At 33.7% G+C, this 72,089-nt stretch overlaps 2 protein-coding genes across 2 annotated transcripts; both read right to left on the bottom strand.

The window, feature by feature from the left end:
- Positions 1-25,080: 25,080 nt before the first annotated feature.
- Positions 25,081-25,875, bottom strand: LOC149562455 (uncharacterized). The gene has a single exon (XM_089827980.1). It carries the CDS (start codon positions 25,873-25,875, stop codon positions 25,081-25,083), a length of 795 nt encoding a protein of 264 aa, XP_089684106.1.
- A 38-nt stretch (positions 25,876-25,913) lies between these two features.
- LOC149562456 (uncharacterized) lies at positions 25,914-26,997 on the bottom strand. Its single transcript, XM_089823884.1, has 2 exons — positions 26,325-26,997; positions 25,914-26,039 (listed from the first exon to the last, which is right to left on the bottom strand). Exons 1-2 carry the CDS (start codon positions 26,911-26,913, stop codon positions 25,939-25,941), a joined length of 690 nt encoding a protein of 229 aa, XP_089680010.1. The 5' UTR covers positions 26,914-26,997; the 3' UTR covers positions 25,914-25,938.
- Positions 26,998-72,089: the final 45,092 nt, after the last annotated feature.

Raw genomic sequence — 72,089 nt, forward strand, 5'->3', positions numbered from 1 at the left:
GTGGGACTTGAACTGTGAGGTTGAGTCTCTAGAGAAGGTCAGCTTCCTTTACTATCAGGGTGCACCTAACTACTCTTGGAGAGGAAAAGGGAGAAGGAATGCATGAAAATAGATCTACCTACTCTAACCTAAGGAGGTGATGCACCAAAATAGAGTGTTCAAACCAATCTCTTCCCATACATGCACTATTGAAGCATCATGACACCAAAAGATATACACATTCAAACTTGTTTTAATCTAACAATCACATACAGATCAAAAAAACCAAATGAATGACACAAGGAAAGAGAGGATTCACTTATATACCATTCATAGGCCAAAAGAGATATAGTCATGCAAGATTGCAGATCTCTACAATACACCAATAAGAGGAAAATAGCTCTTCACTTTACATCAATGGCTAGAGGAGATAAGGCAGAATGTCATACAGTTTAGAGGCAAAGGGGATTTACACTGAAATTGCAGAGCAATATCAGAGAAAATAAAGAAGAGTCAACCACAAAAAAATCTACAAAATTTCCTTTATAGCTCAAGCATAACTGAGATATTTTCTCACTAAAGTTACTCTACAACCACTGCCATTAAGTCTTGATAAAGACCCGGAGAAAATTTGATCTGGGCATAGATTTAGATACAATGAAATTTGATATTTTTTGAAATAGGGCTCTAACAGAAACGACACCATTAAAACATCCTGACCAAAAAAATGGATGAACTGAGGTGGTGGAGTGTTCTCTCACTATTTACTAGGCTCAACATTCACTCAAGAGTGGTTGGCATTGATTACAAGGATCAGATCATGCAACAAAACTTGATCTCCTTATTTTTTGGCTTGTGAATCAATAAGGTCAAATAGTCAACTAAATTCTGCCACCAAGATGAGCCATGTGGACCAATGATTTCATTTCATTTCACCACCCCGCAAATTCTCCATATGGTTTGACCAACTTAACTGAGCCACTTTGCAACTCCCTAACTGCGACGATCTCCCAACTGCTAGTCTCTAACTATTAATGCTTTAGTCAGGCCTGCTGGGATAGTTTTCCTTTAGGATCTTCCCCACAATATTTAATTTCCTCACAACTCCTTATTGTAGGAAAGGGCCGATCATTGATCTCAATAAGATCAATGATCATGAAAGATCCTCCATTATACTGCACCTACCCCTCAATTTTTTCAGGCCCATGAACCACTCAGCATCTGACTCACCCTGACCAGGCACCACCTTGGCATCCAACTGTGGCATAAGGAATAGTCCTGACCCCACAAGGACATGCAGCAGTGAGGTGCTTGCCCGCATTCCTTAACATCCTTGCATCTTTATAATGCGGGAAAGTGCTAGCTCTTTATTCTTGAAGATCTGACAGTGGGAGGTACAACAAGGAACATGTGACATCATGGGACAAGTGTCACCAGGGTGCTTGCTCACATTGTTAGAAAGTCTGACAAAAGACAGAATGCGAGAAAGTGGGCACCAATAAAAATGCCATCTCAGTCAGTGACTTCCCAACTTGCATCTCACAAGAAGAACATGGACCCACCTGCCACACATTGCAAAGGGGCTTTCTTGCATTAGGTAAAGGTAGTGCATTTTCAAAATGCGGGGAAGTGCCCACCATAGGTCTGTGCAAGATCTAACAGTACAGAAAGTTGCGAAGACATAGAATAAATTAGGAAATAAAGAAATACCATAAAGTTTTATCGTTTTATTTTTTTTGGTATTTCCATGGCATTAAAATAATATTAAAGATGGAAGGTAACTATTGGATGGGCCGAGGTATTCGAATTCAAATTTTGGTGGGAGGCAAAATAGGTAACATTTTTGATGACTCAGAGGGGATGCAAGCCAGCTATGCATATGACCAGTGGCCTTATGCATCCATTGGGCTATAGAGTTGTAAAAGATGTGAATCCCATGTATTATGAAAACCCTAACCCTACCTCTGTAGTAGCAAAACATTGAAACTCTATCTCTGCAACTCTGCAACCTCAGCGAAACTCATGTGTTCGTGCACTTCTTGGAAAGTAGGAAACCAAAAGAAAAAAAAACTACTCTAATATGTACAGGAAACTTCAAGCCCTATCAAAAAAATGGTTTGAGATAGATCCCATTGACTGGGATAGGCAAAATTTCACCACTAGGCCTGCTTAATTGAAAAGCATTGGCCTGCTTGCAACTGACAATTAGATAGGGACCACTCCATAGTGTATCAAATTTTGAGTGCCTCCCTAGTTTTTCCCTGTATGCATCCCATTTCAAAACCAAATAACCCTTCCTAAAGGTTCTGACTCTAGCCTTCCTGTCAAAGCTCCTTTTCACCTGCTGCTAATGTGTTTCTAGGGTCTGCATGGCCTAACCTCTTTTTTCCTCCAGCTCCATCAGCTCTTCCATTCTTATTTCCATGGCATCATCTTTAATTAGCTCCAGCTAATGAGCTAGTTCTAGGGATGGGAATTCTAAAGAAATTGGAAGCCTTGCTTCTCTACCATATACCAACATAAATGGTAAATTCCCTATTAACCTCTTAGGTGTTATTCTGTTAGCCCACAACACAGTCCTCAACTTTTGATGCCAATAGCTCTAATTATCCTCTATGGTTCTTTTCATAATCCTAATCAGGTTTTTGTTGGAGGAATCAGCCAAACCATTGCCCTGAGGATAGTAGTTTGAGGATGTACTCAAGTAGATATTATGGTCAACTGCCCATGCACAAATCTGAGCTCCCACAAAAGATCTTTCATTATCTGAAATAATGGTTGAAGGGGCACCAAACCTAGTCACAATTCCATCAAGGAACTCAACAACTGAAGATTATGTGGCATCCTTCAATGCAACTGCCTCTGTCCATCTAGTGAATTAGTCTATAGCAGTTAAAATCCATCTTTGACCAGAACTAGAAGGAGGATTGATAGGGCCTATAAAATCCAATCCCCATTGAGCAAAAGGTTGGTCCACCTGAATGGGATGAAGATGAAGAGCTACAAGCTTTTGCTTACCAGAAAAGAAAGCACATTTTTCATATTTCCTCACATACCCATGACAATCATGGAATAGGGACAGCCATTAGTAACCAGCCCTCATGACCTTCATTGTAGTTTTCCTTGCTGAGAAGTGACCACCATCAGGACCATCATGAAGTTATCTAGAATCATTCATTTATCTTGGTCTATGTCAATGCATCTTAATAGGGCTCCATAAAAATATCTCTTAAAAAGGATACCATCAATTATGACGTAAGGGATTGACTGTAATCTATATTGTCTTCTTTTATTTCTATCTAACCATTGAGGATATCCATTGCCTAATAAGAAATTCTTCATATCATCCATCCAATTCCTTGGGTCATCATTTCTTGTCTCTTGTTGCTCTGCTAGTATCATATTAACTTCCTCATCTGATTTCTGGGATGATATCATTTGTTTACACAACCCCTTCCCTCTTACCAGCTTGGTGATCTAGATGTCAAAATCATATTCCATTACTTTAGTAATCCAGCCAGCTCTGTTCTCACTAATATCTTTACTCGGAAGGAAATCCTTCACACTTGCATGGGGTACTAGCAAATGAGTTTTATTATGAGATGGGAAGTGTCTAAATTTATTTAAAGCTTTGATGACTGCAAGGGATTGCTTCTCTAAATAGTTGTATTTGTCTTCATACTATTTAAGCCCTTCACTAAAGAAGGATATGGGTTGCTCTTCATCTTTATCATTTTTTTGAGTCAAGATAGAAAAAATACTTGACTCACCACCTAGGGTATAAAGAATGAAATCCTTTTCAAAATTTGGATTAATGAGAGTGGGGGCCGAGGCTATGGCTACCTTGATCTCTTCAAAACTTTCCTTCCTTTCCTTGGTCCATGCAAAAACCATACTTTTCTTAAGCATAGTTGTAAGGGGTTTTACCATGGTAGCAAGATTAGAGATAAATCTTCTTACAAAATTTATCCTACCAAGGAAACTTTGAAACCCTTTCTTATGTTTAGGAAGAGGGAGGGCAAGTATTGCTTTTTTTCTTTCTAGATCAATGGTTAGACCATCCTCAGATAAATGTGTCCTAATAGTTTTCCTTGATTGGTAGCAAAGACACACTTGCTCAGGTTAAGGGATACCCCAAACTCTCTACACTTTGAGAACACCTACCTTAAATGATCAAAATAATCTTCTACATTCTTTGAATACATTGTAATATCATCAAGGTAAAATAATACAAACTTTTCAATTATGTTTTTGAAGGCCATCTCCATTCCCTTCTGAAATATAGCACCTGCATTGGTTAGCCCAAATGGCATCTTACAATAAGCATAAGTACCCCATTTGGTAGTGAATGCAGTCTTGTACCTATCAAACTCTTTGACCAACACCTGATTCTAGCCAGAAAATCCATCAAGAAATGAAAACCTCCTTGAACCACTAACCTTAGATAAAATCTACTCCATGGAAGGGAGAGGATAGTTATCTTTAAGGGAAGCTTGATTAAGGTCCCTATCCACACACAATCTAATTTCTCTATTCTTCTTCCTAACAGGGACAAGGTTTTCTACCCATGATGAGTGCTTGATGGGGAAAATTATATTGGCCTAAATCAATTTGGATAGCTCTTTTCTCATTAAGGGTTCAATCTTGGGATTCACTGGCCTCTATTTTTGTCTTACTGGTTTGACATTATCAATTAAATCCATGGTATGCTAAAACAATCTTGGGTCAAAACCCTTTAAATTATCATATGTCTAGGCAAATACATCATTAAATTCTTGACATAGATGAATAAAACTCTCTTGCTCAATCTCAGAACATATCTTCCCCATGTTTAAGGATTTTCCATTAGCAATTGTGACTAGGGTGTGATCATCTTTGTTAGTAGTTAAGTTCATAATTTTGCCTCTTGCTTGGTCATCAGGGTGAAAAACACTCTCTAAGGTAATGAGACCCTTAGGCAATTTTTTGGAACTAAGATTAATGATTTGATCACCATACTGATCCTGCAGTCTCGACTAGTTTCTATTTGAAAATTCTACTTCATTCTACAAGAAGCTTACAATTTGTTCATCAGATTCAAACACTTTCCAATGGATGTCATTGTCAGGGATGGTAGGCCTTACTACCATTTTGATTTGGTTCTTCTTATTCTCCTCAAGATTCCTTGACACATCATAAGATGCACTTGTTGTTGCAAGTCTATCAACATGTCTATTTCCTCTTCTAGGGATGCTTTGAATATTAAATGCATTGAAACCTTCAAGAAAATCCCACACCCTATGTTTATAAGACTTGAGCAAACCATTCTTAGTGATATTATGATTTCTCACTTGATTAACCACCAACTCACTATCTCCATATACACTTAAAGGTTGAATTCCTCTTTTTTGAGCAAGTAAGAGGCCCTAAATCAAGGATTCATACTCAGCTGCATTATTAGTGCAACTGAACTGGAGCCTAAAAGAGAAGTAGTACCTTACTTGTGTAGGATAAATCAACATCACACCAGCCCCTGATCCATTCTTACTCCTTGAGCCATCAAAGTACATGCTCCATATCCCACTCATGTCTTCTTTAGTCTCCACAAGATTAGGAACTAGAGCATCTTTCTCTAATATACAATATGTACTGAGGCCTATCTCAAGGGTTTCTAATATAGGATCAAATTGATATGCATTAGCCCATTCATCTAAGAGAAAATCAAGTATCTCTACTAGGGAAGTAGTAGGCTCATTCACTATGTCATTCTCATCCATTTCTAGGATAGTGCAATTCATGTTGATGGGATTAGGGGTGTAGGGTTCAATATGATGGAGGGCTAGAGGCTCTACTCTGATTAAAGCTTTGGCCCCATATATTGTTCTGAAAAACATATATGACCAATTAGAAGATATATAATCACCTATTTGGGCAGTGAAATCTCTTGATAGACAGATGGCAAAATGTGGCTTGACTTTAGCAACGGATATATCTTGAGTTACAGTACAACTAAGGCATGCATGTAGGGCCATTTCCACATTCCTAAGGATCCCTATAGTCTTGACAATACTACCATCCAACTATAACACATCCCTTACAATGGGCTCATATTTCATTCCTAAAGCATCAGCAACACACCTAGGCATCACTGAACTACTAGCCTCTAAATCAATCATGCAATTGTCAACTAGTTTATCCCCTATAATCAAAGAAACATAAAATGGAGGGGGTCTAACCTTTTTATTTGTTTCTTCCTCCCTTGATGGTTGTAATAGGATTTTGGCACTTTCCATGTTGGGTAGATGATCCTTTGGTTCAATACTTTCCAATTCTTGTTGCAGCAACCTCTTTTGCATGGGTATAGTAGCAACAACATCCCACATGGAAATATTCACATTTGTCTTCTTCATTTTTTTTACCATACTGAATGGTGTAGTAGGTGCTTTGGCAGGAGCCTTGGGAGTTGTATTTGTAGGAGGTTGAGGTGGAACAACCTAAGGATCACTTAGATCTCTTCTACCATTATTTCTCCTTTGCTGCTAAGGGGTATTTAACTGATAATTTGCTACTTGTTCATGAGGTATTGCATTTGAAGTTGAGGCATGATTGGGAAGAGGAGGGGTAGCATCTTCAATAGCTCTCCTTTTGCTCCTACTCTTGTGAGCAATGGAATCCTGGTTTACATTACAATGTTCCTCCACCTGATGATTCATAAAGGAGCAATCACCTTGTCCTTGCATATATGAGGCATCTTTAACTTGGTCCTCCTTATATGATTGTCCTATTGCAAGATCTTGGATGGTCAAAGCCAAATAATATTTAGCCTTTTGACACATGCAATGAGCATAGGAGTAGTTATAGGAGGGACAAAAATCCTGATCGCGGGCCATGTTGTTTTGACGGACTATGGCCTTGCTTTGGTTTACATTTGAGGCTGAAGCATGGCTATTCTGCTTATTCTAATCAAAAGAATTGTTCCCATAATTATGATTTGGAGGCCTACCACTATTTAGAGTTTGATGTTGCAATTGATGATCCTTACTACCTTGAGCTTGCTATCTCTCTAAAGTCACCACCTTGTTGCTCGCTTTCTACATCATAGAGAAGCTATCTTCCAGCTTCTTCTCTTGACCTTGCAATCTTTTATCTATGCTCAGCATCATAGATTGCATCATCTCCTTGATCTCATCTATCCCATTTGAAGATGTGGAAGCTTGAGGGACTAGAGCAAGGGATTGTGATGTGGAAGTTGTGGGAAGAGGAACCATTTCTGGTTGGTGATTTGGAACATTAGGAAAGAAAGGCATAAGAGGCCTTGGAGCTAGCTTACCTCCTTGCAATAGGATGTTTTCTAACTTTATTGCTATGTCATAAGCATTCGACAAGGTATCTCCTCCCATAGTTTAGATTGTAGTGGCAATGTCACTATTAAAAGCTCTGAGGTAATGCAAGAAGGCATTACCAGAGGTAGGTTTTATTGAAGCAGGTATTCTATCACATGTCTTTTGAAACCTATAGTTGATGTCAATTATACAGTCATGGGGGGCTCCTTTTATAGTTGTCAATTGTTCTAAAAGTAACAAATGGTCACTTTTGTCCTCAAAGTGTTTACACAGTCCTACTATTAATCTGTCCCAATCTGTTATAGAACCATGAGCCAAACCTCTATACCATTGTAGTGCTTTTCCTTTCAAAGATGAGGCTAGAAGCCTAACTACAACATCATCCTCTATAATACCATGGATATTACAAACATTTGCAACTTCTTGAATGTGTTCTAAGGGAGACATAGAAGTTTCACCAATAAATTTTGGTATACTTTTGAGTGCAGCTATTGGTATGTCATGTCTTTGAGCCAATAAAAGATGACTTCCACCATTAAAGGTGGCAAAAGTATGGGCTCTAGGCTATGCCATATAGATCATTGATCTATTGATATGTATTGATGGCAATCTAGGCTGAGATCTAACAGTAGGAGGAGTATAGATAGATCTTGCAAGTGTATTTGTTGCTATTGCACTCCTAACTAGTGATAGAGATACTCTAGTCTTCTTTCTTCTAGGATTTGAAAATGAAAGCTCTTGGTACTGAAATTTACCTCTAGAAGATGCCCTCATTTCAGCTTTGGGCATGAGCTACTGTAACTTTTGTCTAGAACCAGATGTTTTTTGAAGCTCAGAGTCACCAAGTACTTGATGAATGAGCCTCTTGAAGGCTTGAATACTGAAGTCAGTACTATCTCTTCAGTATTAATCTTGAAATCTTCCTTTTAACACTAGTAGACTTGAAATTTTTTGAATAGAGTCCCACTGGGAGTACCAAAAACTATTGTCACAAAAGTTTGCACCCACGTCCAAAGTTTTTACCTAAGGACAACCTTGTGAAACATGGAAACAACCTCCAAGCTATGGGACTTGAACTATGAGGTTGAGTCTCTGGAGAAGGCCGGATTCCTTTACTATCAGGGTGCACCTAACTACTCTTGGAGAGGAAAAGGAAGAAGGAATGCATGAAAGAAAATCTACCTACTCTAACCTAAGGAGGTGATGCACCAAAATAGAGTGTTCAAACCAATCTCTGCCCATACATGCACTATTGAATCATCATGACACTAAAAGATATACACATCTAGACTTGCTTTAATCTAACAATCACATACAAATCAAAAAACCCAAATGAATGACACAAGGAAAGAGAGGATTCACTTATATACCATTCATAGACCAAAAGAGATACAGTCATGCAAGATTACAGATCTCTATAATACACCAATGAGACGTAAATAGTTCTTGCACTTTACATCAATGACTGGAGGAGATAAAGAAAAATGTCATACCATTCAAAGGCAAAGGGGATTTACACTAAAGTTGCAGAGCAATATTAGAGAAAATAGAGTTCTAAGAGTCGACTAGAACAAAATCTACAAAATTTCCTTTATAGCTCTAGCATAACTAAGATATTTTCTCATTGAAGTTACTCTGCAACCACTGCCATTAAGTCTTGATAAAGACCTAGAGAAAATCTTATCTGGGCATAGATTCAGATACAATAATATCTGATATTTGTTGAAATAGGGCTCTGACAGAAATCGCACCATTAAACTATCCTGACCAAAAAAATGGATGAACCGAGGTGGTGGAGTGTTCTCTCATTGTTTTCTAGGCTCAACATTCACTCAGGAGTGGTTGGCATTGATCAAGAGGATCAGATCATGCAACAAAACTTGATTTCCTTCGTTTCTAGCTCGTGAATCAACAAGGTCAAATAATCAACTAAATTTTTCCACCAGGATGAGCCACACGGACCAATGATTTCATTTCATTATACCACCCCACAAAGTCTCCATATGGTTTGACCAACTTAACTGAGCCAACTTGCAACTCCCTGACCACTACAATCTCCCAACTGCCAGTCTCTAACTGTTAATGCTTTAACTGGGCCCACTGGGACACATGTCCTTTAGGTGCTTCCCTGTAATATTTAATTTCCTCACAACTCCTTATTGTGGGAAAGTGTTGATCATTGATCTCCATAAGATCAATGATAGCGAAAGATCCTCCATTAAACTACACCTGCCCCTCAAAGTTTTCGAGCCCATGAACCACTCAGCATCTGACTTAGCCTGATCGGGCACCACCTTGGCATCCAACTACAATGTAAGGAACAATCCTAACCCCACAAGGGCATGCAGTAGTGAGGCGCTTGCCCACATTCTTGCATCTTTATAATGTGGGAAAGCACTAGCCCTTAATTCTTGAAGATCTAATGGTGGGAGGTACAACTAGGATTTAATCACCTTTTGATAAGGATCTACAAATAGTTGTTAAGCCAACCTATCTACATAGAGTTTCCTTTCTAATACAATGGTAAGAGAGTATTAGGTATTATAAACCTGATAGTTTGCAATCCTTGATTGCTGAATATAGGCACTTGTTCTAGCTCTCTTTCTGATTTTGATACTCTGAGATCTGATTTCTGTTCGTTTCCTTTGCTTTGTTTTGATCAACTAAATATCGAATTCCTGCTCTTACCCTCTATGTTTCCTTTTACTGAATTCAACTGTGTTTTCCTCTTAACATTGTTCTCTCCCTCTTTCATCCATCATTTTACAGTGAGACTTTTTTCTTCCTTAAAAAGACTTTGAAGACTTAGGGTTTGCTATGGATCTACGATCCACATTGAATTTCAATTTCTTGCTCAATATTTGCCTTTTTCTGATTGGTTCCATGCCTTTCCAATTTTCCAATTGGCTGCATGCAGATTGCATAGGAAATGTGAAAGATTCGTTCTTATCTCTAGATCTTTCAAGATTTTCCTTATGTCAGCTACAAAAATGGTTTACATCATAGTTTGTGCAATTACAAACTCTTATGTTGATATTCTGAGTTACTTGACTTATGAAGCATTATTGATGCTCTGCACATGTTGTTTCCTAGATAGCTCGGCACCTAAAGAAAATTGTATCACTCGGCACCTGATATCACTTGGCACTTGATCTTACTCGACACTTGATATTACTTGACACTTGATATCACTCGGCACTTGATATCACTCGACACTTGATAAAACTGGATTGCTCGACACATGACTGTGACTCGGCTCCTACTCTTTGCTTAGCATGTATAGTGAAAAAGGGTTAAGTGTATTTGACACTCAGCTGTCAAAATTATTCTTTAAACCAACAATCTCCCCCTTTGCCATGAGTGGCAAAAACACTTAACTAAGATCTTGTGATCTTGACATTATTTCATGCATCCTCTTATTTGCTTTAAAATTTTTTTAAGAACAAATAGCAATATACCTTATGACTTCCCTGTGAGTTGATTATGCTTTGTACACTCAGTGACTTCTATCCTATTTCTACATTCTGACCAATATGTCATATCAAAATTTTTCAAAATTCTCCCCCTTTCATCATACTTATCATTTCATTCTATATCTCCTCCATACTTAATCTTTACTTAACTCCCCCATACTTAATCTCCCCCTTTTTGACACTTATGTCAAGGGTTTGATAGGGAAATCCCATACTTGGCCAAAAATGTACTGTTTACTTCAAGGAGTACCTTCAGAGCTGCATCCCAATTTTCTAGTGCAATATCCAATGACTTATATTGGATGTCAATCTCTGCTGCTAGGTGTACAAGTCCATCAGATGTAGAAAGATTGGGGTCTTTCTTGAGGAATGTTTCTGCATTCATCTGCTCCTTATGAAGTACTTCCAAATGAGGAGTAATTGAGGATTGAATTTGCATCAATTTGGCTTTGGTGGTTGCCTCCTCTACTGTTAAAACAGCTAACTCTCTTTGTGTGTGAAGCGATTGGGAAAAATGCTTCTCACTTTGAGCTAGATTTGTGGGGAGTTGCATGCTAGAATTCTTCAAATTTTTCTCCAAGCTCAGTATTCTCTGGCTAGTGTCCTATGTGAATGTGGAAAAATCACACAACTTGTTGTACAGGGAAAATACGTTTCCAAGTATAGTTTTGACTATTTCAATTTTCTTAGCCAACTCCACTTGTGATAGTGTTATATCACCGAATATTTTCTTATTTACCTTGCCTTGAAACTTTCTCTCTGACCATTCCAATAATTTAGCATCTGTATCCTGGTCTTCACTAGTCACCTGGTCAACTATATCAGATAGTTGCTCTATGATTGGCCTTGACTCATCTAGAGACTTTAAGATGAAAGCTCCTATGAATATGTCTTTTATTTCATTCATGGTATGTTTGTGCTTTTGTTCTCTTCTTAGTGCTTCTTGTCTCCTTCTTCTATCCAATGCACTCTGAATTTCGTTGATCTCCTCTTCAGTGAGAGTACTGGATTCATAATGTGGAATCTTTATTTCTTCATCAAGCTCAGGAACTCCATAGTGAAGTTTCTTGACTGCCCTTGATGAGCTCGAGTCTGGTGTCCTAATTTGTAATGGTAACCTATCAGTGCTCGGCTGCTGAAGAGTCTGTGTTGGAGTACCAGATTTGGGTAATGCAACCAATGTTTGTATTGCAGACTCCTCCTTCTTACTTGTCTCATCTTTTTCTTCAGCTTGTTTATCCTTTTGGTGATCAATAGGTGGGGTTGAACTTATTAGTTGTTCAGATGTTTCTTTGACTTCCCCTGTTGTTGTACTCGGCATCTGAAGTGTATCAGTGACTACACTTGGTTGAGGTGGTAGAGGAAGGAATAGAATACCAGTAGGTGGTATGGTCGAAGGTGGTTCTTGTGTTTTTACATTGACTACCTTTGTTTTAGCTACTGGATTCTCCAATTCATCAACACTGCCCAATATAGGACTTGAACACAGTTTTGATACTAGTGTTGATTGGTCAAGGATTTTTGCTAAATCCTCTGCAGTTAATGGATTGATGTTTGGACTCGAAGTGTCTGTAACATCCTTGATTTTGACAATCTCTACAGGTGTGATGATGGCATGAGGAGGACTAGGAGGTGATAGCTGTGTGTCTTGCACACTTTGATCTTGTTGCTCAGCTATATCTTTCTCTTCCTCTTTCTCCTCTGTATGTGCCTCTTCATCTTCCTTTTGTTCTTCCACCTTCTTCTCCACTTCTTCCTTTTATTTTTCTTCTTCAACCTTCTTCTTTTTCTTGGCACTTGCCTCTACCTTATATTCTTCATTGTAAACATCTTCTATTTTCTTGTAAATTATCCTCCACAATCTTGTGGACTTTGCAACTACATCCTCAATTTTATTCTACAAAATGTTAAAAGCTCTATGTTTGGGAGTGAATCTATTGTTATGTCTCTTAATCGCATTTGTTATTTGATCCTTAGTTAAATCAGGCAATAACCTGGCTAATGTTGATTCCCTTATCTCCCTTTCCATTTGCAAACAAAAATGTCATTTATCCTCTACAATTTTGTACAATTCCTTAGGCATTGATTCATCTAACTCTAGAGGTGTGTGCTTATAATCAGTCATCATAGCATACACTGATTCCTCTAATTTATTTTGTTCCTCCTTGGTGAGCTTAGAAAAATTTAGGTTCTTTAAACCTTTCAAATCATTATTCTTAATTTTTGAGCATAATTTATCAATGGCAGTCTAAAGTTTGTGATTTACCACTTGAAATTGATTGTTGTCCTCTAACTCAGTCTTCTCTTCATCTATTTGAGGCTGGGAAACAAATTTTCTTTTCTTTTTTGGCTCGGCAGCAGTCTTCTTTGAAGCTTTCTTCTTCTCTTTTGCCTCCTCTTGGGCTTTTTGTGCTACAGCCCTTGTAGTAGGTCTCTTTGGTACAAGAGCAGCTACTTTCTTTGCCTTGGGTTGAGGAGCAGGAGGAGCTGTGGCCTTTCTTTTTGTGACCTTGGTTCTAACTTGTGCTTCCTCGGCTTCTTCTTCCTTAGCACTTTCCTCTTTATCTTCTCCTAACCCTTGATTCAGACCTTGAGGTTCATCTCCCTCATCTTCAATGTCTTCTTCTTCCTCTTCTGTTGTTCCTTCTCTTTCAACATCAAATTTTCTCTTGATTTTCCTTACCAATTTTTCTTTCTTCTTTATTGCTGAGGCATTTTTCAAATCTGTTACCACCCTTGATTTTACAACATCATAAGTTCCAAAGGCTTTTGCATTCTTGTCAACTTCTTCTGCAAGGAGAGTTGTTATTGCTACAGAGGCTTGATCAATATCGAGTTCATAACCTAGTGGCTTAAGCCATCTCACTCTAGGTATGACTGCCTGTATATAAGTATAATCAATATCTACAAGAAAACAAATGTCTTTTTCATATTTCTCAGTCAACGAGATTGGAATCCTCATTCTCTGTTTCATGGACTTTTTGAAGTCCTCAAAGTAGCTAGTCATTTGGGCATCAAAATTATCACCCATCTGTTCAATATATCCATTGATCTGTTCAACAATTGTTTTATCTGGATTCCATTTCACCTTACCTACAGAAGGGAATTCTTTCATCGGATAGAAAAACATGCACACCAAAACTGATCCAAATTTGCAATGAGCTCCCTTGCTCTTCCTTATAGCTCCCAGATTCTCATTAATCTCTTGAAACATGAGCTCTGCTAGATCATAGGTATGATCCTTTTTAACCAATTTGTATGCAACATCAACTGCTATACAAGGCACACTGTTTAACTTGCTTGACTGATAGAATTTGTGTGAAATGATTCTCACAGCAAAATCTAGTAGGGGTTTTGTGATTGTATCAATAGTCATTCCCCTATTGTTCCATTTAGCACCGGTATTTGTCTCTATTACTTCCTTTTTCTCACTACACAGGGTCTTTGGTCGATCTAGGGTTGGAATACCAGTAACCCTATGAACAGTTTTCTTGGTAAATTTCACTGGCCCTATTTCTAACCAAAAGGTTCCATCATGTATTCTGCTCAAAACTATGCGTACCCATTTAGCTTTGAAAACAATTGGAAACTCTAGGGTTTTGGTCAATCCCTTTCTCTCGATTATTGAGAACTCATCTTTTAGTATTTTGTTCTCACATAGCTTGTCATATGCATTATAAATTTATAGATCTCCTATGGCTCCAATTTTGTAGTTGTAACATCTACGAACATCTTGGACCATGACAACTTTATCAGAAATAACGGATAATGCACCTGCGGGATCATTCCTGTATGCAACTTCTGGAATGGGCTTGAATTCTAGTTGCTTAACTTCATTACTAACTAACTGTATTTCGTGACTCTATTTTCCCTTAGTGGTTCCAAACCCAGATGTCATTGTTTGCCAGACTAGGGTTTATAGTTTAAACTAGTTTATAAACACTATGTAGCTCGACACATAAGTAAAATACATCAAATCGATGAAACTTGTCCTGGATCGTTGTGAAAATCCTTGCAAATGGCTTTTAAGCTGCCCTTGATCTTCTGCGCTCTTTTCATCTTCGCTTCGCATTTGAATGGTGAGAAATGATCGAAAATTGACCTATGTACCCTTCAAAATAGAGTAATTAATGCTTAGTGTGCTGACAACTGTCTACTTGGCACTTGAAGGATTTCAACATGACTCAGCACCCATTTTGTTTCACTTCACTCGGCTCCCATTGATATTTCATAGCTCGGCATCAACCATTAACTCGGTCACTATTAGGAACTCACCACCTGAAGACAACTTTGGCAGATTTTGCAAGATTCTCAATTTTGACTTAGCATCTTTGCTTATGCTCATTTCTTCTTTGCAGTTCTTCTATGTCTTGGTACTGATGTATGATATAACTTAGTATATCAGTCCCACACACCCATTCTTGTTTAATTAGATGAAGTGTGATCACTTGACCCATTAGGTGAAGGGATTTCTACACTTGATGTGCTATACTCATCTTTCTTCTTCCATGTCTTATTCATCGCACTCTTGATGTGTTCAACATCTATCTTTGCCTTTCCATTGTTGAACTCAGAACTTGGTGCCTTTGACCTTGTTGGGCAATTCCTACTAATATGACCAGTTTTCAAACAACTGAAACATTTGGTTTGACTCAACCATCTTTTATAGTTCCCCCTGAAATGTGTTCTTATGCAATTCTGGGGTATATGTCCATATTCCTGACAATAGTGACAACTGTGCCTGGTGTTGTAATCCCAATGATAATGACTTTCATTTCCTTTTGTTTTTGCTGGCTGATTTGATGTCCACATAGGCTTTGATCTGCATTCAAATGCTCTATGTCCATACTTCTTGCAATTATGACAATGTCCATCAAATCTTTGTGTCCTTGTGACATTGGATTTCCAATCTTGTGTCATATGTCCTTGCATTTTGCACTTGTGACAGTAACTCTTGCTTTTATGTGTGTTTGGCCAATTGATTCTCCTACTCCTGCAAACATTAGCAGTATGCCCCTTCTTATTACAGTAATGACAAGTGAGTTTTGAATCCTTACCTTTGTCACTTCTTTGTTCAACATTTTTTTGATAACTCTCCAACTTCAGTGCTGTTGTATCCAAGTCCTGATGTATCATGGGTTGATCTTGGGGATTTAGCAATTGCTCAAAATACTTGATGGCTTCATTGGGTTTGTTGAAGCTCTCTAAGATTTCCTTTTCTCTTCTCAAGTCATTCTATAATTGTTCATTCTACATCTTCAGTGTAGAGATCTCAATGTCTTTCACATTTAGTTCATGATGAATGTTCATCATTTGGGTGAGTGTATCCATCTGCATGTTTGAGATCCTTGTTAATTCAGTACTCTTTTCTTCCAGTCTGTTTGCAAGATTTCTTTTGTCATCTTCTAGATCATGACTTTGTCCTCAACTACTCTTTTCTTTTGTTCAGTGATTTCACATAACATTATGGCCTATGATTCATGTTCCATCTTGAGAGATCTTATCTCATTTGCTTGATCTTTGTTTTTCTCCATCAGTTCTGCTATTGCTGCATCAAATTCTTTAGTGTCTCCATTGGCAAATATATTTGTCATATCAATCTCCTTGTAGTTTATCTCATTTTCAGCTATGGCTAAATTCTTTCATTTTTTCAAGGATTTTCTCAGTTCCTCCCTTGCTTCCTCTACTTTGTGTAGAGCTAGTTGCACATCAATCACTTGATTGTCAATAATCTTCCCAAGTTTGAAGACTTCCATATTTAGATCTTTTTCTTCAAGTTGTTAGACTTCTTCTTGTGAGAACCAACTGCTCTGATACCAATTATTGGAATATTCAAATATGGAAAGAATACTTATGAGAGGGGGGTGAATAAGAAGTATCACACTTTAACCAATAAAACTTTTAACTAAAAGTAAATTACATGCATGTAAACACATCAAATAAACATGAAACTAATACATGCATCAACAACACATAATACTGGAATTTGGTGACCCAAAAACCCTCCAAAAATAAGAAGGTAAAACTGTGGTGGGGATGATACCCACAAAATTACTGCAACAATATTGTTCAACCACTTCTGATGGTCTGCCCTGTTAAAGGATTACCCTGTTAAAGACTTTACATTGTGTCAATAGTGACCTGGTTAAAGGATTTACAAACACTTTACATAAAGTGTCACCCTGTTAAAGGATTTAATCACCTTTTGATAAGGATCTACAAATAGCTGTTAAGCCAACCTATCTACATAGGGTTTCCTTTCTAATACAATGGTAAGAGAGTATTAGGTATTATAAACCTGATAGTTTGTAATCCTTGATTGCTGAATGCAAGCACTTGTTCTGGCTCTCTTTCTAATTTTGATCCTCTGAGATCTAATTTTTGTTTGTCTCCTTTGCTTTGTTCTGATCAACTGAATATCAAATTCTTGCTCTTACCCTCTATGTTTCCTTTTACTAAATTCAACTATGTTTTCCTCTTAACACTGTTCTCTCCCTCTTTCATCCATCATTTTACAGTGAGACTTTTGTCTTCCTTAAAAAGACTTCAAAGACTTAGGGTTTGATATGGATCTACAATCCACATTGAATTTCAATTTCCTACTCAATACTTTCCTTTTGCTGATTGGTTGCATGCCTTTCCAATTTTTTAATTGGTTGCATGCAGATTGCATAGGAAATGTGAAAGATTCGTTCTTATCTCTAGATCTTTCAAGATTTTCCTTATGTCGGCTACAAAAATGGTTTACATCATAGTTTGTGCAATTACAAACTCTTATGTTGATATTCTGAGTTACTCAGCTCATGAAGCATTACTGATGCTCGGCACATGCTGTTTCCTGGATAGCTCAGCACCTAAACAAAATTGTATCACTTGGCACTTGATATCACCCGGCACTTGATCTTACTCGGCACTTGATATTACTCAGCACTTGATATCGCTCGGCACTTGATAAAACTAGATTGCTCGGCACATGACTATGACTCGGCTCCTACTCTTTGCTTGGCATGTATAGTGAAAAATGGTTAAGTGTATTTGACACTCAGCTGTCAAAATTATTCTTTAAACCAACACAATTGACATTCCATGAACATTGAATTTTACTTTGGTTAACTTTTCAATTTCATTCCTTTCTACACTCATTTTTTTTATCAATCCAAGGTAGGGTAACTAGTCACTTAGCATATTATCACCTTGTTGATTTTGATTAGTCCACCTTCTAACCATAGCTTCATATCATGGATGTGACTGAACACAACTCTTATCCATTTAGCCTTGAAAATCTTTGGGAACCTTAGGGTACTAGTAAGCCCTTTCTTAGCAATGATTTTGTTTTCATCTTTTAATGCTCCATTGTTGCATAGCTTCTCATAAGCTGCCCTAATCTTGAAGTCTATAATCTCTCGTACTTTGCATAGATAGAAAGATCTTACATTCTAACTAATTAAACTCTGGGTGGAATTGATAATAGGGCATCAATATCATCTTCAATCTTCTCAACATTTACACTGCACCTAAAATTTGGTGGAGGACATTGGTCATTCCTCATAATTTGAGTATTGCTATCATTCAGCATTTCTCTTGATGATGTCATTTGATCTAGGGTTCTAAAAAAATAAAGTCTTCTATAAAACCTTCAGAAATAATTGACTCGACACCAAAAATATCACTTAAAGATGTTATCAATCTTGCCAATTCTCCACTATGATTTGCTTGCTTCATTGCTAAAATTTTCTTAATCGCCTTTAAATCACTTGTGAGATCTGAAATCGCTTGGTCAATAGAAATTAATTCTCAAATTTGATAAATATCTTCAAATTTCCATCTTAGGTCTGCAATAAATATCCTCATACTTGGTAGGTGTATGACAGCTAGCTCATTCTCCATACTTGTTTATAAATTCTCAATTATTGTGATTTGTACTACAAAGCTCGATCAATATTGACTATACCTCTTATGCTCGGTACTCCATGTAGAAAATGATTCTCTTTCACTATGGATATGTTCTTAATGTATCTTTACTTATGAAAATATGAACTTTTAGCACATTTATGTTAGGAACTGATGTAAAATATATCATTGAATATAAAATTCTTGCACACTTTGTTCATTTAGTTAGATGTGATGGGATCACCTGATCCATTGGATTGGGTGATCTCAACTTTTCTTGCACCACTACTTCCAATTTTCACTACTTCTTCTCATGTTTTATTTTCCTCAAATTTTCATTTTCCATTGCTTCATGCTAGTGCTTTAGTTCTATAGTTTCTACTAATATGTCCAACTTTGAGACAACTAAAACATACTATTTCTTAATTCAACCACTTCTTGTAATTTCCTCTGAAATGTGTCTTAACAAAATTCTCTAGGATGTAACCATACTCTCTACAATAGTGAAAGTTATCCCATGTGTTGTAATCCCAATTATAAAAAATTTCTTTTGTTGATGTATGTTCTTGTTTCTCAAGTGTCTAGTTGGATTTTTTCTTGGATCTATAATCATGTGCTTTATGTCCATATTTCTCACAATTATAGCAATATCTTTTAAATGTAGTGAGTGGATCACTTTTCTTTGATCTGCATTCATGTGCTTGATGTCCTACCTTCTTACATTTAGAATAATTTCTAGTAGACTTAGTTTTGGAAATTCTCATACCATTCTTACTTATGCATATGTTGGTTGTGGGTCCAAGTTTGCCACAATGATGACATGTAGGTCTACCTTTGAATTTTTCTTTTTTGTTTTCTCCACTCTTTGATGATTCTCCTTCATTAGTAGATGAAAAGTGCTTGTTGTATCCCAGTCCAAAAGTATCTCTTTTTGATCTAGGTGATATCATCAATTCTTCAAAGTATCTAATCGCCTCACTTGGTTGGTTCATTCTTTCTAGAAGTTCCTTTTCATTCCTTAGCTCATTTCTTAGTTTCTCATTTTGTGACCTTAGGTTTGTGATCTTGATCCATGTCCTTTATGTTTGCTTCTTAAGTTGCAATTATCAATTGATTTATCATATCCAATTGATTATTTGTGATCTTTTGTACTTCAAATGGTCTCTCTTCAAATCTGGTTGCCATCTATCTTTTATCTTGTTTAGCCATAACTTTGTCTTCTTCAACATTCTCCTTTTGCTATATTATTTCACATAGTATTGCTGATTAAGTTTCCTATTTTTTATTGAGTTATTTTTCCTATTTTCTTAAAGTATTGTTCTTCTCCAATAGTTTTGCTATTGCTTCATTACTGTTGCTAGTCTTTCCTATGTCAAGTAGTCCTTATGTTTCTACTTCTTTATATAGTCTATCATTTTGTTGAATTGCAATCTCTCTCCTTTTTCTCAGTGATTTCCTTAACTCTTCTATTGCCCCTTCAAGTTGTTGCAATATGATCTAGATTTTAGTCATTTGATTTTCAATGATTTTTTTGAACTTGTATTCCTCTATCTCGAAGATTTGATCCTCTCAAGCTATTAGGCTTCTTCTAAGAGAATAAAGCTTTGATACCAATTGTTGGAACAATTTAATGGGAAACAAGATATTTAGAGGGGGTGAATTTGGATCTTTAACTTTTACTTACAAAACCAAATTATTAAATTCACACTTAAACTATCTCATATCTTAAATGTAACATAAAATTGTAATACTAAAAACATAACCATGAAAGATTCAACACATTATACAAATGATTTAGTAACCTAGAAACACTTCAATGTGAAGGTAAAACTAGGGTGGGGATAAAACCCACAAATCTTCACTATTGCAATAATAAAGTTAACCTGTTAGGGTTACAATATTTGATCATAATATATGATCTACCCTGTAAGGGGTATTCCCTCTTATAAGCTTCAAGACTGTTAAGTCCTACCCTATTAAATAATTTAACACTTACAATTAAGTAAGGACTCTTTTAAGAAATTTACATAGACTTGTTAAGCTCACTTGGTTAAGAGATTTTCCCTCACTCAATATTGGTAATAATGATTCAGTACCTGATCCTCGATTTTCTTTGTAAGATGATTTTGGATCCCCTCTATATAATGTCTAGATTTAGTGTCTTAATATGAGATCTCCAATCCTTCACTGCTTGGATTTCCCTTGTCTAATCTAATTCCATACTTAGTCTTTTTGGCTCTATTCTTTCCTTGATCACTTATTCACTTGTGCATTCATAGGCTCTATTCTTTCCTTGATCACTTATTCACTTGTGCATTCACACTTTCATTCATCTACACATTCCATCTTTCTTTGTCTACATCATTCTCTTCTCATCAAACACACTAATTCTAAGGTTAGAATTCTCCTTAAATAGATGTTCTTCAAAAGTTCTAGATCTTAATCAATGGTTTACAATTCATCTTGTTTTGTCATTTCTTTCTAATTTTTTGATTGGTTAATTTTCATTCCTTTGGATCATTACCTTCTAAAATAACACATAATTTTCATCTTAATTATCTCTACAAACATTAAATATCATATAGAAGTTGGCCAAAATGATATATATAGTTGTTTGTGCAATTATAGACTCAAATGACAAAATTGGTCTGCTTGGCATCTAAATGTATTGACACTTAGTCATCATTAACATTCATACTAGCACTTGGCTTCTATATACATGTTATTTTTTATTAGCTCAGCAAACATATCTTGCAATTTACTTAGTTTCTACTATATTAGCTCCACTTGCTTATGTGCTCGGCCTCAATTGGGGTGCTTGAAAATTACTGACTTGTTCGACATGTGATGCAAAATAAACATATCCTTACATATGCTTGGTCTTTACTAGATGACTTGGTCGTAGTGATGATTATTCATCCTTGGATAGTAAATGACTAAGTGTTTGGACACTAATAAGCAATCATAAGTGTAGAGATCAACAATTGGTTTGGGAGAAAGAGGAGCAGAGATAGAGATCACAAGGGAGTGGATTCCAAGGGAAGGCAAGAATAGGGAGAGGATGAAGTTGGTAATTGAGTGTATACGTATAGAAAAGCATTGGGAATAATCATAAATCCAATTAATTAAGAAAAGTATGGAGTGTGAGCCATAGAATCATTTGACTTGTCATTTAAAGGGGCAAGGGGAGGAAGAAGGGAGGTTGAGAGTATGGGAAGGGAACAGGGGAGGAACGTTGGTGGTTACTAGGTTGGGCATCAGAGATTCTTAACTAAAGAGAAGTGGCTTAATTGGAGAGGAGGTGGGTGTATGAGGGGAGACCTTTAAAGGTTTGAAGGAGCTAGGAATCACCCCCTCATCTAGATCTGAGTATTCTTGGAAAACAATAAATCCTCCATTGTTCAAAAGTTTAAAATGGATCCCTGTACTATTTGAAATATTAACCTTAGAGGTATTTTTGTAAATTCCTCTTTCAGATCAAGATTAGTAAAAATGATTTTGGATGTGATATTGTGTTTAAAAATGGATGGATATAAAACATATATAGAATTGTTAGAGATAATTTTGATGGGTTTAAGGGACCTAGCTACCAAGATATCTACCAAAATTTTCATGTTGTTAATATTTAAGGAATTCTCAAGTATACCCCTAAAGCCTCCCAACAGAATACTAATTTTCTCTAGGATGGAAACGTTCATAAGTTCCACAGAGAAATTGGGAAGTTTGGTCCACGTATGTGCGGATATGGGAGAAATTTTAGAAAAGTCAAAAACTAGATTTTCATTTAAAGAAATACATTTCAAATCCTTTAAAAAATAAAGTAGAGCCATTTAAGAATTTTTCTCTAAAAGTATAATCTAAGAATTCTACAAAAACAAGGCCATCATGTAACTCGGTGCTACGTACCTCACCCATGAATATTTTTACCAACCATTTCAATATGTCAAAGTCAAATATGTGGTTGTCTCCCTGGTAAGATTTTAGACCATAGTTATGATAGTCATCCCACATATGATTTGAAGTTGCATTACTGGTAATCTTGTTCTTGTATTCATTTAGAGGGCCAAAAGAAAGGCCTGATTTGTGGATCTTTCCTAGAGTTGAGCATGACTTAAAGAAATGATTACCCTAGTATAGTGAATTAGCACTTGTGGTGACCTTCGAATTTTTTTAAAAATTAGATCATACTTTGTCTTGTGAGTAGAAAAACCTACTCTAGAGATTATAGACCAAAATCTAATCCTTTTCTTTGGCATTATTCTGCGTTTTGTCAATGAGCAATGAAATATTTGTATGAGTAGCCCTAGGTTTGTCCTTTGTGGATCTTTGACTAGGGCATCTAAATAGTTCAACATTTCCAACCTCGAAGTTCCCTATTTGAAGTTCATAGTTTTTTGTAAATAGGGTTTTGGAGATTGCGCAAGGTGATTTGCCTCTATTAGCTTTCCTTTTAAACAATTTCTTGCCCTTAGGCATAGAGCAACTTGATTGGAGTTCAAGGGCACCATGTTACGAATGTCATCATAGAGTGTGGGAGCTGCTAATGTGGGAAATAAGAGACCTAAATTGAGACCCTTTGTATTGAGAGAGAACATTGAAGGGATTTGAAACTTTGAGAGCATATTTTGTCTTGTGAAAGGGAGAGTCTTTCTCAAATAATGATGAATCATGTTTATATGCATTGTCTAATGTTTGATCAATGCAAAAATTAAAACTAGAGCGAGCCATCGAGATAAATGTCAAATTCAGAAGGTTAAAAATTGTGCCAACTATTATCTCCACTTTTAACTCTTTTTTTATTCCCTATTTATTTAGAAATTTTATTAGTTGTTATCTCCACTTTTAACCTATATTTCCCCCTATTTATCTTATTCTTAATTAGTTGCTATCATTGCTTTAAAATGGTGTTTTGTTGCCTTATAATTTGAAATATTTTTACAAAGATCTATAAGTGCTTCTAACATTTTAAATTTAGTGATGGGTATTGTTTTAATAAATTATATATATATATATATATATATATATATATATATATATATATATATATATATATATATATATATATATATATATATATATATATATATATATATATATATATATATATAATTCATATTTTTTAAATTAAATATTAATAAATAACATATTTTTAGTAGATAGTTAATGTTTTGATTAAGTAAAAATAGGTTTTCAAAGGACCCAAAACCTTTTACAATGAAGCAGGTAGAGAAGCAATAAAAGACTATGAGAAACAGTGCATCAGAATCAAAAAACTAGACAAGCCAAAGCAAAAGGTCCTAAACCATCAAACAGACAAAAAGACATCAAAGAGACAGCAACAGGACAAGTACAAAGTCAGGTCAACTACCTGATTAGCTAAAATAATCATGTTCACAACAAAGGCCCTTAGCTCATTGATCTCTTTTTATCATCCATAACATCTATCTTCCTCGAGAGTAGATAGTTGATGTTTTACTTAAAATAAAAATTAATTATAGTTTTAATTTTTCACATTTAAAATAGTATACAATAATTTTATTATTAAACACCTATCAGCTTATTGTTGCAAGTACAAAAACATCAACTACTAGTATTTAAAAATTATATCTCACCATTCAACTATAATATGGAAAGAAATTTTTAAACGATTGATGCTATGCAATAAGGCAAAAGACATCAAAAGATGTTGTAAATTCATGTGTGGTCCCCAATGTATCGATCATAAATAAATGTATAAAAGTTAATTCTTTAAAGAATAAATTAATTTTCTTCTTACATTATAAAATAAAAATTGATTATTTAAGATTAATTTAAATACAAACTAAAAATATATTTAATATTTAGTTGTCAAGAGAGTTTATAACTCTTTGTATTGATTGATTGAAATTAATTAAAAAGAATTGAATGATTACAATAGTAGCTTCACTTTGACAAAATTAATAAAATAAAAATGAAATAAATCTTAGAATTTCATCACTATTAAAAAAATAATTAAATAACTTTTCCACATAAGATATTAAATTAAGAAATTATATATGTATAAATTAAATAAAAAAATATTTTAAGTTATTTTTCCACGATAAAAGAAAGAACACCACACAATAGAGGGAAGAAAAAATCACACATATTTTGCATCTAAAGAAGAAAACAAAATGGAAGGCATCTAAAACAAAGCTGAGTCGAAGTTAAAGCGGAGTCCAAAGGATCAACTAAATATACTAGATAACCTTTAGTTAAGTAGCAAAAACTTGTTTTTACATCTCCTTTTCTCTTCCCTTACAAAACACAAGCTCCTAATTTGAGAGTGTATTTAGCAATCAACTAAATATTCTAATATCAGAACCACTTCTGAATCTAGCAAATACAGTTTCCCTTAGCTCTATTACATTAGATACCCAAATTCGATTGACAGTGTTTTAAGAAGAAAGAGAAGCGAGCTCATTGCCCGACCTTAAGCCGAACAGAGTATAACCCGGCCTGGAAATGTGTGTTGCAATGGAGTTCAGTACAGCTTTCAGAACGTCTTCATCGTGCTTTCCCATGTATGCTCTGCACATCTTCAATGCCTTGTGATAAAGAAGTTCGTCCTTGGTGGAAAAAGAGAGCCTTGCAATAAGCTCAAGGCACTGAGAATTCCCTGGAAAAACCTCTTCGAAGACGTCCAACACTTCCCACAGCGAAGGCAGAGTCTTTCTGCCGTACGAATGAACGTGCTGATCTAACTCACAAATATCGCGGTAGAGGTCTATAAAAGATGCTCTTATCAGCTGCTTTTCTTCACTGCTCAGGACATCTATGCTCTTTTCCAATCGCATAGCAATTTTCCGTCTCTCAGAACCAGTGAGCACGAACGAGTCGATGGAATCAACGCGTTGAGAGATATCCTGCAATGGTGATGCTTCAGCTGCTAATAAGGATCTTTCCAACATACACCGCTTACATTCGCACTTGAATCCCATTCCCCTGCAAACAAATTCTCGTTTTAACACTGAAAAAAGACTGGGAAAGTAAGGGATTGTTATTTCTTCTCCGGCTTCCATTTTCCTTGCAGCTATAACAAACATGGCCTCGCCCACAACAATATAGTTGGCGTTGTGAAAACAAGAATGATTAATGAAGGATGGAAGCGTCCACAAACCATATTTCATAATAGGTCTTGACATGTACCTGTTTGGCTCAATATGCTGTGCATGACACCCCAGATTGAGCATTATCTTGCCAAGTTTTTGCTGGTCTATCTCCCACCCTTGATTGGAGAAATGATCGTAGTTATCTCAGCTCGCATTATTTATCCTGAAGAGGTCCATGGGCGGCACCTTCATTTCATCCGATTCAGCAAGGTACCGTAGCTGCTCTAATATCCTCGGAGATGACACTGCACAGGAAATGATTTGAGCCTCTAAATTCCCTTCAAAAGGACATAATTCTTCATTCACGTCTACCGGACCAATTATAACTCCTTTCGATCTCTCCCTCGCGGTGCCGCTGAACGCAATGGCATTGTCCGCGAGCAAGAAATCTCCGACATTTACATCGCCGGTGGCAAACAATCCTCTGCCGCGCCCGACTGATTTCTTGATCAGCACAGGGCCGACATAATTGCTGAATTCGGGTGGACAAGAACAAGCATTTGTGAAATAGGGAGAGAGGTCAAACTCACCTTGCTTGCTCTGGCGGTCGAGCTGCATAGATTTTTCGTAGTGCAACTGGATGTGGGCGGCATCAGGGGACTGCTCCAGAGCTCTACCAAAGTATTGGCAAGATAACTTGTATTCTCTCAGACATTGAAAAGCCCGACCTTTGCGAAACAATGATTTCAGGTAGTGCTGATCAAGGGCTAATGCCTTTGAACAGTCTTGTACGGCATACCCGTACTGTTTCAGCTTAATCCTTGCTTCTGCCCTGTTTGAGTATGAACACACAAGATTTTCTGTGACTTTCTCCTGGATGTTGGAAGCAGAGGGCACCCCTTGGGGCTCAATTTTGTGGCGCGAGAGGGCCAAGTCTATGCATTCGGAATAGAAGTAAATTGCCATGTTCCAATCCTCGTGCCGGAAGAACTTGTTGCCCTTGTTGCGCAGCTGAAGCAAATCTTTGGCCAGAGAACTTTCTGCCTTTGCTGGTAAGGACGTCAAAATGTTGTCCATATCACCCGGGGTTTTTCTCAGTCTACAGCAATGCAGTTGCTTTGCTCTAAATGCAATTCCGTTGAAAGAAAGATGAAGAAAGAAAAGTTCGCAGAACTGCATTGTCGATTATAAGCTGACCAGACGGTTTAGCTGTGAGATCACCTGAAGCATCTGTCGCCCTCTCTGCACGGCACAAACCTTAAATCAAAGTTCCTCATTTTAATCTATTCTACTCCACGCGGCATGAATCCGATTAACAGGAGCCCACACCTCATTAAGTTTAATAGAATAAAATAAAGTTGCATAATGGCGGTTTTTTAAGGTAGCTTAGGATATAAGCAAATCCTTTCTTTAGGTACACAGTTTTGGGAAACCACGGAATTGAAGATCTATTATTCTCAAAACAGGTGCTTCAGTTCTTTTCATTTCCTATCAAAATATTTCTTAAGCTACTTGAAATCCATGCGATGTGCTACTTTCAAATCGATGTCAATGTTCCACCACAACTTTGTTTGATATACCATTAACAAGAGCTCTTGGTGAGCTAGAGTCCCTGCGTTTTGGCTTAGAATGGGAAAATATTTTATTTTTTAGAAAAGTATTTGACTATTAGACTCTTAATTGTAAGTGAATGCAACTGCTCCATCAAGGTGCAAATGCAAAGACATATCATAAGTTTGCTAGTTAATTTATTGTCTACAATATCATTATATATTTTTTAACTGATGTAGTGAATAATTGCTACCAAAATCAAAGAGAGATTTATGTAGTAGGTGAAATTGCATCGTATATCGTGATTTTTAATTTTTAATTTTATCTTAGAAAACTGCTCCATCAAGGTACCAATGCAAAGACATATCATTAGCTTGCTAGTTAATTTATTGTCTACAATATCATTATGTATTTTTTAACTGATGTAGTGAATAATTCCTTCCAAAATCAAAGAGAGATTTATATAGTAGGTGAAATTGCATCTATATCATGATTTTTAATTTTTAATTTTTAATTTTATCTTAGAAAACTTTGTTATAATTTTACAATAGTCAAAGTCATATTCACTTCAATCTACTTACAAGTAAAATTAAATTTGTATTCTTATAATTTCTATCCTATTTTTAGAACATGCAACGAGTGTGCCAATAGGATATGAGATTTAAGAGAAAACTGTAGAATGAACATTAAATAATGTAAATATAAGTTTTTTAAAAATGAAAATACAAAAATAAAAAAGTCAAAGATTAAAACATAGATACAAAATTTACATTATTTAAGAAATTTGAATATTGTTTAAGAAATGTGTTCAATGATTTCAATATTTTACAATTAAATTCAATTTATCAAATATTAAAAAACAAAATCATTTTTAAAAAACCCATTAAAAAAATTATTATGAAAAATTAATGAGAGAAATACAAAAAAAATATATGAAAAATAACAAGATCTCTAACAAATATTCTATTGACTAAATAAATTATAGGAACTGAAAAAATAATATTTAAAGGAAAAACAAAACTAATATAAAAAAATAATTTAAAGTAATTTATAATCTAAAAACTAAATCAATTTTAAAAAATCAAAAGTTTAATAAATAAATATCACAACATTCTCTAATGTGGAGATCACAAGTAATTTTTGTAGTGCCTGTCCCTAGATCGCATTTCTGTTATCATTGTCAAATTCCTTAGGCTGATTTTATGCATTGATTAGTTTTAGAGATACTAGATTTGCAATATTATGATATTATTTCATGACTTTGATTACAAATGTATCAGTTATTATTGCTTAGTTGATTTCATTCATGTGTCGTTAATGATATTTTGATGATCCTAGTTAGTAAATGTGGTTTCTTTCATAAAAATGTTAACAGGATGTCTTTAATGATGATTATGTTGTATTGATAGAGATACATTATTATATGTACGCATTTGATGTTAGACTTGTGATTTTTACGATACTTACCCCATACTTGCATGTGTATGGTGCGCATGTTTATTTTATCTTTCTGTCTGACATGTTTGATGTGGTTAAGGGAGGGAGTCGTAGTCACCTGCTAGTCGGGATCTACACAATGAACCACTCCCCGCCATTGTCTGTTTAGTTTAGATATATTATATGCATGTACATGCTCATCTTTTATACAGGATGCAGGTACCGGGCATCGACTTCCCTGAATTGCCAGGATGAGCATGCCCTATTACAAATACTCAAATGGTGAGAATGGGAAGATAATGATCAGGTCCAATCCTAGCCATAGCCTAAAATACTTGTCCTGCAAGGAGGACTCATAATAGACTGTCTACCCTTTTTAAACCCGTGAGTATTTTGTGCGTATGTTGTTTTGTGAGTCTTTGATGAATTTCTATTAATTAAGTCTAATTAATAGATTAAATTAATAATTTAATTTAATGGAGAATTATTATGACTTTTTGAATATTTAATTATATTTAATTAATTGAGAAATTAATTAAATATAAAGAATTGAATTGGAAGATAAAAGCTATAAGATTAAATTTAGAACATGATAATATTTATTTAATTTAATAATAATATATTTAGAGTTCATTTTTAAATAAATGCTAAATATTATTGTTATTTAAGTTAATAAATATTTATCAATTTAAACGTTCAAAAATATATTAAAAAGGAAAAAGATATTAATCTATGGAAAAGATTTAAGTTCGCATGAATGAGTTTTAAATATAAGAGATTAATTTAAAAGATAAAAACATGTGAACTTGAATAAAGGTATTTTAATAAAGTACGCATGAGATTAAAATTATAAATTAACTTTAAAAGCAAAGTCAAAGTGGAAAGTTAAATAAAGTAATTTAACAATTCACTTAAAGTGCATGAAGGATTAATAAAAGAATATCTTAATTAAAAAGAAAATTAATTGTGCATGAATGAATTAATTAAATAAGAGAGAATTAAATATTGGAGATAAAAGTTAAAGTTTAAATTTAGAACGTGATTATATTTATTTAATTTAATAATAATATATTTAGAGTGCATTTTAAAATAAATGCTAAATATTATTGTTATTTAAGTTAATAAATATTTTATCAATTAAGTTTCTAAAAATGAAATTAAAAGTGAAAAGATATTTAATTATCATAAAGATTATAGTTCGCATGAATTATGCATGAGTTAAAAATAAAATTAATTAAAAGATAAAAATGTGAACTTGAATAAAGATATTTTAATAATGTGCACATGAGATTTAAAAAGTTATAAATTTATTAAAGTAAAGTGGAAAGTTAAATAAAGTAATTTAACAATTCACTTAACGTGCATGAAAGGAATAATAAAATAATAATTTTAATTAAAAGGAAAATTAATTGTGCATGAATGAATTAATTAAATAAAGTAATTATTATTTTAGAGTTGTGGGGATAGAAGCCCTAAAAGGTAATTAGATTCTATATTAGAGGGTTTTGGGTCATTATTGCACACACAGGTTTTCAGGGAACACACGTTTGGAAAGGGGAGCAAAGAAATCTTTGGAAGCTTGGAAGGGTTCGGATTAGCAAGGGTTTCACTAGATTGTTAGCATTAGATCAAGGTAGGGTTTGTGAACCATTCTAGAAACACTTTCGGATCTTTGTCTTCTTCGTGCTTGTTGGAAATTGCTTTCTCAAATTTTATTGAATGAATCTTGCTACCTTTCTTCTGAATCTTTTGCGATTTGATTTCTTCTGGGAATCGGGATTGAAAAAAAAAACTATTTAGAAAACCTTGTTTTACTTCTGAAAGAAATTTAGTATTAAATTGAAATTTGGGTTTTGAATTAAAATGGAATTAAGAAATTTAAATTTGGAAGGGGTTTGTTTTTGGAAATGAAAATCTTACGATTGAAAATTCGAAGGGTTCAATTTATTTTTCCTATCAGTTTAATATCATAAATGTTATTAAAATATGTATATATTAAAATAATATTGTTATGAAGTTCGTTGAGAAAAATATTATAAAATAAAGAATATAGAATTATAATACAATTCTTAAAATTTTCATATATAATAATTTATCTAAATTTATTAGAAGGGTTGTTCTTCTAATAAACAAAATTATTGAAATTTGACTTAGTTAAAAAATATATATATATATAATAATAATAATAATAATAATAATAATAATTTTTTTAAAAAATAAAATAATAATAATAATAAAATAATTTTTTTTTTTTTTAAAATTTTTTTTTAAAAATTTAATTAAAATAATTTTAAAAAAAATTTTAATTTAAAAATAAAAATAAAAAAAATTGAAACCTTACATTAATTCAACAATATATTATCAATCAAATCCAACTGTGAGACTATGATGTTTTCTATGTACTGTCTATATTTCTTTTTGGATTTTGGTGTTGTTTAGATGTCAACCAGTCTAGGATGTACACCAGAGGTTTTGTGAGATTTCTTGGATACTATTATGTGGCTAGATGTTATGATGATTCTTGTGATTCAAATTGGAGTTTATACTTATGAGATTTGTTTTGTGAGCATTTATGTGTATTTGGATTTAGTTTGATCCATCTTGTTATCAGGTTGCCTGTTAAGGAACCAAGTTTGATCTTTATGGGTGTTGTGGTATGGGACACAACTGTGTTTTTATGTGCTTAGGAGAGGTTGTCTAGGTATGTGACTTGGGAGTGGCTTGCATAGGGGTCCGGGACCCAAAGTGGTCAGTACCAGGGTAACCTAATGCAAGTTATGTAATAAGTGATAATCTAGTAAGTAAAATTTATGGGGGGAAACACACTAAAAAGATAAGTTAGAGATTTTTGATCTACCCATGCCTTTAGTGCTTGTATAGACTAAGGATGGGAATGAGATGAGTGCCTCGTCTTCTTGAGAGGGCTTTCTAGTTTCCATATGTGTGATGTTGAGGGTCTGGGGTTCATAGTAACCAGTCCAGGGTAACTCAACGCTTGAGGGTCCGGGGTCTATTAAGAGATCAGTCCAGGGTAACTCAAGCAGCCATGTGATGACACTCCTTAGTATGTAGCCTGAGTCTCCTCTATAGATTTGTGTATCTCTGGTGGTGTACTTATTGTTAGATGTGGTGTATCTATTGTCGGATGTGTTTATTATGGTTATTTACTTTCATTGATGATGATTGGTGATTCATGAATGTTGTACTTTTGACATGTGGCTTTTGACTTGAGATGATTATCTTTCGTTGACTTTATCTTATGATCTTGGTATTTGGTTTATACTTGGTTTGTGTATGATCTTTGGTTATGTGATGTCAGTATTGGATTGAGTGTTCTTTCTTTCTGGTTTATTTTATCTTCTTGAGTAGTATGTGTTACCTTTGAGATAGTTTTGGCTAGTAGGTATTCCATGCCTAGGAGTGTTTTATGTTTGATAGCCGTTTGTGGATCGTTCATTATCTTCCCTGCACGGTGGGAGTGGAAGCCTGACTAGGTAACCACGCGGTCGGGAGGTAGTGCCTTCTTACCATTTGGGTTCCCCTTCCAATTGCCAGCTGTTGGATGTTCGTTGTAGAAGATGTACCTTTATCATTCTTACTTCTTATCTCAGAGACTTCTTTTCAGATGAAGTATATATGTTATCATGTATTCTGTTGTACAGTATCTATTTTCACATACCCTGCGACATGTGCAGTGGATGTTATTGATTGGATGTACTTTCATTGTATTGTTTATACTTATGCATTTGCTTATGCGACTATGTATCTGTTATTCATTTATGATCTTGAGACATTGTACTTGAAACTTAAACTAGTTAATTTAAGATTATTAAATGTGACTCAACGTAAAGGAACCTTTGAGGAATTGAAACTATATCTGTAATTGCAAATCTGTATTTGTTGTGTATGTTCATATTGCTTCCGCATTAATGTTATCTTGATGTTGTTTAAACTTCAAAAAAAAAAAAAGTTCAGTAAACATTGTAACATGTTAGGTTTATTTCTCTTGGGTTCCCGAGCGGGGCGTTACAATTTTTTTTAAATAAATAAGAAAAGAAAAACAATAGTTAAAAGTAGATATTTAAATTATAATCTTATGTGAACAAATTAGATTATTAATAATTTTTCATTTAAATAACATAATGTTTATTAAAAAATTTAAATATATTAAAAAATATTATTTATTTAAATTATATTTATCAAATATGAAAAAAATAATCATTTAAAAAAACCCATCAAAAACTCTATTATGAAAAATTAATAAGAGAAATACAAAAATTAATAATTCTAATAAATATTTTGTTGAATAAATAAATTATAGAAACTAAAAAATAATATTTAAAGAAAGATAAAAAAAAAATTAAAATTAATATAATTTAAAAACTAAAATCTAAAATCAATTTTAAAAATTAAAAGTTAAGAGTAGATCACAATATGAGCTAATGTGGAGATCACAACTAATAAATAGAAAAAGAAAAACAATAGTTAAAAGTGGAGATAACAATTAATAAATATCAAAACAAGAGTTAAAAGTGGAGGGTGATAAAAACTGGCCCATAATTAATTAACATGAAGAATTTTTAATTTTCAAGTAAAACTCTTGCAATTTTTTCGTCAAAAATTAAATTTCTATTAACAAAGTTCCCACAAATAGCCTATCGGCTAAAAAATATATTAGAAATCAAAATTTATTAGAGACAAAATCTCATACTTTAATAGTATTAGAGTCTTATATTAAAGACAAAGCTTATAACTTTCAGAAGATAAGGATATAGGCATAAATGATAGCGAGACAATAGATACAATATTCTTGAAGAAAAATAATTCTTCATTTTTTATATTCATATTTTATTGAATATAAATTGTTAAATTCATTGAAAACACATTTGTACATTTTTATGATCATTAAATTATTTTAGAAAAATGAAAATTTATTAAACATGGTAGAGATTTCAGAGGCCTAAAGTACACACTCGCATCCAATCATTTTTGTGCATCCAACCATATAGCTTCCACCTGCTCATATTTACTACTAGAAAATAATCTAAATTCTTTTTTTCAAGTAAAATTGATATTTGGAAAGAGAATTTTTTTTAAGTGATAATAAAAATATATTCGCTCTTTGTCCAATTCAATTTCATTCACCATACAATTGGTTTTGAAAATCAACCCGATGTGCCTCGGAGTTAATGTCGATGTTATGTAACAATGCAGATAATATGAAATGATTCTATATTTAATACATTTTTATCTTATACTTTTTCCTTTTTATTTTTTGCATTTAAAAATTAAAAATAACCTCAAAAAAAATAGATCCAACCAATAGGAAAATAAAATTTATATCTGATAAATTGATTTTAAAAATATTAACACCAAAACCTTAGATTTGTAGTTTTATTTGCCATAATAATTAATTGGAGGGGGCTAATGAAAACATTAATTCCCCTAATAATAATAATAATAAAAGAAGAGGCATCGATGAATGGTTAGCTAAATATAGAAAGAAATAATAGAAAGAGAATGGTGAGCCCATAAATGATTTCCTTGGAAGCACTCATAAAGCCAACACCACACTTGTTAAAAGGCAAGTAAAATTAGTGAGGAAGAGACAACGAAGTGTAAATCAATGAAATGAAAAAAGTGGTGTCATTACCCACTCACCAAAAATGTCGTATGTGTCGAGAAATGAGCTGTCGACAATAAGCAGTGGCGGTGCAATGCAATAACGAGTTTTTTATATCAAAATAGAGAAGTTGTACATTGAGCAATGAGAAACTAACACGTTTGTGGTGCAAAACGGGTCCCCAGTTACTGGAAATAATAGTAAAGTCTTAGTGCACTTCCATGGAGATTTCTGGGAAGTACCTTACTACCTATGTTGAGTGGGGAGAAATAGTTGAAAATTATATACTTGGAGTAAATGTTTTTGCCTTATAAATTGGGGTTTGTTTGAGTTAGAGGAGGCTAATTCAGTTCTTCCTTCTTGACAAGTGGTATTGGTTTTCGTAACACTTTATAAGAGGCTGATGAATCATTGTAGCAGTATGACAAAGATCAAAGCAAGATTTTCTCTCTATTCTTTGACACAGGAAGATCACAACACAACGGCTAGTCCTATGGAGGATTTTTGGGGTCCTTATTCCCCCAGATCTAACGCCTAAGAGCCTCATTTTTTCGATGCCTGTCATTTGTGCAACCGCCACCTTAGCGATGGCTGCAACATCTACATGTACAAGTGTGTTCTCTTGTGCCTTTCAACCTACTTTTGCAAGAGAAAGATGTTTTAATAATGTGATTTGATTTCTCCCCTTTGGTTGCAATTGATTTAGATTATCTTTTTTCCTTTTGCTTCTAGTTTGTAGGAGAAAGATGTGGTTTTAGTAATGTGATTTGTTCAAAGAAGTCTATCTAAGAGCTTTCTACTCTTTACCTATAGTCTCGTTACAGGTTTGGAGGCTCAAAAAGAGAAATGCTCTCCCTGGTAGAAAAATATAGTCATGCTTGTTGCTTCCAAAACTGCCTATGAAGATTCTAGAGCTTTAGGATCATTTTTTCTTTAATTTTTTGAGTTAAAAAAAAATTATACCCCTAGAAAAAATAGATCTAGCCAATGAAAATTTAGAAATTAATGTATATGAAATTATTTTAAAAATAAAATCTGTTAAACTTTAGAATATTAAATATTTTTACTCATAAAAATGAATTAGATGGTGCTACTAAAAACATTAGTTCCCTACCTATAAATAGGTAGGGACTAATAATTTAATATAATTGTATAGTGAGATAATAGATCACCTTGATCACGAAGCTGAAATAGTTGTGTAAAAGTTAAAAGGTACATCTAATTAATGATTCAGTCATTTCAAGGGAAAATTTTCTAGGTCTCTTGTGCAATTGAGAATTTGATTGCTATTAGGTCAAAGCTAAGACATTTCCTTTCTTTTCATCCTTGCATATACGAGAGGCTTTGTACATGGAACATTTTTGTAAAAGATGCCAATTCTAATTGATCAACATAAAAATTTAACATTATCACTTGGACCTTTGAAGGGTGCAACGATAATGTTTAAAGTTTGATATATAAGATGATATTACAATATTTATCATAACGTAATTTTTTACTAATCCTGATAGGGTTATGTTGATAGTGATATATTTATTTAGCTCTGTTTCATTCATGCATAATAGTTACATCTTCTTTCTACTACTACTTGATCGAGGCAAGATTCATCTGTATTCTGCTTAATTGTGCATGAGTTATTTATCATTTTAACATATCTTTCCAAGGTAAAAGCAAGTTGAATACAAAGATTAGTTAGGGTTTTTACTCTTGAAATAGTTTTAAATGTCATCCCTTGTCTCTTTATTCTTCCTATGTCAACTGTTGCTTTCCACGGTGTTAGCTGTTGTGATTTATGTATGGTATTAGCCCATGACATAGTGAGTGGGAGTTGTCTATGGATTCCTAATGTGATGGGAACAATTGGTATGGTCTTTGGATCATGTTCATCCTATGATGACTCACTATAATTATCAAAATGCATGATAACATACATGGGAAGACTTGGTGGTTTACATCCTAGCCCATAAATAATGTCAACAACCTAACCAAGAGCTCCATTCACCAATCTTGTCTCTATCCATATATTTTTTGCAAGCATGATGTGTTGTCCCTTACAAAGGAACACATGTTTTTCAAGCCATTCTTCATCCACAATATTATTGTTTCCACTTAGAGAATACACTATTGTACTTAGTGCAACTAGAGAATTCAACAATTTCAACATCTTCTTATTATGTAGTTTATAGAATCATTAGTTGCAAATAACTGTGTAGCACCATTGAATGTTGTATTTTTGGATGATGTCATGTGTATGTTTGTGTGTTTCATTAATAGCTTCCAATTATCCTTTGTTGGATTTACTTGTCAGATATTATGTAACATTTGACAGAATTGTTCTTGTATATTGTCATCTCCTACTTGTCAAAAAATTGTGTATAAAGTGAAGACTATTGTGAATTGGTCCCACAATAACTTAGTGGTAGAATGGGATGTATAAATAGGTTTTTCCATTATAGGTGGTAATTGGGCTAAGCCACCAAATAGTATCATTGAAACACCACCAAAATATTCATGTTTTCGATGGGGGAAAGCTTCATATAATCTGTTCTCAACTTTGGTCCTATGAAGCTGTAGTGCCTGCCCCTAAGTCGCATTTCAGTCTTCATTGCCAAACTCTTTTAGGCCAGTTTTATACTTGATGTTTAGTAGCATTACTTTCAGATTATTAGATATTGTTGTACACTCAGTTTATTATATGATGAGATTACTTGGTACTCTATATTTCATGCATGTATGATGATTATTCAATATTTTCAGTTATCGATGATGATTAGTTAGATGGTTTATTATCACACGTGCTTTCTTATGGATACTTACCCCATATTGCATGTGTATGGTGTGCGTGTTTGTTTTTATTTATGTATGGTGTTTCTGATGTGGTTAAGGAAGGGAGTCGTAGTCACCTGCTAGTCGGGATCTACACGATGCACCACTTCCTGCCATTGTCTGTTTAGCTTAGAATATTGTGTCTATACATGCGTGAATTTTATGCAGGTTGCAGGTACCGGGTATCGACTTCCCTGAATTGCCAGGATGAGCGTACCCTATCGCATTATCTCAATGGTAAGAGAGGGGAGATAAACTCTTAAGTCCAAATCCTAAACCCTTTAGCCAATTGTCCTAATTGATAATTAGGACAAGTATCTGAGTTAAGTACCCTCCGAATGCATCAAATGATGTTATTTCGTGATTATAACCCTTTTTGTTTGATTTAGTATGGTTCTTCTATGATGGGTTTTTATATGTTTCTTTATGAGTCCTTGATGTATTTTCTATTAATTAAGTGTAATTAAAAGGATTAATTAATGATTTAATTTAATAGAAAATTATTATGATATTTTAATATTTAATTATATTTAATTAATTGAAAAATTAATTAAATAAAAAGAATTAAATTTGGAGATAAAAGTTTAAGGATAATTTAGAACATTATAATATTTATTTAATTTAATAATAATATATTTAGAGTTCATTTTTAAATAAATGTTAAATATTATTGTTATTTAAGTTAATTAAATATTTTATCAATTAAGTTTCTAAAATAAATTAAAAAGTGAAAATATATTAATTATTAAAAGTTGTAAGATTGCATGATGCAAGCATGTGTTGAAAATAAAGAAATTAAAAGATTAAATAATAGAAATTAATAACGTTATTTTAATTTCATAAAGTGCACATGAGATTAAAGTAATAAAATAATCTAAAATAGAAGTCAAGTAGAATATTAAATAAAGTTATTTAATAAATCAACTTAATGTGCATGAAAGATGAATGCAAAATAAAATAAAAGATAAGAAAGGTTAATTGTAGTTAACTCAGTTGTGCAAAGAATCTTCTCGGGTGAACGCACAATTAAGTGCTCCGGTTTGAGGAGAAAATTTGCTTATCACAAACGTTGGGGGTTCATTCTTGGAGGACACGAATTGGGACAGGAATTTTGAAACAAGAATATTGGGGATGAATTTGGGTGCGAATTTTGGAAGTGAATTTTCAGAAGAACTCTGAAGAGGAGCAAATTCTCTCACAGTTTTTGGGGGGTTGCGTATTAGCATCAGGCTTAGGTAGGGTCTTATGTTTTGATCACTGATTAATTACGCAATTATCCTTTCCTATCTTCTTCGTGCCTGTGGATTATATATCTGAATTCTCTGTGATGAAAGCTTTAACATTTCAAAATTGTAAATTATTAAATGCTTGTCAATATATTCGACATACGTAGAGATTACAAGAGTGATAAGGAATCCTCGTTTGATAGGTTAAAGAAAATAGAATTAAATTTGGGAAAGTTTGAATTTTAAGATGAAATTTTAAATTAAGAAATTGGATGGTTGATAGTGTTTTCTCTATCAAAATAAAGACAAAAACAATTTTCAAAATAAAATAAAATAAATATTAAGAGGAAGTTATTTAAATAAATGTTATATATATATATATATATATATATATATATATATATATATATATATATATATATATATATATATATATATATATATATATATATATATATATATATATATATATATATATATATATATAATTATAAATTCCAAAATAATATGTGAGAAGAAGTGTTGATTATGTTAAAATTTATATAAATAAGATTTATAATAGACGTTTGAATTATTTTTAAAAGAAATTATACTTTACACATAAATTTTGAATAAACTTGATAAATTTTATAATGAAAAAAAAAATTACATATATAAAAATTATATATATATATATAATTTGAGTTGGGGAAGTACCCCACTTAGCTGCAGCTGTACGCTGCAGGCAGTCGTACACAGTCAGCGGTTGTCATATCGCTTGATTAAATATTTTTAAAACTACATTTATATGCCTAGACTAACTTAGTTACAAAGTTTGTTTTTAAAGTTTATAAAACGTATTGCAAAGTTCTTAATTTAAAAAGAAATAATAAAAGAATATATAAATTAAAAAAAAGTTTTACTCCATTCATTTTCTTGGTCAGCGGCTTTGCACATGTATGTGATTTGGGCAAATTAAATGGGCCGCACGGTGAATTAAGGGGTGACTGTTTAAAACAGTGCCCAAAATGTTCTTTTTAAAATATACGTAGGGGTATAATATTTAAAGACTCTTTTAAAATATATTATATACTTTTAATGTTTTAAAGTTATATAACGTAAAGTTATTATAATTAGATAACTTTTTTATTTAATATGATTTGTAAATAAATTTATTATTATTTAATAATTTTAATTAATAAATTTTAATATTAAATGTATTATTAATTAATAAATTTTAATATTAAATGTATTATTAATTAATAATACTTTATTAATAAGTTTTATAATGTAAATTTATTATTATTTAATAATATTTATTAATAGATTTTATTATTATTTGTCAATTTAAATATTAATGCATTTTAATATAGTTTTTTTTTGTAATTATTAATTTATTAATAGTTTTCGGTCAAATATTAATAAATTGATAATTAATGAAGATATTAATATAAATTTTTAGATTAGTAATTATTAATTAATTTAATTAAAATTAATTTAATTAAAGTTAATTAATAATGAATATTATTTGATAAAATTTTTAAAATTATATTATTGATTTTAAACATGATGGGAGGGTAATTCCAGTTATTATTCAAACTAGTAAATGGGTCAACTTATAGGGTCATCTAGAAATCCTTTACTTGAAACATAGCTTGAAAATGAAAACTGAAATTCTAATGTTAAACTCAACTGCATGTTTTCAAACCCAAATTGTTGGACTATTACGATTTCCATGTACTGTCTATGCTTTGGGGTGTTTTGGGGTTGTCTTAGATGTTGACCAGTTTAGGTTGTTACCAGAGGCTCGAGAGTTATATGAATGTGATAATATGATGAGTTGGTCTCGATCTTTCTAAACCCAACCATGGTGATGTGTGATATGCTCTATAATGTGATGTATTTTACTGGTTGTTATTGGTTCCCAGTTTCCTGGTATGAAGCTAAAGTGTATGTATTTGAGATACCTGACTTAACCATTTTCGAGTCTTGATCAGTTATATTTGATAACCATTTTTGAGTCTCGATCAGTTATACTTGGATTGCTTTTCGGTCGCTTGAGAGGACTGAAGTGGTGGTTATGTTCTTGATGATGTCATGTTTTGACTTGACCATTTTGGAGTCTTCAATCAGTATTGTAATTTACTATTGGGATACTTTCTGGTTGCTCATTGGAGAACCATTGGATTTTGTGATTTATCATTGATGCCTTCAGTTGCTGATAGAGAACTGTTGTGATCATATGATTATTATTTGATGCTTGTCAGTTGCTCATGAGAACTGATGTGATTATTGTGACTTATCTTTTATGATGTTTTCAGTCGCTTGTATAGGACTGAGGCAATTTTATTTTGATTCTTTGATTTGTGATTTCATGAGCCTAGGGTAGGTTATCTATGTGTAGAGTCGGTAAGTGGCTTGCAATGGGGATCGGGGCCCTAAGAGGCTGCCTGGAGTAACCCATTGTAAGTTGTTTTAATAAGTGAAAATATTTACACTAAAGAAGGGAAAATGAACCTAATAAGATAATTGTATGTTCTCTCCCATGCCTTGAGTGCTAGTACAGACTAGGATGGGGTAGAGAGAACGCTTGGTTACGACCTTGCACTCCATAGTATGCCTCGTCAGTACGAGAGGATACTAGTGGCCGCAGGGATCAATAGGGACCCGAGATTCCTAAGGGATTGCTCGGGTAACTTCTACGTGACTTTTGCGATGACACTTTCCCACTTGCATATTAGGTTTCCTACGTGTCTTGTGGTACCTCTGGGTCTAGATGTCTATCTATGTTGGAACCCTTGAGTTAGTATACTTTTAGCATTTCCCAGACTTAGAGAGTACTTGTATTTTGTGTTTTGATACCTTGTTTGGGACTTGAGACTATCTCCTCAGCGTGGTGGGAGTGGACCATTTAGGTTCCACGCGGTCAGGTGGTAGTGCTTTTACTCTTACCATTGAGATCTGTTCCGTGGTCACCGTGGCTGGAGTTTTCTTGATTGGCATTTACCTTCATTCTGTACTTGGATGTTTTATCATTATGGATGTATTGATGTATCATGTATGGTGGATGATTTCATTTATTTTACTGTACTTTGTAACATGGATTCGTGGAGGTTGATGCATTTCTATTTTTACATATGTATATTCTTTTAAGCCTTTCATACCCTGTGACTTGTACAGTGGATGATTGAGCATTCCGAATTAATTTGCCAAGAGGCATTCGGATCCAATGTATATTATGGACATGGGACTTTCTGATTATTCTTTCATATGTATGTGGTAATTGTTAGACTTAGAATTAATTAAATTTAAACGTGACTCAACATCTTGGGATCTTTAAGAAATGTAACTTGCAATGTATGTTTGTCGATGATTACATGTTATTGCTTCCGCTACTATGTGTTTGATGTGTATGTTATACTTTCTTACTTAAAAAAAAAAAAATGTTTAGCAAACTTAGTGAAACTTTAAGTTAATTCTTTTGGATCCCTTGGCTGGGCGTTACATCTGGTATCAGAGCCCGAGTTTCTACATTGGGAGCTCTGGGTATATTGGAATGCCACTAGTGTTAACTAGTTGAACAAAAATGCAAACCTTAAACTGGAACTTGAAACTAGTTGAACTGAAACATTATGTAAACTATTAGTTACCTATTTTTCATACTTCAACACTTAAGTCTTCAAAACTGAAATTATACTTAAACTGAAATTATAGGTAAACTGAAAATTGAAAATATCTTGTTTGCAAAACATGTGTCTTTTATCTATGTGTTTCAGTAGTATGTCTCATGGTTATTTTAGCATCTCGTGTCTTGGATATTATTGTAGGATGGTATCTGGGACGAGATCTTCCGTTAGGGGCCGTAGCCTTGGCCATGGCAGAGGCTGTGGACGAGGCAGAGATATTAGTGTTCATGAGTCTATCCACGAGAGCCCCATTCAGGAAGAGAATAGGGAAGAGCATGTCAGTGAACATCAGGAAGAGAACCATAGGGAGGAACATGCTGACTCGGAGGAGGTTGACCTAAGGCAAATGATGCGAACCATCATTGATCGCCTACCTCCTGTTCATGATCAGGATAGAGCACATCGGGCAGGACATGAGCATAGACCTAGGTCTAGGAGCCCTCTGAGGGATCGACATAGATCCATTGTATCTTCACAGATGAAGGACCTTCAGAGGTCCAAGGTCAAGCCCTTTAATGGGCAGGGTTCTGGATATGTAGCTGAGCAGTGGCTTATTGCCCTTGACAGGATTTTTGCTATGGAGGACTTTGACAGTAATGTCAAAGCGAGGTTTGCTATCACCAACCTAGAGTTCTTTGGGGCCACTTGGTGGACTATCGAGGAAAAGAAGTTGGGCATTACCATGAACAGTGTCACATGGGAGTTATTCTTAGAGAGCTTCCGTGAGCGATTCCTACCAGAGGAATGGAAGCAGCATAGAGCAGATGAGTTCCATAACCTAAGACAGTACACTATGACTGTTATAGAGTATGAGCGCAAGTTCTTTGAGCTCATGCCCTTTTCAGGATTCAGTGACAACCCAGCGCAGTTGGCACAACATTTCATTAGAGGTTTGAACAACCGTTTAATTGGGGGTGTTAAGGTGTTTGAACCTAAAACCCTCAAGGATGCGGTACATCGAGCCGTCCTTGTAGAGCAGAGTGTGAACTTAGGACATGGGGGTTTTGTAGGAGCACCTTCAGCATCAGGATCAAAGGGTGGTCAGGGAACAGGTGGCAATAGGAAACCTCCTACTAGGGGTAATCAGCGGCAGGAGGGTACTTATCCTCCAGCACAGAGTGGTGGCGGTGGTTCCAATACTAGGAACTATCATAATGCTCAGCGCAACAAGCACATCCAGTATGACCAACCACCTCAGAGTGTTCAGTCTTATCCTAGTGGGGGTAGTTTCCACCAGTCTAGTGCACCTAGACCTCAGAGGAGCTTCAATGGAGAGTGTTTCTCATGTGGACAACGCGGACACAAGTCGTCTCGTTGCCCTCAAGGGAAACCACAGTTCTCAGGCCAGAGACCCGCAGCTTCAGAACCTACAGTTGGTGGCATGGATAGAGCCCAGAGAGTGTACTCAGTGGAGTCTTATCCTCCTACGAGGGGAAAGGGTCCAATGGGACCCGCACAGTGAGTCCTTAGCTTTTCTTTTCTTGTAGGCTTCCAGGAGTAAGCCTAAGTCTAGGGGGGGTGGATGTAGTGCCTGCCCCTAAGTCACATTTCAGTCTTCATTGCCAAACTCTTTTAGGCCAGTTTTATACTTGATGTTTAGTAGCATTACTTTCAGATTATTAGATATTGTTGTACACTCAGTTTATTATATGATGAGATTACTTGGTACTCTATATTTCATGCATGTATGATGATTATTCAATATTTTCAGTTATCGATGATGATTAGTTAGATGGTTTATTATCACACGTACTTTCTTATGGATACTTACCCCATATTGCATGTGTATGGTGTGCGTGTTTGTTTTTATTTATGTATGGTGTTTCTGATGTGGTTAAGGAAGGGAGTCGTAGTCACCTGCTAGTCGGGATCTACACGATGCACCACTTCTTTCCATTGTCTGTTTAGCTTAGAATATTGTGTCTATACATGCGTAAATTTTATGCAGGTTGCAGGTACCAGGTATCGACTTCCCTGAATTGCCAGGATGAGCGTACCCTATCGCATTATCTCAATGGTAAGAGAGGGGAGATAAACTCTTAAGTCCAAATCCTAAACCCTTTAGCCAATTGTCCTAATTGATAATTAGGACAAGTATCTGAGTTAAGTACCCTCCAAATGCATCAAATGATGTTATTTCGTGATTATAACCCTTTTTGTTTGATTTAGTATGGTTCTTCTATGATGGGTTTTTATATGTTTCTTTATGAGTCCTTGATGTATTTTCTATTAATTAAGTGTAATTAAAAGGATTAATTAATGATTTAATTTAATAGAAAATTATTACGATATTTTAATATTTAATTATATTTAATTAATTGAGAAATTAATTAAATAAAAAGAATTAAATTTGGAGATAAAAGTTTAAGGATAATTTAGAACATTATAATATTTATTTAATTTAATAATAATATATTTAGAGTTCATTTTTAAATAAATGTTAAATATTATTGTTATTTAAGTTAATTAAATATTTTATCAATTAAGTTTCTAAAATAAATTAAAAAGTGAAAATATATTAATTATTAAAAGTTGTAAGATTGCATGATGCAAGCATGTGTTGAAAATAAAGAAATTAAAAGATTAAATAATAGAAATTAATAACGTTATTTTAATTTCATAAAGTGCACATGAGATTAAAGTAATAAATTAATCTAAAATAGAAGTCAAGTAGAATATTAAATAAAGTTATTTAATAAATCAACTTAATGTGCATGAAAGATGAATGCAAAATAAAATAAAAGATAAGAAAGGTTAATTGTAGTTAACTCAGTTGTGCAAAGAATCTTCTCGGGTGAACGCACAATTAAGTGCCCCGGTTTGAGGAGAAAATTTGCTTATCACAAACGTTGGGGGTTCATTCTTGGAGGACACGAATTGGGACAGGAATTTTGAAACAAGAATATTGGGGATGAATTTGGGTGCGAATTTTGGAAGTGAATTTTCAGAAGAACTCTGAAGAGGAGCAAATTCTCTCACAGTTTTTGGGGGGTTGCGTATTAGCATCAGGCTTAGGTAGGGTCTTATGTTTTGATCACTGATTAATTACGCAATTATCCTTTCCTATCTTCTTTGTGCCTGTGGATTATATATCTGAATTCTCTGTGATGAAAGCTTTAACATTTCAAAATTGTAAATTATTAAATGCTTGTCAATATATTCGACATACGTAGAGATTACAAGAGTGATAAGGAATCCTCGTTTGATAGGTTAAAGAAAATAGAATTAAATTTGGGAAAGTTTGAATTTTAAGATGAAATTTTAAATTAAGAAATTGGATGGTTGATAGTGTTTTCTCTATCAAAATAAAGACAAAAACAATTTTCAAAATAAAATAAAATAAATATTAAGAGGAAGTTATTTAAATAAATGTTATATATATATATATATATATATATATATATATATATATATATATATATATATATATATATATATATATATATATATATATATATAATTATAAATTCCAAAATAATATGTGAGAAGAAGTGTTGATTATGTTAAAATTTATATAAATAAGATTTATAAAAGACGGTTGAATTATTTTTAAAAGAAATTATACTTTACACATAAATTTTGAATAAACTTGATAAATTTTATAATGAAAAAAAAAAATTACATATATAAAAATTATATATATATAATTTGAGTTGGGGAAGTACCCCACTTAGCTGCAGCTGTACGCTGCAGGCAGTCGTACACAGTCAGCGGTTGTCATATCGCTTGATTAAATATTTTTAAAACTACATTTATATGCCTAGACTAACTTAGTTACAAAGTTTGTTTTTAAAGTTTATAAAACGTATTGCAAAGTTCTTAATTTAAAAAGAAATAATAAAAGAATATATAAATTAAAAAAAAGTTTTACTCCATTCATTTTCTTGGTCAGCGGCTTTGCACATGTATGTGATTTGGGCAAATTAAATGGGCCGCACGGTGAATTAAGGGGTGACTGTTTAAAACAGTGCCCAAAATGTTCTTTTTAAAATATACGTAGGGGTATAATATTTAAAGACTCTTTTAAAATATATTATATACTTTTAATGTTTTAAAGTTATATAACGTAAAGTTATTATAATTAGATAACTTTTTTATTTAATATGATTTGTAAATAAATTTATTATTATTTAATAATTTTAATTAATAAATTTTAATATTAAATGTATTATTAATTAATAATATTTTATTAATAAGTTTTATAATGTAAATTTATTATTATTTAATAATATTTATTAATAGATTTTATTATTATTTGTCAATTTAAATATTAATGCATTTTAATATAGTTTTTTTTTGTAATTATTAATTTATTAATAGTTTTCGGTCAAATATTAATAAATTGATAATTAATGAAGATATTAATATAAATTTTTAGATTAGTAATTATTAATTAATTTAATTAAAATTAATTTAATTAAAGTTAATTAATAATGAATATTATTTGATAAAATTTTTAAAATTATATTATTGATTTTAAACATGATGGGAGGGTAATTCCAGTTATTATTCAAACTAGTAAATGGGTCAACTTATAGGGTCATCTAGAAATCCTTTACTTGAAACATAGCTTGAAAATGAAAATTGAAATTCTAATGTTAAACTCAACTGCATGTTTTCAAACCCAAATTGTTGGACTATTACGATTTCCATGTACTGTCTATGCTTTGGGGTGTTTTGGGGTTGTCTTAGATGTTGACCAGTTTAGGTTGTTACCAGAGGCTCGGGAGTTATATGAATGTGATAATATGATGAGTTGGTCTCGATCTTTCTAAACCCAACCATGGTGATGTGTGATATGCTCTATAATGTGATGTATTTTACTGGTTGTTATTGGTTCCCAGTTTCTTGGTGTGAAGCTAAAGTGTATGTATTTGAGATACCTGACTTAACCATTTTCGAGTCTTGATTAGTTATATTTGATAACCATTTTTGAGTCTCGATCAGTTATACTTGGATTGCTTTTCGGTCGCTTGAGAGGACTGAAGTGGTGGTTATGTTCTTGATGATGTCATGTTTTGACTTGACCATTTTGGAGTCTTCAATCAGTATTGTAATTTACTATTGGGATACTTTTTGGTTGCTCATTGGAGAACCATTGGATTTTGTGTTTTATCATTGATGCCTTCAGTTGCTGATAGAGAACTGTTGTGATCATATGATTATTATTTGATGCTTGTCAGTTGCTCATTAGAACTGATGTGATTATTGTGACTTATCTTTTATGATGTTTTCAGTCGCTTGTATAGGACTGAGGCGATTTTATTTTGATTCTTTGATTTGTGATTTCATGAGCCTAGGGTAGGTTATCTATGTGTAGAGTCGGGAAGTGGCTTGCAATGGGGATCGGGGCCCTAAGAGGCTGCCTGGAGTAACCCATTGTAAGTTGTTTTAATAAGTGAAAATATTTACACTAAAGAAGGGAAAATGAACCTAATAAGATAATTGTATGTTCTCTCTCATGCCTTGAGTGCTAGTACAGACTAGGATGGGGTAGAGAGAACGTTTGGTTACGACCTTGCACTCCATAGTATGCCTCGTCAGTACGAGAGGATACTAGTGGCCGCAGGGATCAGTAGGGACCCGGGATTCCTAAGGGATTGCTCGGGTAACTTCTACGTGACTTTTGCGATGACACTTTCTCGCTTGCATATTAGGTTTCCTACGTGTCTTGTGGTACCTCTGGGTCTAGATGTCTATCTATGTTGGAACCCTTGAGTTAGTATACTTTTAGGATTTCCCAGACTTAGAGAGTACTTGTATTTTGTGTTTTGATACCTTGTTTGGGACTTGAGACTATCTCCTCAGCGTGGTGGGAGTGGACCATTTAGGTTCCACGCAGTCGGGTGGTAGTGCTTTTACTCTTACCATTGAGATCCGTTCCGTGGTCACCGTGGCTGGAGTTTTCTTGATTGGCATTTACCTTCATTCTGTACTTGGATGTTTTATCATTATGGATGTATTGATGTATCATGTATGGTGGATGATTTCATTTATTTTACTGTACTTTGTAACATGGATTCGTGGAGGTTGATGCATTTCTATTTTTACATATGTATATTCTTTTAAGCCTTTCATACCCTGTGACTTGTACAGTGGATGATTGAGCATTCCGATTTAATTTGCCAAGAGGCATTCGGATCCAATGTATATTATGGACATGGGACTTTCTGATTATTCTTTCATATGTATGTGGTCATTGTTAGACTTAGAATTAATTAAATTTAAACGTGACTCAACATCTTGGGATCTTTAAGAAATGTAACTTGCAATGTATGTTTGTCGATGATTACATGTTATTGCTTCCGCTACTATGTGTTTGATGTGTATGTTATACTTTCTTACTTTAAAAAAAAAAAAATGTTTAGCAAACTTAGTGAAACTTTAAGTTAATTCTTTTGGATCCCTTGGCGGGGCGTTACAGAAGCCCATCTCATCTATAAGGATATATTTAATATATTTCATTTATTCCTAGAATGTGGTTAATGCTTGGTTTTGTAATGGTTGAATCTCTTTAATAGGTATTTTGAGCCTTGCATGTGTTATTGAAGTATTTATATTAAATGTATCCACCCCTGTTGGTGCTAGTGTGAGTAATTCACTCTTACTTTGTGATGTAGGGTTGGTTAAGATCTCTCTTACACATGAAATTAAATATGATTTCCCTATATCTGTAGTGTTCTATGCAATCATGTGTAATGGTTTATTAGATTGACATTTTTTATGCTCCTCAATAATTTTTGAGTGCTAGTCTCGATTCTAGTGATAACATCGACATATCATGCCTGGTTATTGTTGGTGTAGGTTCACTACACCCATTCATTTTTTTAACAGGTGAGAAATGTGTAGCCATTTCATGTAAATTTTGTACAATAGTACTATGGTCCTATTTATAGTTTTTACCAAATTCACACCTCTCGAGCATATCAAGGTCATTTAGTGAAACAATACTTGATGGACCCATTTGAGACTAAAGATCACATTCATTTATGTCCATTATTCCATTTTCATTATTATCTATGGCCTATTGCTCTATAATCTCTTCTTCTTCTTATGAACTACATTCTTCTTCAATAATGTGATTTATATGCCATACATTATATCCCTCGGTGTATAGTTGTATCCAATTTGTGATTATTATGTCTCTTGTCAAGCATATAACTCTTTCTATATTATGGAACTACTTGTATAATAATAGCTCACTCCAGTAGAATGTTTCAAAGTGTTCTAAAGTGTTTTATGGGATTGTGTAAAACCTTGGATATACATTAACAACTACCTCTATTGTTCTTTTCTTCCACTTGCATCCCTTTGCGATCTGTTGCATACGAATATGTCCTTGCAAATTCAAGTAGTGTCATATTTTCTAACTCTGGTGGATGATCAATATAAGAATGTATGTAGCTAGGTTGTGTACTACTACTTTCTGATGTTTTAGTGATATGATGCAACACTTTCCATCCAACATTCAAAGAGATGAAAGGCCTAATACAAATAACAAGGGGAAGTTTTTGCAACATGTGACATGTTTCTTGTGCACCTATATGTGTCCCTTCAATAACCTCAAACAAAAAAAATTGGTATTCCATGAGGGTTGCATCATCTGGCTTTTGTGTCAGAGATTTTCATTTAAGAACCTTAGAACATGTCTCTAAACATCTCTCTACTTTTCTACATACTTGACAATGTATTTGAGCACAAGTGCCCAAGAAACAACATGTTGGCAATTGATATTAGCCCTCCAAATTGAAAGAATCTTTGGATTGTGGATATTTATTTGATCATCATTTCTTATAGGTTCATATAAGGCCTTTCCAATACTATCAAAAGATAATGTAGAAATTTGTTGTTTTTTCCATGGAGCTTTATAATGACATATCATGTTATTACCCTTTTTGCATAAACACATTTGTTCACTACATTTTGTATTTCTTTGGACTCAATTGAGAAAATCTTCATAATCATGGGTGAGGTCTACAATAAAAACCTCATGTGTGTTTAGCAAACAAGGGTCATCCAATGGCAATCGATACATGGTATTACCTCTATGAGATGCATTTTGAGGATTCTTTGCATTGACATATTTATCAAAATATTGCCTTGCATGCTTGACTTATGTATCATTATTCCAACCATTTTTTTCCATATTTGGTGCATTTGGGAACCAAATAAATTTGTGCACATGTCCAGTTTCCTAATGTTTTTAGTAAATTCTATACCACCAATTTGTTGTGCCAAGGAGCTTCTCAATTAGATCTTAACAAAATATTGTCAACCATTGGTGAAGATATAATGATGTGAAATGAGGATTGTTAACAACATTGTCCAAATGATGTTTGTTTGTTTGCATTTCAATCTAACTATCATCAATCAATAATCTTTGTAGATCTAGCCATTTCATATCTAGAACACTCAATGTGAAGAAGAGGATAGGCATTATGAGTTGGTTGATCAAATATGTCCATTTCATATGATGTTAATTCTAGTGTCTTGCATCATGGAGCCAAATTGCATGAGTTCTTCAGCTAGCTATGTGTCTTGAAGATGAGTTAAGTGTATGCAAAGGTTTTCAATCATTGTTAGTATGTTCTTGTCAACATTTTTTTAACAAATATTGTTGGAATTCTATGACTATGATGGCACATCATCATATTATAAACAAAATAATGAAACGTAGGATGTCTCCCAAATTTATGATCATAGTATCTGATTAAGTGTGCAATATACTCATATATATGTACCTCTTGCATCCATGCTCGCATTGGTAGTGCAATTATGTTAGTAAGTAAAGCCAAAAATGCTATGTCAAACAATCCTTCTATATTATACTCATTTACAAGGGATGAAACTATTGGAGGCTAATCCAAAATTTCCTCTCTGAAATCATCAATGTCTAATACCTATTTCATGATGGCCAATTCACATTGTCTACCTGGAATCTTAGGCATCGTTGAAGAAGTTTGTGTAGGAATTGTATCACCACTATCTTTGCCACAATGAATTTGGGATGTAACCACAGGTGTGTTTTCCTCAGTGTTCACAATGTGTAACATATTTGAAATATCTATTGTTGCCTCAAGAAGTTAGCCCAAGTTTTCCATACTGAAAACAACATCATGGTAATAAGGATCATACTTAATTTTATATTGTAATGCATCTTTAACATGGATTCTTTTCACATAACAATTATAAGATATTTCTTTTGTTCTCAATCTCTGTATGATTAATATGTACAGATCTTCAATTCTTCATGGTAAAACATTTGCAATAGTTTGTATATCTTGTGGAAAAATTATTTTATGTCCACTATATTTGTACTGTCCCCCAAATGAATGAGATACTTGTAACACTGGATCCACCCTAGCAATAAGCATTTCTTCTACATGTAACAATATTTTGAGTATAGTTGGTTGTTCTCTAGGATCCATATTATTGAGCATTGAAAACCTATATATACCCTTTTCATTTTTACATCTTTTACAAATTACAATATGACTTAGTTGGTGGAGGTGCGTTCCTAGGTAACGTTCCCTACATATAGTACATGTTTTCTCACGAGAAAGTGCATCCAATTGCTCCTGAAATTTTTTTATTGTTGTAATAAATTTTTTATCAGTCTTTACTGTTGTACATGATTCCAAATGATCATCACTTTCTTGCTTCTCACATTGGCTTCCCTGTTTATCTTGATACTATGTATGTCTCATTTTCCTCTCTCTCTCTCTCTCTCTCTCTCTCTCTCTCTCTCTCTCTCTCTCTCTCTCTCTCTCTCTCTCTCTCTCTTTGACATACATAGGAATCATGGTTGGATCCATAATTTTATGATCGTTGTCTCATGAATTTCAACATGTGTACCTTTTTATAGTTTCCCATGCATCTGGTTTTGTTCCACTCTTTTTTTCTTTATGCGAGCTCCTATTGCATCCTTATATTTAGTGTAATAGGCTTGATTCCACTCTCGAGATTTTTTTGCAGCGATTTATAGTTTTTGATTGGTTCAATGAATTTTAGTTGAGGAATACATTTAGTGTGGCTTTTATTTTATTAGGAAAGTTCACGAAAAACAAAACATTTAGTTTGGCTTTTATTTTAGTATAACTAGTCCAACCTGTTAGAATCAATCGAGGTCACAATTCCATGCTAAGACTAGCCACACAAAAATTGCTCTCTTTTATTAATTTTTTTGGGAAATTTTGTTGATAAAAGAAACATTTGTATAAAATTGGAATGGGGACAACTTCTTCTAACTCAAATTTTTGTTATATATGAAAGGTTTTTGATTTAATGGCCAAGTTTATATTAGGATAGAATTCTTATTTCTTTTTCTAATATTGCAAGCACTCCACTTGCAATTCCATTTACAAAACCTTCACCTAGTGTTGTGTCTTATGAACTATTCCCCTTAAGCTCATCAATTGACAAGTAGGGTATTTTCCACAACAAATCAAATTGTGATATTGCTATGAGGATTCAATGTAATTTTGAGTCAAACTCATTGACCCATGTTTCATAAATAATGGTTTACACAAATCCATCTCTGGGGACAATGAATGAAACACTTGGTACTCATTGGATCTTCAATGTTTCATAAGTGGTGGTTTATACATATCCATAACAATGAATGGAACACTTAGCACTCATTAGATTAGGTGATGTTCATAGAGGTAAAACACCTAAACTTAGTGAAAAGACATGATCTAAACTAGTATAAATTGAATTAATTAACTGTTTGGTTGTAGGCATAAGAATGGAGAATAGGATGCAATATTGGGAATAAGAATGGCTATTCCAATAAAACATATTTTTTGGAATGGGTATATAAGCTATTTTAAAGGCAAAAAGAGAATATGTATTCCTATTTCCTATTCCAATTGACGAACCAAATGTAAAATAGATAACATATTCCAAATTTTCTATTTCTATTCCAGCAACCAAACAGATCCTAAATTTTATTTAAGTTTTTTTTTAAACACATAAAAGGAAAGAATGAATCATTTTTTTTATTGATATTTTAAATTTAAGTGTAAATCAACAAGGCTACTTACTACAAATCAGATATGATGAGGAATTCAAAAAGTAGTGATCATGCATTTACCTGTCATTACATCCAAATCGTGTTTATAGAACTTCATCAAATTTGTTAACTTTCATATTATCAATACACCTTTCGGAAATAATAAGTTAAACCGGCTATGCAAGTCGTGATGTGGAACAAGGACGCGAAGTGTCGCAGTTCCTGTCGTTGGTATTTGAAGGGTATTTGATTGTAGATGGTTCAGATGCATTAATTCCAGAATTGAATTTAGGAGAAATTAGATTTTCATTATGTAAAGTGTAATTTGCCAAGTACAAAAATGAGAGTTAATTGTTGATAGAGAAGTAGTTGAAGAATGATTTTGCAAGTGTGGATTTTTTTATTTTTTTTGATACAGTATTGATTACAGTTGAAGAGGCTATCTTTTTCAGTACATCAGTCACCATAAAATGAGGGGGATTTATATTTAATTGTGCTAGTTGCTATTTATGCCATCTTCTAGCTATGATGTTGTTGTAAGAGTCTTCTTTGGAGCCCTGTGAGAGAAGGGAAAAGAGATTACTGTGAACTTTGATTTGTATTGAGCGTATAGTCATTTGTGAAATGTAAAAATGAAGAATGTTTGAAATAAATTTATACCTATTGAGTTTTAGGAGTATTTAGATCCATGTTTCAGTATTTTTTTTTTTTTGGAAGTGTTATCTGCCACCATCTTCTTGCATCAATGATGTTGTGGTAAGAGTCTTTGTTGGAGGCCTGCAAAAAAAGGAGAAAGAGTTAGTGTCAAGTTTGATTGGTAGGGAGTGTATAGTGTTTTCTGAGTTGAAAAAAGAAAGTATGTTTGAAAGAAATTTATACCTATTCAGAGTCATTTGTGCTTTTGGCAGTGTTTGTGAAGCTATTTTGCTTCTCCTCAGAGTGGGTGGGACTTTTTTCGCCTTCTCAATTATGGGTGTATGATTGCATAAATAGATCCAGTAAGAGAGTGTATGTGCTGATGTGCAATGTTATTGTGTAAATCTGAGCGTATAAAAACATATTTTAAGGTGTGGAATAGTAGATTGAATTTTTGAAATGTAGAGCATACTTAGGCATGAGTATTTTTGTTTTTGCATCATGTAAATGTTGTACATAGAAATGCATGAATTTATTTGATGCAGTCGAGAAAGTAATTTTGTTAAAGTAGAGGAAGATTGTTTTGTACATATAAAACCAGCAAGAGCTTTTGGAATCTATTAAGAATATTTTTGTTGGAAGCTTTGTTGTTTACGTCAAAATTATCATAATGCATATTGAATGTGAACGTTTATATAATCCTATTTTAAGCATGGGAAAAAGTAGATTGCATGATTCGGATGCAGAACATTGTAAACGATGCAGATTTATGTTTTAACATTATGTAGATATGGAACATAGCAATACATAGATATAGTATAATTAACATTAACAGTAAGTGTAGCTCGATTTGCCTTTTCAAAAATGAGTTCAAAAAATAGTAGTTGTTTATGCAACATTGTAATGCAAGAGTAATTTGTTTCGAGTATTTTTGAATTAATGGAGCTTGGAGAAACTATTTTTGACATGGTCAAAAGTAGGAAAATGTGAGAGCTCATGTTTTTGTTTTCGTCAATTGAATTTCCCATAGAGCTTGTAGCCACAGAGAAGGATATGTTAAAATGGAGTGGAATATGCATTTGTCACAGTTAACATTCCAATAACCTGTAGCAAATATGTCAATGGCACTATATGGATGTGAAAAGCAATGAAGTGTTTATTTGAACTACCTTTTACTAATTTGTTCTTGCTTTGGGTCTTGTTCATTTGCTGGTTGCTTTGGTGGATTCAGTGTTGCTGGATAAATCTCAGTAAGTTTCTATGTCAATATGTTTTGTTATCATTGTTGTCATTGGTATCATGAAGGTGCACAAAAATTGCAAGATGGTCAGACCAGTATGCATGTGTTTTGTAAATGGAACATATTGTATGAGGTGTGTTTATCCAGACATGGTTTATCAATGATTTGTCTGCAGAATGGTTTTGTTCCATCATGAAATGCATGTTGTGTTCTAACATATATTTTTTGATGAATTTTTGTGTGTTATTGTTGTTGGACATGTCAATATTAAAATCCCCTAGAATAAGATGAGTATTTGTTCTTTCGATATCTGTCTGTATTTTAGTAATAATGGTTAAGATCTCTTATGCTGAAGTTTTTGGTCTTGAATATATGTTTGAGACGGTAATGTTGTTGAAAATTTGTTGTACTATTATTGTTATGGCTTCTGTATTTGTTGTCTTATGTTGCAATATTGTGGTGACTGGTAAGTATTTTTTAGCTAATGTCATTATACCATGTATATGGTACATTGCATAGGTGTTATACTGGTGAAGGGGAATCTTGCTTTCTAGATAGGGTATAAGTTGGGTTTCTTGAAAGCACAAGATATCTATTGCCATTAAGTCATGGTCATTGATGATGTCATTTGTGTGTGATTTGAAACTTCGAGTGTTTAAAGTACACAATAGTAAGTGTCTTCTAGATATGAGGCAGTTAGTTTGGTTTTCAAATTGCCATTGTGCTTGTGTTTCAAGACGAGACATTTTAGCACATATTTTTGATTTCACTTTGAAGTGTTTTGGTTGCAAAGGCTTCAATAGATACAATGATTCAATTGTTCTTGTTCGAGATAGTGTTGTGTATGTTAGACCATGTTGTGTAAATCCTAAAGGATCAAATGCCAATCCTTGCATTGTGAGGCCTTGAGAGCGATGTATTGTTCGTGCACATGCTACTTGTATTGGGAATTGTTTCCTAATTGTTGTGTTTGCAGTTGAGAAAATTTTGGGGTGAGGCCTACTTATTCCTAGTATGGAAACCCATTTTTTGTCTGTAATTTCATTGTAGTATTGGGCTAGTCTATTCTTCTGTTGGATGCCAATTTTTGGATCATGAAATTATATCCAAACTATATCAACATTTGGTTCTTTTGTGTATGCTCTAAATATTCCATCTGATCCATTGACAAGTCCATCTTGTGTATTATAGTTCCCTACAAGGATGTTAGGTTTGAGGATTATTTGACTTGGTAGCATTGTTGTTGTGTTGTATAATCGTAGTCCAAGAGTGCCTTTGTCTTTTTCATCAACTGCGTCTAATATTATAACTTCACCATCAAGTTTGGACAACATATTTTTGTTATGTGTATCAACATCCTTTGTGGTGTGAAATAGATAAGGGAATGTTGGTTCCATTGGTGGTGGTCATAGGCAGTTGTAATTGAGATATTGTAAGTCAGCATTTGTTTGCTGACCTATTCTTATTCTATTCAATGTTGAGATGAATTTCTAATTGGTTTGGCGCATTATTGTGTTCAGTGAATAGCATTTGACATTTTCTTTCCAAAAATTATAAGGCATTAGCTCTGTTGCATTTGGTTTGTTCTCGAACACAATACTATCAAGAACAGGCAGTGCTTGATATAAATCACCACATAAGATTGTATCTAGATTCCCAAAGTATGCAATTGGTGTTTGCATTATGTCTTGTAATCATTTATCAATGTAGTGCAAGAATGTTGAACCAACTAGTGATATTTCATCTATAAGGAGTACGCGTAGTTGATTATAGGTCTTTGACATTGTTTCTAGTGTGTCTGTATTTAATGGTATGAATTTTGTTTTATTAAAAGGTGTATGAAATGAAGAGTGTAGTGTAATTCCACCTATGTTGTATGCAGCTTTACCGGTAAATGTTGTTATTAGCCCTTTTGGTTTATCTGGATCATTGTCTAGGTGATCACTGTAGACACGTAGGAGAGCTTGGTAAATGGCTAAGCAATAAATGTCTTTCCAGTACCTGCTCCACCAGTTAGGAACAAATGTAGTGGAGTTGTGTGGTCCTTTAATTTTTTCATTGTGATGTCTTTAATGATGGCTTGTTGTTCTTTATTTAAGAGTTGTCTCAATTTATAATAGTCATTGTTGTTCATCAATTGTGGAGCTTGCGTTGTTTGAAACTTTTTTGGAGCCACATTATCGAGATTCCTATGGAAAGTATTTGGGATATCTGATTGTATGTCATATTCCTCATGTTCAATTTTTTTTTTTTTGGGACATGTGTTTCATTATTTTCATTGTCATTGTCAAGGTCATCTGTAGCCTTGTCAATGTCCCCCCATATAGAATTTGTGTTGTAAGTAAAGTTTACACAATTTTTGTGAATTATATGTTCATTGTGTAAATATGTTTCATGCCCGGATTGGAAGTTTTGTTTTAATGTGTCTTCGTGTATTCTGAATGGTACATACAGTAATAGTTGTTCTCTACAATGATTCTCTAAGTCCGTATGTTTGCTGAAATTAATAAAGCGGATTACACATGCTTTGGATTTTGGATCTAGAGAGGAACCATTTTTGTTGTATTTTGAAGCGAATTCAGCGAGGCATATGTTGGTTATGTTTTCTAGGCGTTTTAAGTAGTATTGTATGAGTGATTTGCACATTACATTTTCAGAATCATCTTCCTCTTCATTTAATTGTTTAATGGGTTTCAATATTAAAGTGTGTTCGCTATCCGTTCTTGTGTCAATAAAGATACATTTTCTTGAGCTCTGATTTAGTGGGAGCGACAGAACAAGGTGAGCGGCCTGTTGAGATGACATTTGTTGTAAGTTTAATAGAGCATTGCCGAGTTTGCTAATCATTTTTGATGCATCTATATTTTCGTGTTTGTGGTCTTTTCGGATTTTTTTAAATGCATTTGTCATTGAGTTGTCAACCTTAGCCATGTATGAGCTACAATACATTGCTGCCACGTACACATTGAGCACAAATTGTGCATCTGTATTGGCTTTCCACAATTCGGGTATTTTTCTTGCAAACTGGTTGTTCCAGATGTCTGAAGGATTTCTTTGGAAGAAAAGAGTTGGTCTATGAATTGTTGACCTTAAAGCAATGATATAGTTAGTTTCAGTGATTTCATGTTCCATTAAGAAGTCATCGAATGTGAATGAAGCATTGTAGTTTGCTTTCTGTAAATTTTGGAGGATATCATTTGCAATGGATCTTGTAATTTTCATATTTTCTAGTAATGGTTCAAGTATTGTTGTTGCTCAAATTGGTGGAAGAGGGAAATTGTATCTACATTTTTGTTTTTTTGATCTTCGACATTGTTTGGCATGATGATGTTTGTGAAGCATGGCTAAATGAGGTTCTAGTTGTGCAGTTTGACATGTTATATAAGTATCTACAAATTGGACAATGGTGCTATTATTGTCTTTGCCGTAGATGGGTGCATTCTTTACCCATATAAGCATGTAGTCATGTTCATTTCCTTGGTTTTGGAATTCAGTGACTGAAAAGTAGTCCAATATATTTCCGAAGAAAGAGCTATCTGCAAATATTAGCTTTTTAAGAGAATTTATTATGTCTGTAGTATCATGCACATGTAATTGGATCCTTTTTTATTAGTATGATGATTGTTCTGCATTCTTCCTGATACAGTTGTTGAATAGTAGGTTTTGTGTAGGTCATCAAGTGTGGTTATCAGGGAATCCCAATTTTGTTTCGCACTGCTAAAAGTGAGGAAGAAAGTGGGGGGTCCTAGTTGGCGTATCATTGCAAATACATTTTTTTTAAGTTGTTGAATATAGTCTGGGGCTATTCTAATTCTTTTGAAATCAACATAGCCAATATCTGATTTTAAATTTTTTTCGAGATTTGGTTTATGTTTAACATCTTTTGCTAATAATTTTCTCCCTTTCAACTGTCCTTTTTGTATTCTAACCGACATTGTGGACAACACTTGGTGTACGAGTATTTTGATTTTTTTGAAGAATAGGTTTGTTGTGTGGTATGCAAAATGCCTATTGGAGTGTAACAATTCCCACTAGGCTATTTTTTGGTAGCTAAATTTTCTAACAATGTCATCGTCACGTGGATTGCCAAAGTAGAGTGTTGGGTAGTTCATTTCCTCAGCATATTTGTCCTTGAATATTCCAATTGGGTAGTAGTCTTGTGCTGGTACAATTTCAATTACTTTATCTTGCATTTTATGTATACTGTTTGATTCAGTGAATCCATGGATCAAAGTTTCAGATGCCTCTTCTTGGTCAGTTTCAGTATCTGAGTCATTGTCAGTTGCATTATATTCATAATTTTGTGGAGTTTGTATTTTCATTTCTATTGTTTGTTTCCAATTTTTGTTTAGCTTAACTTTTTGCATTCTGTACAATTTAGTTCTTATCAATTGGTTCAAAGCATGAATGATGACATTTGGTCGCACCATGCCCTTTTGAAATGCATTCTTGTATTCTAATCGTCTTTTGAGGGCTACTGCAATTGTTGTTGTGTTAGAAATCGATGACGGTAATGCTTTTTGTATAATGTGTGTGTCAACAAGAACATTAATAATTGAACCCGTTAGTCCCATTTGGGATCTTTTATATCCTAGCTCCCAAATTTGAGCAAATGCAATTCGCAATTAAACAAGTCGCTCCTCCAATTGTGTGAGCATTTGCACATAGTGCAGTGGTTTGTTAGTTCGTATCCTGTGTGGGATAGCATACTTTGGAATTGTTGATTGTTTCAATGAAGCATTACATGAACGACAAATCAAATTATCCGTTAATGTTTGTTCGGTAGAATTGACGAGTTTGTAATAGATTTCTTTTTGTTCATTTTTTAGAATTCTAATGTCTTTCTTGAAGCATAATAGGTGGCATATTGTGCATACATGCTTTGGCGTGTCTTCAATTTCTTTTTTGTAGACTTCTATTGGTAGTATTATTTTCTTCCTTTTCCTAGTTGGTGTCTTATTTTTTGAGTTGTTTTGACTGCTATTCATGTTTGTTTGTGTGTGAGCTTCTCCTAGCAATAAATGTTCGCATTCATTTCTTACAACCTTTTTTTAAGATTTGTTGCTGCATATTTTTTGTTGTAGTGGTTGATAATTTATTCTAGTTCTAATGAATTTTTTTACATGACGTAGTGATTTTTCTTGATTTTTTGTTTTTTTTTTGTTTTGGGTTTTCTATCAGTTCTACCATGTTCACATTTACTATGTTTCCATGATTTGTATATGTTTTTCGTTGTGTTTGTATGTAGTCCATGTTACTTTCTACAAGTGGTTCGAAATGACCACAAAGCGGATTTGCATCATGATAGAGTATTGAGTAGGATTTTTTATGCGAGTTTTCATTGAAGTTCAAATTTTTTTTCCCGATTACATTGACCAAACACATATTTCTATATTTAGCCACTTAGATAACCAATGGATACCAAATATATCTCCCCAAAGCCCTATTTCATTTTGGCCTAATGGTGTAGCAAACAGTCGCATTCTCCTAAAATATGTTTCACGATTGCTCACCTTGTGCAATTCATATAAATGATCAGGATTTAGTTTAGTGTTGAACGAGTGTATTGCTTCTGTGTCATGGTTATCTAGACAGGCGAGGAAGTAATCAATAATGCCATTACATAGTTGACTTGATGTATACTGCTTACAAAGTAGAAGTTCAAACGAGTCAAAAAGGCAGTCGCCAATGTTATATGAAAATGCTTTTATTCTTTGAAGGCCTTCTTTGATTAGTGAGTATTCAATGTTCGAAATTGTACTTTGTCTTTGGCTACTGTAGTCTTCAAGTTCTATAGTTTATACTTCTTTTCTCCTAATTTTTGACAGTGGTTCCATTATTGTCTATTATAGCATAAGAGAGATATAATTACTATATTATTAGTCAGAAATGTTTTTTGCCAAGGCAAGACAATTTAATGAAATGAAATGTTTGTTATGAGAGTTACCTTGTTTTGTTGTCCGCTGATTGTTTGGACGTGCTCGTTCTATGCTGTTTGACTTGATATGTGGACTGCAAAGAGAACACACTAGTTAGAACAGTAAAGGTAAACATGAATGGAATTTAAAATATTGAAGTATGGTTTCTCATATCTCATTTTATATAGTTTTCAATGAAAACAAAGAGAATGAGGTAAGTATTTGCATTCGCTGTAATTGAAAATTTTCATGGTCATTTTCAAATATTTGGCAAAAATAAAATAAAAAATTGCTTCAATGGTGAAGAGAAGAAGGAATAGACATGGAACGAGTGGAAAAGTTATTGACTACTTGAAGCTTGTATATGTTACCGCTATATTTTACAAATGATTTTATTAGCATAATAGTTTGGTAAGATTATTATTACTTGTATAATTTTAATTTTAAAATATTTTTAATTATTTATCAATATAAGAGAAATTGAATTATATTTATCATTTATAAAACTAAATAATTAACTTGAAGGAAGGGGAATGAAAGGAGAAATAATGGAAGTTCCGGAGTCTTTTGGAAGAATAACATTAATTGCACCAGTTGACGTATATTAGTGCCAAAGTTTCTAAATATTTTTTATTGATGGTGCAAGGGTTTTTCTGTGACATTTTGAGATTAAAATTGCTGACTAGTCACTGATTATATTCATAAATAGTGGCAGAATTGATGTACAGGGGATTAACAAGAGATAACCATCTTGTTTTGGTTACAGTTGTGTAAAATTGAAAGAAAATTACAAAAATAGTCTTCATACCATTTAGTTTTTGACCCTCAAGTTTCTTCCACGTTTCAGATCAAGTTTCAGATCGAATATCATGGCTATGTTAATAACAGTTGTGGAATCAATGAACAGGGGATTTCTATGATAGACACTAGATTTTCATGCGAACATCTTGTTTTGGTTGCAGAGGAATGAAATTGAAAGAAAATCACGACTTTTTTTTAATAGCCTCTGCTTTTTTTATTTTTGATAAGGTAATTTTTCATAGCTCCAAATTAATTATATTCCTTGACATGGTTTATTGAATGTTTGAATTTGTAAATTTAAAATTCATTGTATGAAAGTCCATTTATAAAGTACGTTTATAATGGGTTAAACATTTGGACACTGATTCTGCTTTAGTGGGCATCATGCTCAGGAGTAGCAGTAAAAGTTAGATTTCTGGAGGTCGACCGGGACTGTTTTGTGGAAAAAGAAGATTAAATATTGATGTAAAGTCCAAGCTCTGGAAATACATAAAACAAAACATTATAGCTCAATTGTTTCCACTTAACAATAAATGGTACTACACAACATATGAAACATTTACCTAATCTGACCATTTGGGGTCTTTGCAATCTCTGTGAATTTTGTTGACATGGATGAGTACCCTGTCACCACTGAGCTTCAGGAAAAATTTTTTTTTATAAATTCAGCAAGGAAACATTTTTCTTGATTGTCAATTAACATCTACAAATTGAGTTCTGATGAAAATAGTTTCATCATTTGTTTGTAGAAATTTATTTGAAATTTGAAATTTGAAAGATCTCTTTAAGCTTTGTCTTATTTTTAGAAAAAAAAATGCACTATTTTATTGTATGTATTTTATGTAGAAATCAGGGGTAAAATCGTTAGATTGGCTGTAGCAGTATAGAATTCATTTAGACATGAGATGGTATTTAATTTGTACTTGTTAAATTGGGTATTTCAGAACCAGTGTGTGAATATCATAGCTGGAATGTTCAATGTACCTATTTCTGAAAAAGAGGAAGCTGTTGGCGTTGGGACCATGGGATCTTCAAAGGGTATTATGCTCGCTGGCCTTGCATTCAAATGCAAGTGGCAGAACAAGAGAAAAGCTCAAGGGAAGCCTTATGACAACCCTAACATTGTGACAAAGTAACATTAACTGGGTTTCTATTGATTCAGCGTGATCTCCAATGTTTATAAAACTAACGAGAAGCTCATTGCATTTCACCTTAAATGAAAAGAGCAAATACAGAATATTGATAGATTGATTCTTCAGGGGAGGGTCTAGTTTTAGCCCAATTTAATGCAGGTGCAAGTCAGGTCATTGCTCAGTACTACCAACTCATTCGTCTTGGCTAAGAGGTAAGAAACATATGGTTCATTTAATCAGTAATTTACGTTTGAAAGAACCAACTGACAAAAACCCAATTGCAAAGGAATAGATTAATGATCTCAAAAAATACAAAAGACTAGCTTGAAGGACTCATTACAACCACCCTCAGATTCACAATGGCTGGAATGTAGACAAAGTACACGAAAAGTTCCAAGTGACTAGGACAAAAACTAGTTCGATGGCAAAATGACTTAGCTGACTCAAATGAACATTGCCTAATCCTACGTTTTTCAAATAACTGAATAGAAAGACGTTACTTCAATCAAAAGAAAGTTTAAAAACTATTTTATATTTGAAATAGAAGATGCTATTATTAATGCTCAGTACGTAAGCCTTCTGTGAGTGGTCATACGAGATTATTACAACAGAAGCTTCGCTGATAGGCTCCTGCAAGGCATCTCTACAGTTTTGAATGAATTGGACTCGTTACCAGTCAAACGAGTGAGGAAGACGGGTCATGTGGCTGCTCATTCAAATGTAGATGACCGGGGAGTTTTAACCAGGAATTTAGCTGATCTGACCATTTGGGGTCTTTGCGATCTCTGTGAATTTTGTTAAGAAAGTTTTGTATTTATTGTAAGAAAGGCTTTGAAGAAACGATTCTATTTTTAGCAGTTCTGGACTTCACAATTTTGAGCTTCAGGCTTAGAATGTTATAATACATAGCAAATTTTTTCTCCATAAAATATTGATTCCAATAAGATTACCCATCAAAACCCATCAAAGTATTCATGAGAATTAGGAATATTAAGGTTAGTAAATGACTTACATTATTTTTTTGATGTTGATATGATTTGTCTGCTGCTTGGCACAGAGAAGAGGACGGCAATATCTTATATCAAACTAAAATAGTTCTGGTTCACATCGATATGCGAGTTTAATATTGAAGACAAAGAACTTTCAATGTAGCATCCACCATGGTTCGCGAATCTGAACAATTATCCACTTCAACTCTATAATTACTAGATGCTCATATGAAGCCAACTCATACACCAATGTGTATGATAATTATATATCTATAAAATTTAGGGGAAACTTTGAGGATTAGCTTGATGGAAGCCTATCCAAAGATTATCTCCAACTATACTCCTCCACATAAGCGTCCGCTTACTTTTTGCGAAGGTCTTTCTCCATGCAAATGCAATGGATGCAAAGAGTTTGGAGCCAATATTTTATAGTTTTGATTGGTTCAATGAATTTGAGTCATATATGCCAATTCATTTTATCAAAATGTTATTTTCTTAAGTGATTTTATATGTTAGCATAAGAAATTGAAGTATGTTATTTTCTTAAGTGATTTTATATGTTAGTATAGGAAATTGAAGTGTAGATTATTAGTTTTTTTCAAAGGTAGGATATTATTGCTTTCATTCAATTCAATTGACCAATCAATTCATATAATTTAAAAGATTAAAAGAAATTTCAAATGTTTATATCTTTTTCTAATTTTTCATTATTTTATAAATTACATTTTTCATTCATTCTATTGGACCATACTTTTTTTGGTAGGGAGAAAATCCAATTTTCTTCAACAAAATTACAAATATTTTCTAACTACCGTATCATCATTAATGAATGCATTAATTACAACTTTATCTTTTCATATTTGTGACAAGTTCATTAGATTTTTGGAAAAAAAATCATTTTTATCTTCCACCTAAAAAATGAATTTCTAATCAATATTAATTATCACAATCTATTTTTATTGCCAAGTTCAAATATAGAATTTAATGTTTTATATTTCTTATTTTAAATATATTTATTAGTTTTGTATTGATATTTATTTTTGCCAATTGTAAAATACTATTTGTTTAAGTTTACACTATGTTTTACTAGCTACTATTTTACAATCTTGCTCTTTTTTATTTTCGTACCACTTTAGAACTTGTAAAACTAATACTACCTCTCAAACTTACTAGATATTTTGGTAGTTTGAATTAAGTAATCAACAATTTATTTTTTTAAATTAAATATTTCAACTTATAATTGAATTAGGAGAAATGAGTATTCATTCATATAATATAATTTCTATTGTTATTTATATATTTCTCAAAATAATATAATTATTAAAATTTTAAAAATTTTCTTGAACTCTCTCTATCATTCTACATTTACTTGTCCTTGTAATAACATATCGTTCTCTTTTTTAGCTCTCCCTTCCTATCCTTCCTTTCTATCTATAAATATCTATTTTCCTTCTTCTCCAATTTTTGGCAGGAACTTTGATGCATTGAGTCTCTTGTTAAATTGTACAAATATTATTTAAAATATAATATTATAAATAATATTATAACATGATATAAATGATTTTACACACACACACACACATATTGATCATATAAATTTAAATTTTAAATTTTAAAAATAAAATTAAGATTAAGACATAACAAAAATATAATGTAAAAATAACAATTAAAATTCATAATTACAAACAATAATTATTTAAATAATCATAACCAAACAAATATTTCTATTACCACAACTATATTAAGATATAAATTATATACTTCATTTTAAAAATATATTATATTAAAATTAGAAAATTTATTCATTTTAAAAAATTTATAAATTGAAAAAGTTATTTATTTTATTTTATTTGTATTATTACTCTATAATTATAAGGCAGTACTTAGCCATTCTATGGTAATTTTTTTAAATGATTATTATTATTGGTGATCAAGTTTGGTTCTAATGTTTAAAAATGATTAATCATATCATCAATTTCTTTCTCAAAATTAATAATAGTAAGTCAATTGTGAAAAAGAACATTCTAGATGAATTAAGAATATTTTCACTTTCAACATCATAGCTTGTTATTTCTTGTAGACATCATTAGAATCTTTCATTCTAACATTCTCTTGAGTTATCTCAGAATATTAGCACAATTCAATGGATATTAAGGAAAATACTATGAATTTTTAGATACTATTACAAAGAAAATTATACATATATATGACTATAATTTTAAGAATGTCTAAAATTATAGAACGAGTTATGGGAATTAAATATGTCAATTTATGCCAAAATTAAATGTTTATTAGAGAGTGCTATACTATACTTAATAACAAGTCGACTATATAGCTCATTTAGTTGTGTATCCACTTGGATAGTAATTCTGTGGCGATGTATGTCACGTACACTTATCTTAAGCTTGGTTCATTGCTAGATTACTTTTAGTATCTATTTACTCCTATTTGCATTGATTGCTATGTATTCATTAGCTACTCATCATTATTGTCCCTTAATTCTCAGTAACTTGAAGTTATAATTTTGACCTAATGTTCATCATTAGTGAAAAATGAAGATTATTTTATATTACATATTAATATGTCCTATTGATGCAAGAGTTACACCTCTTAGTAATGCGAGTTCTAGTCAATTTGACCTTACCACATTATGTTATCAAATATGGTAGATAATTATCTTCAAATATTTTGAGTCATTAGTTAAACCTATCAAGCACTATGCTACATTCAAAATTATTAACTTTATTCAAAATAAATTTTGAGATGTAAGATTGATTAAAATCAAGGGAGTGAATGTAACCACAAGAGTAATAGGAGATATCAAAGATTGTTTCAAAATTTCAAATAAATTTTGATGATATTCATTACTGATCCATTTAGCATCATCAAATTTTTTGAAAACTTATGTCTTCAACATTAATATCTTAAGGGGGATTCCCTTAATATTATTAATTGTGTTAATAAAATCACTCTTGGACCATCCATAATATTATTTGCAAGGCTATTAATTTGATTAATTCCTTTGGGGAATGTGTTATTACTCATAACTATAGATAAACAAACCATGTTGTTAACTGGACTATGAACGTCACATGCAAAAGTCATGCAAAGATGATTTAGAATCATGGTGACAACATCCCTACTAGTGAGCTATCCTTGATAGAGTACGACAAGGTTAGAAATTGGAAAATTACCTTTAATAATGTTGAACATGACATTTAGGAATAATTATGATTTGGGCAGGAATGGGGAGTTTTGGGCTATGATTAGTTTTGAAGAGACAACTCATTCATTGCCACACGGATTGTAGGTCTTTATGCATAAGAAAAAACTTTGTTGCTATATCAACACCAAGTTTTCTATATTGTCTATTTCTATTACGACTATGAGAATTTGCTGCAATTTGAGGAAAATGGGAGGTAAGAGAAAGAGGGTTGAGCTAGCAAGCTGCAAGGAATGGAAGCAAAAGACTGATATTTGGGATATATTGGAAAGGGGTCAATTTAGAGGTTTCATGGAGAAGTTAAAGGGTAGAAATCCTTCCATTACTCGCTAATTTATTAAGATTTGGAAGGATGTAAGTATTTTGGTTGGAAATCAGAGAATGGAGATCACAAAGGACATTATTGCTAAAGCTATTGGTCTTGATACATAGGGCATCAACTTCTATAGGGATAGGAAGTTGTTTGATCATGTTGTTGAAGATTTTGTGGATATGACTAAGGAGCAAAATAGGTTGGTCAAAATTGTCAATTCCTATTTTAGCCCTAGCTCCATTGCTCATCCTTGGAGGTTTGTTATGTTCATAGCGATTGAATACCTAACCCTAGATGGTCATTTTACCAAGATTTTTGGGCATCACTTTGTGTTATTTAACAATTTTAGGCATAGGGTTAGACTTAATCTCCCCTTCTACCTAAGGCAGTCACTGGGTAACACCATTTTAGCTATATAGAATTACCCTGAGGGAGATCATGCTTGCCATGAGGGCTTGATGGTTTAGGTCATGAATCTTCTTAAAGCTAAAAAAAGTGGACATACCTCATTCTAGTAAAAAAACCTTGGAGTTTGATATTGAGGGGAGTGATCATGATGAGGGATATGATGAGGATGTGGAGAAGGAAGAAGATGAGATGGAGGATAAGAAGAGGAAAAATCTAGCACCTAGGAGCTCATCTACTAAGAAAAGGAAGACTAAGGAGGTGGATTTTGAGATGGACATGGAATCTGAGGAGGAGCAGGATGAGGCTATAGGGAAGAAAACCAAAGGCAATTCTAGTACTACTACTAGAACCAAGGGGAAGAATACTGATAGGGTTTTAAATATTCCCTCAAATGATGAACCTTTGATTAAGAGGATGGAGCAGAAAGGTAAGAATGTGCTTTCAGAAGCGAAGGTTGTTGACAAAGGTCTTAAGGAGGTGGATGCTAAAAAGGATAATATGGAAAGGGGTGAGGATTACTTGGTTAAAAACAAGGAATATGATGAACATGGGTATTTGAAGGGTATCATTGGTAACCTAGGTCTGATGAAAAGGGATATTAGTAGAATGATGGAGCAGATGCAGGATATTGGGATGGAGTTTGATTAGCTTAGCAGGACCACTAGAGGTGAGAGAACACTCTATTAGCATCTTGATATACTTTCTGATGTGATTGGTAATGCAAAAGAGGTCAAAAATCTAATGAAGGATTTGTAGAAAAGCATGGATAACATGGATAACATAGTTGTCAACACCAAGAAGGTGGTCAAGAAACTTGCTGACCAGAGTTGCTCCATCTTAAAGACTATGGTAGATAACATTAACACTCTACTTGACAAACTGGAACAAGGGAGAATTCAAGGTTTAAAGGACTTGAAAAAGGATCGTGACCCATTTCTAAAGGCCTTTGTGCTTAACATGAATATCCTTGCAGATCAAGCTGTTGATTTATTGAAGACCCTGTAGCTATCCTAGTGTTGTCTTTTTGCTATCTTTTTGTTGTCTTTTCCTATTGATTGTATTAAGGCTTCTTGTCTTAGTTAGTTCTATTTTTTGGTGTTGATGCACAGTTCCTCTTGGCTTCTTAGCTCTTGTTGTTTGTTAATTTGTAAAAGGTTTTGGGTCTTTTAAAACTTCTTCTTACTTAATCAAAACATTAATATATTTAAAATTTATTATAAAATCAAAAAATTGGTATCCATAAATTTATAGACATCAAATTGGTACTATATCATAGCCCATATTTAACATACTTTTGTATCCATTGTGGCAAATGCAGAATATCTATCATTTCAAACTTAATAGCTATATTCATGCATGTCTTGCGACAAAATTAAAGATTAGATTTCATGTGGCTTAGAATTTGATCCATTTTTGACATTTCCCAAAAATATAGTGCCCCTCTTATTTTCTTTCTACCTTTTGTCCTTCTAGATGTGGTTCTCAGTATGCCCTAATGTGATTTTAGTTACTACACTATTATCTTATGTAATTTTGTGAGCTCATAGTATGTTGGGTAGTTATTATTTGTTTGACCATGTTGGTCCATGATTAGATGATGCATTTTTGTATGACTTAAATTATGTGGTTGCATTAGAAAGTGTGATGAACCTTCTTATAGCAATATCGTGAGAATGCTCGAAATAACAGAATACAAAGTGATAGCAGAACTCAGAATGAATCTACTGATCGCAGGCCACTTCGAGGGGGTAACCTCCTTTGAGCAAGCTCAATACAATAAATTCGTCCGTACCCATCAAGGGCCTCAACCTATTCTTATATACTGAGTACGATCTAGAAAAGTAATACTACCTATGCATGTGGGATAATAAAATATACTCACGGGACGACTTACAAAGCATATGCGTCCAACAACACTACTCTAACAAAATAAACAGAAGGAACACACAGGTTCCTAACATCCCCTCTCCCTTAGAAAAAAGCTTTGTCCTCAAAGCTTAAGGTGTGGAAATTGTTGTTGAATCTGAAGAAGGGGTTCCCAGGTAGCATCCTCTAGTTGCATGCCATGCCACTGAATCAAGACCTCAGAGATGGAGCGAGAGCGAAGCTGGCGAGTGCGCTGGTCAATGATTGCCACCGGCTCCAGGATAATGGATCCTTCCGTATCCATTTCAGGGAGAGTAGTTTGTGCTCTGACAGTGGTACCCAGAACTTTCTTTAGACAAGAAACATGAAAGACTGGATGAATGCGGGAAGAAGGAGGAAGTTCCAGTTTATAAGCAACTGAACCAATCTTCTGCAGAACCTTATAAGGCCCATAAAATTTTGGGGCCAGCTTATGACGCCCTTTCAGCTTTAGGGAGGATTGTTTGTATGGCTGTAGACGAAGAAAAACCATATCCCCAACTTGAAATGAGCGCTCAGAATGGTGTTGATCTGCTTGTTGTTTCATCCGATTACGGGCCATGTGAAGATTATCCTGTAAGGTACGAAGAATCTGATCCCTGCTGCGGAGAACTATGTCAACTGCCTGGACTGGTGAGCTGTTGGGAGTGTAGGGAAGGAGCACTGGAGGTGCCTGACCATAGACTGCTTCATATGGAGTCATTTTAGAGGCAGTGTGGTAAGAGGTATTGTACCACCATTCAGCTAAAGGGAGCCACTTGGCCCACTGATGTTGCTGTTCGGAAGTGAAGCAACGAAGATAAGTTTCCAAGCATTTATTGACAATTTCAGTTTGACCATCAGTTTGTGGGTGATAGCCCGAACTCATCTTTAGTTTGGTGCCAGTTTTGTGAAACAGTTCAGTCCAAAAATGACTGGTAAAAGTTGCATCACAATCAGAGACAATGGAAGAAGGGAGTCCATGAAGACGAAATATCTGGTCCATGAAGATTTGTGCAACAGAGGAGGCAGTATAGGGGTGGCTGAGGGCACAAAAATGACTATATTTCGAGAGACGATCAACCACAACCAAGATCACTGTCTTGCCACCAGATTTAGGAAGCCCTTCAATGAAATCCATAGCAATATCAGTCCAAATCCGTGTAGGGATGGGCAATGGTTCGAGCAAGCCAGGAAGGAGGGTCGTTTCACCCTTGTGGCGTTGGCAAGTATCACATTCAGCCACCATCTGTTGAATCGTCTGTTTCATCCCTTTCCAAAAGAAGTTTCTCCTTGCTCGCTCATAAGTTTTGAGGAAGCCTGAGTGCCCTGCTGAAGGAGAAGCATGGAGTTCATAAAAAATAGCCTGATGTAGAGCTGGGTTCTGAGGAAGCACTAGCCGACCCTTGTATCGAAGAGAAGCACCATCCCAAGAGTAATGTGGTATAGCAGAAGGATTATTGGCTAGCTGGTGAATGATTTGAGATAAAGAAGAGTCACTGTCATAGCCCTGCTGAACAGATGCTAACCAATTGGGAATGGGCATAGAAATAGCGGAAAGGGAAGCTTGATTATCAAATGTGCGAGAAAGAGCATCTACCACAATATTCTCCTTACCCTTCTTGTAGGTGATCTCATAATCATACCCCATGAGTTTGCTGACCCATTTCTGTTGTGTAGGAGAGGATACCCGTTGTTCCAGGAAGTATTTCAGACTTTGGTGATCGGTTCTGATGCAAAAATGACTCCCTAAGAGGTATGGCCGCCACTTCTGTACAGCATGCAAAATAGCCATCATTTCTTTTTCATAAGTAGAGAGGGCTAGATTCTTACCAGAGAGGGCTTTGCTAGTGAACGCAATAGGATGGTCATCTTGCAGGAGAACAGCACCCAATCCATTGCCGCAAGCATCACTCTCAATAGTGAAGGGTTTGGAAAAATCTGGCATTGCGAGAACAGGTGTACTGCACATAGCCTGTTTCAGTTGTTCAAATGCAGTCTCAGCAACAGGGGTCCAGGAGAAGGCATCCTTTTTTAACAGAGCTATCAATGGTGCTGCAATTTTCTCGTAATTTTTGACAAACTTGCGGTAGTAGCCAGTCAACCCCAAAAAACCCCGAAGGCTCTTGAGAGTTTTAGGATGCGGCCAAGTTTTCATGGCATCTATTTTTGTAGGATCCACCCGCACTCCATGGTGTGCAACAATATGCCCGAGATACTCCACTTCCTCCTGGCCAAACACACATTTAGATAGTTTTGCACAGAGTTGATGATCAGAGAGAATTTGCAAGACAAGCTCCAGATGATGGAGATGCTCAGCCCAAGTTTTTCTATATATGAGGATATCATCAAAGAAGACCAGAATGAATTTTCGGAGGTATGGTCGAAATATGTTATTCATCACTGCCTGAAATGTTGAAGGAGCATTCGTGAGGCCAAAGGGCATGACTAAAAATTCATAGTGACCA

The sequence above is a fragment of the Cupressus sempervirens genome, chromosome 4, assembly GCF_028749045.1.
Source record: "Cupressus sempervirens isolate cs-2001-9-10 chromosome 4, ASM2874904v1, whole genome shotgun sequence".
Taxonomy (NCBI): Eukaryota; Viridiplantae; Streptophyta; class Pinopsida; order Cupressales; family Cupressaceae; genus Cupressus; species Cupressus sempervirens.

Bases quoted from the DNA above. Each gene is read 5' to 3' on its own strand.
- LOC149562455 (XM_089827980.1), bottom strand. From the start codon at position 25,875: ATGCTCAATCTGGGGTGTCATGCACAGCATATTGAGCCAAACAGGTAC.
- LOC149562456 (XM_089823884.1), bottom strand. From the start codon at position 26,913: ATGCAGTTCTGCGAACTTTTCTTTCTTCATCTTTCTTTCAACGGAATT. The intron at 26,040-26,324 runs GTGAGTTTGACC...TTTCCTGTGCAG, and splicing joins CGACCGCCAGAGCAAGCAAG to TGTCATCTCCGAGGATATTA.